The 61041-nt window shown below is 33.8% G+C and overlaps 8 protein-coding genes and 1 pseudogene across 9 annotated transcripts; 8 read left to right on the forward strand and 1 right to left on the reverse strand.

Annotated features, from left to right (window-relative positions):
* The first annotated feature begins 3174 nt into the window (after positions 1-3174).
* Positions 3175-5012, forward strand: LOC124843497 (cytochrome P450 82A4-like). The gene is made up of 2 exons (XM_047320256.2): positions 3175-4119; positions 4214-5012. The coding sequence occupies exons 1-2, from the start codon at positions 3190-3192 to the stop codon at positions 4853-4855; spliced, it is 1572 nt and encodes a 523-aa protein (XP_047176212.1). The 5' UTR covers positions 3175-3189; the 3' UTR covers positions 4856-5012.
* A 6246-nt stretch (positions 5013-11258) lies between these two features.
* LOC124843495 (cytochrome P450 82A4-like) lies at positions 11259-14179 on the forward strand. Its single transcript, XM_047320253.2, has 2 exons — positions 11259-12267; positions 13434-14179. The coding sequence occupies exons 1-2, from the start codon at positions 11323-11325 to the stop codon at positions 14076-14078; spliced, it is 1590 nt and encodes a 529-aa protein (XP_047176209.1). The 5' UTR covers positions 11259-11322; the 3' UTR covers positions 14079-14179.
* Positions 14180-20296: 6117 nt separating this feature from the next.
* Positions 20297-22711, forward strand: LOC124820532 (cytochrome P450 82A4-like). Its single transcript, XM_047292246.2, has 2 exons — positions 20297-21310; positions 21970-22711. The coding sequence occupies exons 1-2, from the start codon at positions 20366-20368 to the stop codon at positions 22609-22611; spliced, it is 1587 nt and encodes a 528-aa protein (XP_047148202.2). The 5' UTR covers positions 20297-20365; the 3' UTR covers positions 22612-22711.
* Positions 22712-34532: 11821 nt separating this feature from the next.
* LOC124844997 (uncharacterized) lies at positions 34533-36012 on the forward strand. The gene is made up of 5 exons (XM_088112816.1): positions 34533-34697; positions 34781-34906; positions 34999-35615; positions 35712-35793; positions 35881-36012. Exons 1-5 carry the CDS (start codon positions 34533-34535, stop codon positions 36010-36012), a joined length of 1122 nt encoding a protein of 373 aa, XP_087968942.1.
* Positions 36013-37887: 1875 nt separating this feature from the next.
* On the reverse strand, positions 37888-39482 carry LOC148200011 (uncharacterized). The gene is made up of 4 exons (XM_088112817.1): positions 39447-39482; positions 38675-39304; positions 38478-38600; positions 37888-38403 (listed from the first exon to the last, which is right to left on the reverse strand). Exons 1-4 carry the CDS (start codon positions 39480-39482, stop codon positions 38005-38007), a joined length of 1188 nt encoding a protein of 395 aa, XP_087968943.1. The 3' UTR covers positions 37888-38004.
* Positions 39483-43867: 4385 nt separating this feature from the next.
* LOC124820438 (cytochrome P450 82A4-like) lies at positions 43868-46355 on the forward strand. The gene is made up of 2 exons (XM_047292121.2): positions 43868-44901; positions 45555-46355. Exons 1-2 carry the CDS (start codon positions 43957-43959, stop codon positions 46182-46184), a joined length of 1575 nt encoding a protein of 524 aa, XP_047148077.2. The 5' UTR covers positions 43868-43956; the 3' UTR covers positions 46185-46355.
* Positions 46356-48790: 2435 nt separating this feature from the next.
* LOC124820442 (cytochrome P450 82A4-like) lies at positions 48791-51275 on the forward strand (annotated as a pseudogene). Its single transcript, XR_015786122.1, has 2 exons — positions 48791-49844; positions 50574-51275. The product of XR_015786122.1 is annotated as a cytochrome P450 82A4-like (transcript).
* Positions 51276-53003: 1728 nt separating this feature from the next.
* Positions 53004-56422, forward strand: LOC124820440 (cytochrome P450 82A4-like). The gene is made up of 2 exons (XM_047292124.2): positions 53004-54043; positions 55619-56422. The coding sequence occupies exons 1-2, from the start codon at positions 53009-53011 to the stop codon at positions 56246-56248; spliced, it is 1665 nt and encodes a 554-aa protein (XP_047148080.1). The 5' UTR covers positions 53004-53008; the 3' UTR covers positions 56249-56422.
* A 2258-nt stretch (positions 56423-58680) lies between these two features.
* LOC148200012 (uncharacterized) lies at positions 58681-60065 on the forward strand. Its single transcript, XM_088112143.1, has 3 exons — positions 58681-58806; positions 58984-59101; positions 59469-60065. The coding sequence occupies exons 2-3, from the start codon at positions 58996-58998 to the stop codon at positions 59651-59653; spliced, it is 291 nt and encodes a 96-aa protein (XP_087968269.1). The 5' UTR covers positions 58681-58806; positions 58984-58995; the 3' UTR covers positions 59654-60065.
* Positions 60066-61041: the final 976 nt, after the last annotated feature.

Genomic DNA, 61041 nt, shown 5'->3' on the forward strand with positions numbered 1-61041 from the left:
AGGAGCTTACTCCTCCTTTTTTTGCTGTTCTGATTTTTCATTAGGAATCTGTCTTTAGAGGAATAAATTTCGCATATTTGAGTAACCTGATTAACACTATAATTTTGTCTATAAGTTACCTCAGTAAAAATGTTAGTCTGACCTTGTTTACCATTAGATTGACCTGATAATTTGATATATGTTCCGTAAGACATATAAAATCATCTTGACTGCTCAAATTCTTAATTGGATGATTATGCTTAGAGGAATTAATTTCACAGTTTGGATATATCTGAAAAACCACTTAAATTCCATTTTTAAATTACCGTGGTAAAACATCAATTCCAACCTAGTTAACTTTGTAATATGTAGTTTCTAAGACATATTGATTCACGTTAACCGTTCGATTTTAAATTGGATGCTTATATTTAGAGAAATTTTTTTCGGATTTATTTGAAAACTCAACCCCTTCTTAAATTCTGTTTTTAAGTCATATAGAAAAAATTAAGATTTTCACTTTATTATATGTTGGATCAACTGAAACTTTTATAGTAGGTTTTAAACATGTTATTTACTTTGATCCGTTAAATCCTTAATTAAATTAAATTACCGTGGTAAAACATCAATTCCAACCTAGTTAACTTTGTAATATGTAGTTTCTAAGATATATTGATTCACGTTAACCGTTCGATTTTAAATTGGATCTTATATTTAAGAAATTTTTTTCGGATTTATTTGAAAACTCAACCCCTTCTTAAATTCTGTTTTTAAGTCATATAGAAAAAATTAAGATTTTCACTTTATTATATGTTGGATCAACTGAAACTTTTATAGTAGGTTTTAAACATGTTATTTACTTTGATCCGTTAAATCCTTAATTAAATGTATGTAATGAGAACAATCATCCCACATAATACTCTAACTGTTTAAATTGTTAATAACATCATTTGATTATTATTGGGTTAAATTTTGAATAACTGTATTTATTGATTTGTATGAACATTATTCTATGTTGAATTATGAGCATGAATTTGGATCAAATATGTGTGTTTGTGTTTGTATTCGTGCGATTATCATATAAATATAACTTGTTTTGTTATACAGAAGTTCAAATAAGAATATAGATAATTTTGGAGTTGAGGATTGACGAGATAAGAGATTGACTATGAGAATTTTGTTTAAAAGTTATCTAATAAAAATTTATAAGAATGTTTCAAAAATTTATAAAATTAGTGTATGAATAGAAATTGATGTTTTTATTAATAAATAAAATGAAAAAATTTTCATTTGAGAAAGAGTGTTACAACTATTAATAAAAAGGTTTAATCCTTTACTACATCCCTATTTATGTACGAATTTCTCAATTGGGTCCTCGTTTTTTAAAGTGTATCAAAATGGTCCCTAATTTTGAAAATTGATATCAATTGAGTCCTTTCCGTTAAGTTGGTTGGACGGCGTTAAAAAAATTGATGAGTGGATGCTGAGATGACAAACGAGCGCTCGTCCAGCAGCGAACGAACGCTCGTCCAGCAGTGAACGAACGCTCGTCCACCAGAGAACGAACGCTCATCGACCTCTTACTGCTGGACAACCGTTCGTTCCACACTGGACGACCGTTCGTTCGGTGGTCGACGAGCGTTCGTTCGCTGATGGACGAGCGTTCGTTCGCGGGTGGACGAGCACTCGTTCGTCATCTCAGCATCCCACTCATCAATTTTTTTAACGCCGTCCAGCCAACTTCACGGAAAGGACTCAATTGATATCAATTTTCAAAATTAGGGACCATTTTGATACACTTTAAAAAACGAGGACCCAATTGAGAAATTCGTACATAAATAGGGATGTAGTAAAGGATTAAACCTAATAAAAATAAAGGTAAGAATTGGACTTTCTGAAAATCAAATTTTAAACTAAAATCAAAAGTATATTATGTGTATAAATATGATGCAAAAAAGTAATTTTAAAATCAAATGTATTAAGGAGGAAAAAAAAACGAATCTAGAACTCACTGGAAAAAGCTCAGCCGCCTTAATTGGGACCCTCAACAAAAGGCCACTTGACCTCTGAAAAAATCATGCTATCGTGTAATGATCTTATGGAATTTTAAAAAGACAAGAGAAAAATTCGGTAGAAATTTCTATTTTTCTGTCTCTGACCCTCCTATCTTATGCTGATTGGTCACTCAAAAAGTTTCGCCACTATCTTATTTTCAGTTCACACTGAAATGTTTACATTTCATTCTCAAACCAAAATCAGACCGTCGATTTTCTGCTGACTTTTTGACGATATTTGATAACAATATTTTCCAACATTCTAACATAGATCACGTGTCATGAGTGGTACACGTAGAAAACAATTTTTAGAAATGAGAATAACGTGGAAAGAGAATTGAGGTAGATGTTTCAAGTTTGGGGCTTCATTTTTAATATTCAAATTTTGAATTTGAAACTTTGTTGGAGAGAGAACAAAAGCTTAGTAGGGAGAGAGAACAAAAGCTTAGTAGAGAGTACGAATCCTTCTCCCTTCCTCTGACGTTGAGTTTCAGTTTCTTCCACTCGGTTCCTTGCGTAGCGGTCTGTTGATAATTGGAGTGCCGCCTGTGAAACTATTTGCAATCACACGTGGTCCCTGTCAGAAATATTGTCAAATATTCTTGATAATGTTTTTTTTATTAAATCTCTAAACTATATTAATATTAATATATTAAAAAACTTATTTAATTTATTTTAAAACATTAGAAATCAGTAATTATTAATATGTTTTAAAAATCTTTAAAATATACTTATATTAATATAGAGTAATGATTTTTTCACACATCTAAATTCTTTTATATTTATTTGATACTATTCTTTCTTACTTTTTATTCTTTTCTTCCTTAAAAAAATACACAAATTTATATTTTTATAACTATTTTATCCTTTATTTTCTGTATAAATGTAAAAGTAGGTCGTGGTAAAATCGTTCGTTAACATATTAGTTAAAGAAGGGACCATTCATCAATAGGCGATGATATTTTATACTTTTTGTTTTACATATACTTAATTTAAAATTTTTCTACAATAGTATAATACCTAAAGTTATCTTATTAATTTAGAAATTTACATTATTATATTATTATAATGAGTGGTGGCAGAGAGAGTGAGACGTTATTAAAATCCAATCTTCGTGGCCTCAAGTATACTACGCACACACAATCATCTCTTCGATAAAATGGATCTAAATGTCTCTGCGATTGGACTTGTTTCTCTAACCCTCTTCTGTTTCTTTTTCTGTCGTTTCTTCAAATTTTCCAAAGGAAAAGCGGCTCCCACAGTTGCAGGTGCATGGCCAATACTTGGTCATCTTCCATTGTTGAATGATTCGAAGGCACCCCATAGAACTTTGGGTGCTTTGGCTGACAAATATGGACCCATTTTCACCGTCCAACTTGGTTCAAAAAAGACTTTGGTGATCAGCAACTGGGAAATGGCAAAGGAATGCTTCACCACAAACGACGCGGTGGTTTCCTCTCGCCCCAAGCTTGCCGCCGCCGAACACATGACCTACAACAAAGCCATGTTCTCCGTAGCACCATGTGGTCCCTATTGGCGAACAACTAGAAAGATTGCTACTTCAGAGATTCTCTCCCCTCACCGAGTGAAGCAGCTACGTCATGTTTTTGAGTCAGAAGTTCAAGGTTCCATCAAGGAGCTCTTTAACTTTTGGTGTAGCAACAAGAACGAGTGTGGCTATGCCTTGGTGGAGTTGAAGCAATGGTTTTCTCATTTGATATTCAACGTTGTTCTTCAAATGGTTTTGGGAAAGCGATATTTTAGTTTAGGAACCGTGGATGATGAGAAGGCAGGAAGATGTGTGAAGGCTGTGAAGGAGTTCATGCGTCTTTTCGGGGTGTTCACAGTGGGAGATGCTGTTCCTTGGTTGAGATGGTTTGATTTTGGAGGCCATGAGAAGGCCATGAAAGAAACTGCCAAGGAAATGGATAGTCTTGTAAGTGAGTGGTTAGAGGAGCATAGACAAAACAAGGCTTTGGGTGGAAAGGTTGATGGATTTCAAGATTTCATGGACGTCATGATTTCAATGCTTGATGGACAAACGAATAATGGGGTCGATGCAGATACCATGATCAAATCCACTGTACTGGTATGTATATATGTTCATACATGAATTTCGATTCTCTGCTGTATTGTATAAATTGCTACTTATACATTTCTTTCATTGCATATTTGTTTTGCAGACAATAATTGCAGGAGCAACTGACACAATCAGTGCTACTCTTACCTGGGCAATGTGTTTGATATTAAGAAACCCTAATGTATTGGAAAAAGTTAAAGAAGAGCTTCACATAGTTGGTAAAGAGAAATGGCTAAGTGAGAATGACATTACTAAGTTAATATACCTTCAAGCTACAGTCAAAGAAACGTTAAGACTGTACCCTCCAGCTCCTCTTTCTGCACCTCATGAATTCACAGAGGATTGTACTATAAATGGCTACAATGTCACAAAGGGAACCCGTTTGATTACAAATCTTTGGAAGATCCACACAGATGAATATGTTTGGTCAGATCCATTAGAGTTTAAACCAGAAAGGTTTCTCACAACTCATAAAGATATTGACATGAAGGGTCATCATTTTGAACTGTTACCATTTGGAGGAGGTAGAAGGATTTGTCCTGGAATATCTTATGGTCTTCAAGTTGTTCATTTAGTTCTTGCTAGTTTTTTACAACATTTCGAAATCTTAAACCCGTTAACTGAAGCTCTTAATATGTCTGAAACTTTTGGATTAACCAACACTAAAACCACTCCACTTGATATTCTGGTTAAACCATGTCTGTCTTTTAATTGTTATGAAAGAGGTCTTTGCACAAAACTATAAAATAGGAGATGAAGATGTATTTAATTTTACAACATATAGTGAATAATTTGCTAAAACAGTGATGCTATATATTAGAAGATGAAGTCTTTATTGATGTATGGTTTGTAAAGGCTATATAAAAGCCACTTTTATTCAATAAAGTATCAATTGGTTTGTAGGTCGGATATATTTTTATTATTTCTTACAAACTGATATCAAATCCTGTCACTCGTGCATATTAATAAGTCATAACTTAGTTAAGAGAGAAGAAAATATACTAGAAAGATGGGCTTTGTTACCAAAGTAGGCAAAAATGTGGTATTTATTACCAAAGTAGGCAAAAATTGACTAAAAGTGAAGTCGTGGGGTCCAAACGACTTCAAATGAAGAAGTCATGCCCCCCCTGCACGACTTCACACTGTTCATAGCAACAGTGTTGAAGTCGTGCACCCCAAAACCGACTTCTGGGTCCTGTAATCGATTACCATTTTTTGGTAATCGATTACACAATGTTGAAATCCTGACCCCTGCAAGACTGGAAATGTGAAGGCAGAAAACGTACTGGTAATCGATGACGCCATTTTGGTAATCGATTACCAGGTGGGTTATGTTGGAAGAAGCACTCTTACGTGAAACTTTCTGGAAAAATCGCGCCCGGGCGCGGACGATCTGTATGTGGACGAGCGTTCACTGAAAATGGACGAGCGTCCAATGCTCCTGCCGAGCGTCCACTGAGCGCATCTCGACGAGCGTCCTCTTAGCTAGATGGACGAACGTCCTCTTAGCTTTCTGGACGAGCGTTCTCTCTGCCTGGCTGGACGAGCGTCCTCTTCTGCCTGGACGAGAGTCCGCTTCTGCCTGGACGAGCGTCCTCTTCTGCCTTGCACCAAAACAACCTGGTAATCGATTACACATGTTTTGTAATCGATTACCAGTGCTTTTGGTGGCATACAAATTTGAAATCGTGCAGGGTGGTCATGATTTCATGATTTCAACACTCTGTAATCGATTACCATTACATTGTAATCGATTAAGGTCTTGAAGTCGTTTTTGGGGTGCACGACTTCAACACTGTTGCTATGAACAGTGTGAAGTCGTGCAAGGGGGGCACAACTTCTTCATTTGAAGTCGTTTGGCCCCCCACGACTTCCCCATTTTCGTAAATTTGGTTGAATTTGCCCATTTTGGTAATATTATAGGCAAATATGCCTAGTTTGGTGCAAAAACCAGAAAGATGAGTTACAAATTTTTTTAGTAAAAACTCCTTACTTTGATGGTTTACTCGTTATGCCATAAAAGCCTTTTTAACAATCACGATAGAAAGTATTTGATTTTTTATATCAGTTCTAGAATTAGTATAAAATATCTATTTTTTATATGAGGAGTCGACAAAGGTGGCGACAACAATTTGAAACAACAATAGGGCGTAGGAGGAGAAGAGGAAGATGTATTATCAAAAGACAAAATGAAAATATAAAAGGAAGAAGAGTAACAGAAGAAGAGGAAGAAGAAGAAAAACTAGATCGCTATATTTACTTTAGATTTTTCTAATTATAATTAAATATGGATAATCTATCAATAATTTTGATTCATCAACCGATTTTAAAAATTACTGATAAGTTGAGTAATGATAATATAAATTTTTATTATAGTGTTATATTAAATTAGAATGTGTTACTATGGGCTCATAGCCGACCGAACGGTAAAAGTGCAAAAGAGTCGTCCGACCGATGATACCTCTCAAGTCAATGAATCGAGCGGCAAAATCAGTCCGACCGATGATACCTCTCAGGTCAATGAACCGATCGGTAAAATCAGCCCGACCGATGATACCTCTTAGGTCATTGAGCCGATCGGTTAAATCAGCCGTTAAGGTAATTAATAGTAGGCTTAATTACCTACTTAGTCCCCATGTTCAGAGGTAATTTGCTGTTTAGTACCCGGTTTTAAAAATGTAGGCATTTGGTACCTATGTTTTGAAATTTGTATCAATTGAATCCTACCCACTTAACGCCGTTATAAATCTAACGTTTTTCTGACTGTGTATGTGATTTTGTGGACGAGCGGTTATGGACGAGCGTTCGCTTCGTTGGACGAGCGTCCTCTTCTGCCTGACTGGGCGTTCGCTTCGCTGGACGAGCGTCCTCTTTTGCCTCGCTGGACGAGCGTCCTCATCGCTGGACGAGCGTCCTCTTCGCTGGACGAGCGTCCAGCGAAGCGAACGCCCAGTCAGGCAGAAGAGGACGCTCGTCCAGCGAAGCGAACGTCCAGTCAGGCAGAAGAGGACGCTCGTCCAACGAAGCGAACGCTCGTCCATAACCGCTCGTCCACAAATCACATACATAGTCAGAAAAAACGTTAGATTTATAACGGCGTTAAGTGGGTAGGATTCAATTGATACAAATTTCAAAACATAGGTATCAAATGCCTACATTTTTAAAACCGGGTACTAAACAGCAAATTACCTCTGAACATGGGGACTAAGTAGGTAATTAAGCCTTAATAATAATAATTGTCGGGGAGTTAATGAAAATAATTGTCATTTATTGAGAATTAATATTGTCATTCATTGGTGGTTAACGAGTCAGACCTAACAGTAAGCTCATTATAAGTTATAAATATTTGTCTCGCAAAGGGTACAGGTAACTAGAACTTAAACTGAGACTTAGAGGTCTGAGAACTAAATCTTGATTACAAGATTATTACGCAAAGTCACTGACTTGAGCGTCGGAGTGTCTTTTGCAGGCACCCTCCCCCGCGGCTTGGACAAAAAGAAGAGAGAAGACATTACAACTGGACATTGGAGCAGACAACTTTGAATGTTTTGGATTAGGGTTCTAAATCCTACCGAAACAGAATGTGAAAATTATTAATATGATGTTAAATTGTAACTATTACTATTAGTCATAAGGTATGAAATGTCAAACTATACATTAAAATTGTTTTTTTTTCTTGGAGACTTAAAGCTATTAGTCCTAAATTTTTCTTAAGATCTTCTTTTGGGAGACCTAAAACAATTAATACTATTACTATGGGCTCATAGCCGATCGAACGGTAAAGGTGCAAAAGAGTCGGCCAACCGCGGATACCTCTCAGGTCAAGGAACCGATCGGTAAAAAGAGCCATTAAGGTAATTAATAGTAATAATTGTCGGAGAGTTAATGAAAATAATTGTCATTTATTGACAATTAATATTGTCATTCATTGGTGGTTAATGAGTCAGACTTAACGGTAAGCTCATTATAATTTATAAATATTTGTCTGGCAAAGGAGACAGGTAACTTGAACTTGAATTGAGACATAACAAAATCTTGATTACAAGATTATTACACAAAGTCGCTGACTTGAGCGTCGGAGTGTCTTTTGCAGACACCCTCCCCCGCGGCTCGGACAAGGAGAAGAGAGAAGACAGAGAAGACAACACAACTGGACATCGGAGCAGACAACTTTGAATGTTTTGGATTAGGGTTCTAAATCCTGCCGAAACATTTTGGCGCCCACCGTGGGGCCGAGCGACATCCCTTGTAATCACAAGGAACCATACGTGTGCTCGGTCTCAATATCGCTATTTTGGATCAGTTCCAGGTTTCGGAGCAAGAGCAAAAAATTGAATAATAATTTTTAAAGGCATATATTTTGTATATATTTTGTTTTGACAATTTTTAGGAAAACAAAGGTCTCGCCTATTGCCTAGCGTTCCCAAAACCTAACAATTTGGAACGAGAAAGGAAATGAAGAGGTGACTTCCATGAGGCTGGTAATGTAAGGGAGCAAATAGAAATGTATATTCAACAAGCACTAGTTGAAAAAAATGTCTGAACGGTCATGATTTATTATCGGGCAACACGAGAGATGCAATTGAAAAAGCTCTCCTGTTACACCCCGTAAATTCAAAGGCCATAAGACTCTAAAGCATTTACATCAAGGTCGAACGGTTTCACTTGCTCATTCGTGTCGCCTGAACATTTTGACCGAACGGTCACATCTATATTCTTGATGTCATCTGGCCTCAACTCAAACTAAATTCAGCTACATTTTTCTAACCATTCGAAATTCTAGTGTTGTTTTTCTTCGGTGCAAATAATAGGACTCTGTATACAAACTACTTGGCCAACTTCGAGCAACCGATCGGCAGCGAACATTTTTCAACTCGGTGAGGCAGTCTCTTCGTGAGCTCTCACCTTGGTCTTAGGGCACGCTTCTAGAGAGCTCCTAAGACCTAAACCGAGCGGGTGAGGCAGATTTTTTTTGTGAACTCTCACCTTGGTCTTAGGGCACACTTCTAGAGAGCTCCTAAGACCTAAACCGAGCAGGTGAGGATGATTTCTTTAGTGAACTCTCACCTTGGTCTTAGGGCACGCTTCTAGAGAGCTCCTAAGACCTAAACCGAGCGGGTGAGGCAGATTTCTTTCGTGAACTCTCACATTGGTCTTAGGGCACGCTTCTAGAGAGCTCCTAAGACCTAAATCAAGCGGCAAATCAGGCTATTTCGTGAACTCTCGCCTTGGTTTGGGAACACTTCAAAGGAACTCTTAGCGCAAAACCCGCTCGGACGATAAAGAACGCATGCTAGTATGAATTGAAACTCAGGTAAAATCCTCTACCGATCGATATAACTTTACAACCCCAACACAATATCAAAAATTTTGCTAGGGCTTGGGGGACTTATGTTACTATGGGCTCATAGCCGATCGAACGGTAAAGGTGCAGAAGAGTCGGCCGACCGATGATACCTCTCAAGTCAAGGAACCGATCGGTAAAAAGAGCCGTTAAGGTAATTAATAGTAATAACTGTCGGGGAGTTAATGAAAATAATTGTCATTTATTGACAATTAATATTGTCATTCATTGGTGGTTAATGAGTCAGACCTAACGGTAAGCTCATTATAATTTATAAATATTTGTCTGACAAAGGAGACAGGTAACTTGAACTTGAACTGAGACATAACAAAATCTTGATTACAAGATTATTACGCAAAGTCACTGACTTGAGCGTCGGAGTGTCTTTTGCAGGTACCCTCACCCGCGGCTCGGACAAGGAGAAGAGAGAAGACAGAGAAGACAACACAACTGGACATCGGAGCAGACAATTTTAAATGTTTTGGATTAGGGTTCTAAATCCTGCCGAAACAAATACTATTTTTTTTTTGAGAAATTCTTTTTCTTGAGTTTTGAGCCGGCTTTGGGCCCAACTCAGGACAAGGTAACTCGATAAAAGCTTTATGTTGGATTTAGAAATACTGATTTATATGCGTGTAATCAAAACCATTGTTAGAATGATTACATTTGCAACAAAATAGACATTAAAGATTTAAGATGAAATCTCCTTTCTTCATAATGACCATCAATGTATGCATGTTATACCAGCAAGTATATAAAATAATAAGACTTGCGAGATATTTTGTCATTTCTACAATATCCCTATTATTTAAAACTTGTAAAATAATCATTTATATATACAAATTCAATGGGTTTGACTTTTAGTATTCAATGGAGTGGTTGAAAATACAATGATTTTTGCAATACCGTATAAAGAAGAAGAGGTATATTGCATATTTTATTTTTCTTTTAACTCACTAACACATACACATGCATAACACACACCACACATACATGTAAACTTACAAACACACTCGTACACATGCGTACACATAAACACATGCACACATACCTATATGTCCACACATACACACTCCTAAGCACATGCAAATGCACACATACCTATATGTCCACACAGACACACTCCTAAGCACATGCAAATGCACATGCACACACATCATAATGGTTGGAACACGTCATGTTGTAAACTAATTCTAGTTAGTCCATTTTTATAAAATTGGTGTATGTTATAACCATGTGTCGTGAAAATTTGGTATTGATATGAATGGTAGTCAAAATATCAATGTGAACTGTTGAAATATCATTTTTATTAGATTTGATATCTTTGAATATTATTAAAATTTTTAATGTAAGATATTTTATTCTTTGAATGATTTGGTAATGAGTATTTCCAATAAAAAAAAAATGTAGTTAACAATATATTTTAAGAAATCAAATTGATATACGTTCATCTTTCAAGATCTACTTCTATACCAAAGATTAAATTACTAAAATGATATAAAATATCCTATGTTTATGGAATTTGTCCAATACAGACAGAGAATGACAAGGAACCCTTTCCCTTTTGTTTATAGTTTTTCTTTTTCAAACCGTATCTTATTGAAAATTTAAAATTGAGGACGAAATCTTTTATCTCATTGTTGAATTTATTGGCCATAGAAGATTCAACACAGAAAATAAACACTGATTAACCTACCCACATTTATAATTCAATTATTAAATCACTATAGCATTTTTCAAAAAGTCGAACTCATCATTTTCTTTCTTTATAACTTGTCAGACTTCTTTAAATAAGTTCTTCATTGAATCTATTTAAGGGAAGATTCGTTCGAACTCTCAACAGCACACAATTTTCCTAACAAGCTCCAATGGATTTTGTTCTAAATTACCTTAACACCACTACCATTGGACTTCTTTCTCTAATCCTCTTTTGTTTATTTTTGTACAATCCCTTCAAAAAATTTAAAGGAAAAGAGGCTCCTAGGGTTGCAGGAGCATGGCCAATACTGGGTCATCTTCCACTGTTGAGTGGTCCAAACACACCCCACAGAACTTTGGGTGCTTTGGCTGAAAAATATGGACCCATCTTCACCATCCAACTTGGTTCCAAAAAGGCTGTGGTAATCAACAACTGGGAAATAGCAAAGGAATGCTTCACCACAAACGACACGGTGGTTTCCTCTCGCCCCAAACATGTCGCCATTGAACTCATGGGCTATAACCATGCCATGTTTGGCTTTGCACCCTATGGTCCCTATTGGCGCGAGCTTCGAAAGATTACAATTTTAGAGATCCTTTCCCCTCGTCGAGTGGAACAACTGCAGCATGTTCGTGTCTCCGAAGTTCAAACCTCGATCAGAGAGTTGTATACTCTATGGTGTAGTCAAAAGGGTGAGTCTGGCTATGCCTCGGTTGAGCTGAAGCAATGGTTTTCTCACTTGACATTCAACATGGTTCTTAGAATGCTCGTTGGGAAGAGATATTTTGGTGGTGAAAACGTGGACGATGAGAAGGCACAGAGATGTGTGAGGGCTGTGGAGGAGTTCATGCGTCTGGTGGGTGTGTTCGCAGTGGGAGATGCTATTCCTTGGTTGAGATGGCTTGATTTCGGAGGCCATGAGAAGGCAATGAAAGAAACTGCCAAAGATTTGGATAGTGTTTTAAGTGAGGAGTTAGAGGAACATAGACGAAAGAAGGGTTTCGATAAAAAGGTTGATGAATTTCAGGATTTCATGGATGTCATGATTTCCATCCTTGATGGAAGGACTATTGATGGAGTTGATGCAGATACCGTTATCAAAGCCACCGTGCTGGTACGTATATGTTTAATTTACACATTATAGTCCTTTCAACAAAATAAAGCATACAAATATAATATATATAGTTCCCCGATTAGATTTTAAATATTAGATATGAATTCCATATACAATTGGTAGAGTAGTGTATATTATATATAATAAACCATTTATTATGTAAATTACTCAGCAGCTTATTACTATTCTCCATTGACAATGTTTGAAGAAATCAATTTTAGGCCACCAAAATCCAATTTTCGTTAGACATATTCATACACGCTTATGTTCCTCTCTGCTTTCATATTTTACGGCTTTGAATAAATCATTTTAAGCTATTGGACAACACCATATTTCCCCTCTTTACACTCCATTATTCTCATATTTTAGGCAATTTTGTTTACTTTAGTGTTGTTAAAATGAGTTATAACTCGCGAGTCAATTCGGTCTACCACATGTTCGAGTCGGGTTGGGTTTGAAAAAAATGTACTTTGTTTATGCGGGCTAGTTTTTAACCCGGCTCATTTAGAACCCGGCTCACTCGGGTTGAACCCGTTGGTTCACCAACCAACCTAATTTAATTTAATTATTTATTATTTTGTGTTTTAATATTATTAGTTAGCATTTCTTTTTATTATATTGTAGATGGGAATAAATAAGAAGATGTTTGAAGAAATAAAAATATTATAGATTTAAAGATTCTAATATTATAAATGGACAACTGATACAAACTTATCAATATTACAAATTTATTTGTTTCCTTTTGTACATGTTTCTGGATTACGTTTGGATTGTATGATATTTTTTTTATATTTTGAATTGTCTTTGTAGTTTAACATCATTTTAAAGTGAAATTTATTTAGATTTGAATTAAAAAATTGTAATTTTTTTATTTAAAAAAAACTTATAATTAAGTGAGTCAATGGGTCAACCCGTTTAATCCATCAACTCATGGTGGGTCTGACCGAGTTCAAATTGTTTTAGCTCACTAATAAATGAGCCGAGTTGCATTGACTTACTAAGTGATCAATCTGTGGTGGACTGGGCCGGATCAAGCCAGGTTACCCGTTTTGACATATCTAAGATTAACCTTCCATTTTCCATATGCTTTACGTACATCGCTCCATTCCCCATTTTCTTAATTGTTCTTTGATATACTTCTTTTGGAATACATATTTGATTTGTAGGGCATGATTGCCGGAGGAAATGACACAACTAATACTGTTATTACGTGGGTGATATATTCGATTTTAAGAAATCCTTTGGTATTGGAAAAAGTAAAAGCTGAATTAGACATTCATGTTGGAAAAGAGAGATTGGTGAGTGAGGATGATATAAGTAAGTTAAAATATCTTCAAGCTACAGTCAAAGAGACTTTAAGATTGCATCCTCCAGCTCCTCTCTTGCCACCTCGTGAATTCATAGAGAATTGCACTTTAAGTGGTTATAACGTAGAAAAAGGAACTCGTCTATTCACAAATGTTTGGAAAATTCAAACAGATAGCAATGTTTGGGAAGATCCATTGGCGTTCAAACCAGAAAGGTTTTTAACAACTCATAAAGATTTTGACATCAGAGGTCATCATTTTGAGTTATTACCATTTGGATGTGGTAGAAGAATGTGTCCTGGAATATCCTTTAGCCTTCAAATGGTGCATTTCATTCTTGCTACTTTTTTGCATTCTTTCAAAATTTTAAATTCATCAGCTTATCCTGTAGATATGACTAAAACCTCTCAGTCAGCCAACACTAGAGCCATTTCTCTTGATGTTCTTATTAAACCACGTTTATCTTTTACTTGTTATGAAAATAACTTGTCTCATTTTCATTAGAAGTACTTTTACTTAGTTTATTGTACTTGCTATCGTTGTAGTTTCTCTCTTAAACTATTTAAAAAATGATGGATATATATACATATTATCTTTGTACTTTGGTTCAACTTTGTTTTCTTATAAGCTTTTGAGATATAAAAAAATTCGGTTCAAAGAAAATAAAAATATAAAACTAATTGTTGTCGATGAACTAATGATTTATGGTCAATTATTAGAATGGAGAAAATCGATTGCGATAATAGAAGATAGGATTAGTTTTGTTTTTCTTTTCTTTTTCTAGAGAAAAATTTGATGAAAAACATTTCATGAAGATATTTAACAAAATTAGTTATGATAATAAAGAGAAGATTCGCTTAAAGAATTCCGTAGAAAAAGAAGAAATGAAATACGGCATCATAATCATAGAGTTTCGCTAATGAAAAAAACTCGAGAAAACAATTTCATAATACAATTAAAACCTAAACAATAATGATTAGAAATGTAAATATTTTCAAAGAGACAACTTATTATACACATACATGTTATCAATATAATATAGAATGCTACAGACCCCATAGGAATAAATAATCGTCAATCCATATATAAATAAGTACTTAGGACTTAGGCTACCATTTTAATTAGTGTAAAACATATGTGTCACATTGTTTTTATTTTTATTAGAAAAAATAAATATATTGAAAGGGACAACTTGATTGCCTCAACTCACATAAAAGAAAAAAAAAAGCATATACAATAAAGAAAGAAAAACAAATGTTGGCACCATGGAAGAAAAGTTCTCCAATTTTAATTGTTCTCTTCTATCCTTCCTAAATTGTGTTGTCATCTTCAAAGCTCTCAAACCATTTATTCTTCACTGATCCATATATGTGAGTTTGACGTCGTATAAAAATCTTCTATAGTGTGGATAAGATATTTGAGAGAGTGATTCATTATTTCAGAGAATCTGAAATGTTTTATTAATGGTAAAATATATTGTTTGGTTAAGAAATTTGGAAAGAAATTGAAATCTTAGAATTTTATTAGAGCAATGGGTTTGATTAAAATTAAGGAATTTAAAATTTCACCCAAAAAAAATGTAAAAATTTAATTTTTTTTACATATTTAAATTTATATATAAATATTTAGTTTGAATTGATTCGGCTTGAACTAAGAAGAAGTAGATTCAATTTGACTTGATGTGAATATTTCCAATTTATTTTAACGTGATCCCAATTTGATGTCCCAACACAACATAGGCACAATTCTATTTGGCCAATCCTGACTCAATATGTTTTAGTCTCACTTGTATCTAATTAGAGATGGACCTAGTCTGGATTGTTTTTAACTGAACTTGAATCAATATGGACCTAGTCCAATTCGACTGAATATGATCATACCATGATACAGCTTGAGGGATCCAAGTTGATTCAGCCCAACCTCGGGTTCGGGTTGACTCGACTCGACTTGTCTAGATCATCTTGATTCAACTTGGGTCTAAGTTAAATTAGTTCAACCAACTTGATTTGACTCAGCTCAAATGAAACTAGATTGATTTAGGTAAATTGAGCTTAGACTGACTCAACTCAACTTGAATCTAGTTTGACTCGTCTCACAGTTTGTTTCTCATGTTTTTTTTCCAAAATTGGTGTCCTCGTGTAATGGGTGGTATATGCAAATATTTTAATGGTGTGTTCAATTCCAAAGTTCAATATAGTTCTCGATATTTGTACTATTAATCTTTCCACCTTGATATTAGTTATCTTTTTTTAAAAGGTTTACCTTTAGTTTCTACGCTAACTCAAAACACTTTAAAACCTATTTCATTTTCATTCATCTCATTCTCTTTATATATATATATATATATATATATATATATATATATATATATATATATATATATATATATTCTAGCTAGAGAAGGATATTTTTACCCTATTCATTTTTCAATTAGATAAATGCCTATATTCTTTGAAAACTCTTTATTCTTCTCTCTTTCATTTTATTTTTTTTGTAAATTTTGATAGCTTACTTGAGGAAAGTGGTCCTCTCAAATTAGTTAAACTTGCTATATAATTCATTGTAGTCATCATTATGTACGTAAATATCTCAACTACACTACATGAATAAATGTTTTAGTTTAGCGGTCAAAATGAGCAAATTGCTATCTATGATTGAAGTAGCTATCTACGACCGAAGTAGTGATGATGGATTGTCTTTTAGTGAAAATAACTTTCAAAATTAAATATTTTTTCTTTCAATTTTTTTCATCTTATCATAGATAGATTTTGTTTCAAATATATTTTGCAATTACCAATTTGGAGAACATTGTAAATGGTTCTAATAATAGTATTAACACATTTATATTTATCTCCTAAAGTTATTAGTTTTAATGTTAGGTTACCTTCATGAACACGGTGCATATTATTCAATGATAAATTAAACAGTCTATATTCATTAAATGGGTGCATGTGATCCTTGTGCCTTTTTTTCTTGTCGGCACATCTGACAATTGTGTTAGGTGTGTGAATTTGGTACGTGTATGGTTGATAGTCAAAAGGAAAATGTTATTTGGACAACGTATTTTTAACATTGTTTTGACAACGCCACGTGTCAGCGCTTCATTGGCTCAGTAATTTGAAATTAAAACAGAGAAAGGGTTACGGGACGAGGGGTATTTTGGGATTTCCAGGTTAAAATTTTAAGAATTGGGTTTGGCGGTTTAGGGTGAGAAAGACGTTCATTCAACCCTTCTAGTGTCTCGCTCTCTCGTTCTCTCGCTCTCTCGCTCTCTCGCTCTCTCGCTCTCTCGTTCGTCTTCGAAACTTCCATTCCTCCTTCTTCAATACGTGCGTTGAAACCTTGGATATTCTGTGTGGCTGTGTGTTCAATCTTTACCGTAGTCGGTCTGTCGTCCACAAGGAAACCCTTCCATCTTGTGTGTCGCTCTGTCCTCCATCTTGCCCTTGAAACAAGATTTGAAAACATGGACATGGTCATCACTACAAGGTTTGATGCGTTGCAATTGCGCGTTGGGAACATTGAACAACAACTGCAACACTTCCAAAGTGCTTCTGAAAACAATCCTCAGACTTAAAATTGGTTGTTTAGGCTTTATTTTCTGCATTATAAAGAATTATGTACCACAGTTCCTACTTTGATAATTTCAAGTCTTTAATTTAATGAAGTTGTTTACTTTAAAACTGGTTCCTCAATTCTCGACATTTATTATGTAATGTTCAATTTATGATACACTTAATACCATTGCAGTTGTAAGTAAAACACCAATACCACTAACCAATACCACTTAATGACATTGCAGTTGTCTGTAAAACTAAAACACTGTTGTAATCGTTTACAGTGGCCTGGTAAACGATTACACGAGAGAAATCACTGTTTTGTACAGAAAGTTAAACTGAAGTAGTCAATTGTGGTGTCATGGGTGATCATTGGCAAAAATTGTTACTTTCAGGCACAAGTCCACTTGTATTTACTTGGTGTTGGTGTTTCAGTCGAGGTAGAGAGTGGAAAGTGATGGGAGGTGACACCAAGAAGTGGAGAAGAAGCCATTCTTACTTACGGGACCAAGTTGGACAAGTGTAGAGCCAATCTGTAGAAAAAACACTATGGTAACTTGAAACAATAAACTTGAAACAATAAACTGTACCAACTCAGATGTCCAAAAATTACAAATTAGTAGTCATTGGAAAGATTTTTGAGTCTAGTTTCTAATAAAAAAAGAATCACATCATTTGGAGGTCAGTGGGAAAAGTTATCAGTAAAATAGCCAGCAAAGGTCAAAGTTGACAGCATGTTATCTCACCCAAGTTGCTCACCTCATAAACATTGTTTCTTTCCTCCATCATGGGGTGCCAAAACATCACTTCCCACCACTGAAACACAAGGAACAGCCTAAGACAAGTGCAAAAGTGCCTAAAAGTCACTTCTTTTTCCAATGGTGACCCCTGTTCACCTGACTGAGTACCTGTGTTGGACTTTCTGTACAAATTCCAATTTTCTCTCGGGTAATCGTTTACAGTGTCCTTGTAATCGATTACAGTGTCAAAGAAGGTGTAAACTTGATTTCCAAGGCATAATTTGAAAGGTCTTTGAGTCTAGATTCCAACAAAACAAGAATCAACTCATTTGGAGTTCGGTGGAGAAAGATATGAGCAAAAGAACAAGCAAAGGTGAGAGTTGGCAAAAATATATGAAACGCTAACTTGAAACAATAAACTGTACCAACTCAGATGTCCAAAAATTACAAATTAGTAGTCATTGGAAAGATTTTTGAGTCTAGTTTCTAATAAAAAAAGAATCACATCATTTGGAGGTCGGTGGGAAAAGTTATCAGTAAAATAGCCAGCAAAGGTCAAAGTTGACAACATGTTATCTCACCCAAGTTCCTCACTCTCAGTCATCCCTTGCACAAGTTGCTCCCCCCACTCATGAGGGGTCACTCCACACTCCTTGGGGCATAATCACATCACCAACCACCCTCTCCCACCACTGAAACACCAGGACCAGCCTAAGACAAGTGCAAAAGTGCCTAAAAGTCACTTTTTTTGACAATGGTCACCCCTGTGAATCTGACTGACTACCTGTGTTGGACTTTCTGTACAAAACCTTATTTTCTCTCGGGTAATCGTTTACCAGACACTTGTAAACGATTACCACATCCTTTTTTCAGCACTCTCAGTCATCCCTTGCACAAGTTGCTCCCTCCACTGATGAGGGGTCACTCCACACTCCTTGGGACACAATCACATCACCAACCACCCTCTCCCACCACTGAAACACCAGGACCAGCCTAAGACAAGTGCAAAAGTGCCTAAAAGTCACTTTTTTTGACAATGGTCACCCCTGTGAATCTGACTGACTACCTGTGTTGGACTTTCTGTACAAAACCTTATTTTCTCTCGGGTAATCGTTTACGAGGGAGTTGTAAACGATTACCACAGCCTTTCTTCAGCACTCTCAGTCATCCCTTGCACAAGTTTCTCCCCCCACTCATGAGGGGTCACTCAACACTCCTTGGCCTCACATGACATCACCCCCACTCAAATTATGATTCAAATGAACTGGTTTTCTCATAAGTCACCCATGTTACCCATAATGACCACTCAAACACCAACGTCTTACAAACAAGCCTGCAACTTAGCAAACACAAAACTTTACCACATTCTAAAATCCACAAACCCACAACTCATAATAACAATGGTATTCAAAAAATAAAATGAGACCAACTCAAACAAAAACTCAAATTTTATATCATTCAAATAAATCTGATACATTACACTTTGTTTTCTTAATCTATTTACAATGATTACAATGATCATTTACTTTCCATTAATCAACTAAATACACATATCACTCATTTTTTATTCTAAGCACTACGGTTCCGGTGTATGGAGTCCTAAGTGCTCTTCCCTTGTAACGCATTCGGGATCCAACCCTAACATACGTCTTCAAAGGTTGTTCATTTCCGTCGTCGGACAATGGTCACCGGACCTTGCCATTCAGCACGATAACTTGTACGAAAAACACCACCTTTACGAAAATGGAGGGAGACAACACCACGCACACAGAACAATCACATACAAAGCTAAGTCAAGAGGCACGAAACACGTTCAGGAGACGGGACCTTCACGAGACGGGAACTTCGTTTCCAATGAAACAGAGAAAGGGGTATTTTTGGATTTTCAGTTAAAAGAAGGGTTACGGACTTCCATTTCGAAGGTTTTTATAAAATATTTTTTTTAAACCAAACCAATGAAAATAGGACACGTGGCGTTGTCAAAAAAGTGTTAAGAAATGGTTGTTGGAATATCGCGGTCCCCAAAATATCCATGTGAGCTGCAATATTAACTATTAAAATTACTAAAACAACATAAAAATATCCTATGTTCAGAGTGCTTTGTCCAATTCCAAATATAGACAAAGAATCATAAGGACACCCTTGGCCCTTTTGTTTACAGTCACCTTCTAAAAATCAGGACACAATCTTTTATGGAAAATGTTATTTGGACAACAAAAGTTTGACACAATTTTGACAACGGCGACGTGGCAGCTGTGCATTGGCTCAGTGAATTGAAAACAAACCAGAAAAAACCCAAAATACCCCTCACCCCGGTTCACTGAGCCAATGCACAGCTGCCACGTCGCCGTTGTCAAAATTGTGTCAAACTTTTGTTGTCCAAATAACATTTTCCATCTTTTATATCATCAAACAAATACGCACCTCTTAACTTGTCTATCCATTTAAGGGAAGATTCCTACTCAACAGCACACAACCTTCTTAACAAGCTCGGATGGATTTCGTTCTAAATTACCTGAATTCCACTACCATTGGACTTCTGTCTCTAATCCTCTTCAGTATATTTCTGTACAATCCCTTCAAATTTCGTCAAGGTAAACAGCCTCCCACAGTTGCAGGAGCATGGCCAATACTTGGTCATCTTCCACTGTTGAATGGTCCAAACACACCCCACAAAACTTTGGGTGCTTTGGCTGAAAAATATGGACCCATCTTCACCATCCAACTTGGTTCCAAAAAGGCTGTGGTAATCAACAACTGGGAAATAGCAAAGGAATGCTTCACCACAAACGACACGGTGGTTTCCTCTCGCCCCAAACTTGTCGCCGTTGAACTCATGGGCTATAACCATGCCATGTTTGGCTTTGCACCCTATGGTCCCTATTGGCGCGAGCTTCGAAAGATTACAACTTTAGAGATCCTTTCCGCTCGTCGAGTGGAACAACTGCAGCATGTTCGTGTCTCCGAAGTTCAAAACTCGATCAGAGAGTTGTATACTCTATGGTGTAGTCAAAAGGGTGAGTCTGGCTATGCCTCGGTTGAGCTGAAGCAATGGTTTTCTCACTTGACATTCAACATGGTTCTTAGAATGCTCGTTGGGAAGAGATATTTTGGTGGTGACAACGTGGACGATGAGAAGGCACAGAGATGTGTGAAGGCTGTGGAGGAATTCCTGCATCTGTTGGGTGTGTTCGCAGTGGGAGATGTTATTCCTTGGTTGAGATGGCTTGATTTTGGAGGCCATGAGAAGGCAATGAAAGAAACCGCCAAAGATTTGGATATTCTATTATATGAGTGGTTAGAGGAACATAGACAAAAGAAGGGTTTCGATAAAAAGGTTGATGAAGTTCAAGATTTCATGGATCTGATGATTTCCTTGCTTGATGAAAGAACTATTGATGGTTTTGATGCAGATACCGTTATCAAATCCACTATCCTGGTATGTTTGTTTGATTTACACATTATAGTCCTTTCAGGATGTGAAACTTCAACAAAATTAAGCATACAAATATAATATAGTTCTATAATTAGATTTTAAAATATTTCGAAAGTACCTTACCTTTGATATGAAGATATATATATTTTACTTTTTGTCTGTTTGCAGTACAAGCTGTGACACTTTCGTTAGTGAGGCAAGTATTCACTAGTAGTGTGAATTATGTATAATAAACTATGTAAAAATTACTGAGAATTTGATTTGAGAAAAACAGTACAAGTACTTACGTTGATTTTGTATATGTTAAAAGGAAAAAAAAAAGTATTATTCTATCATGTCTGTTTAAGGTTTGTTAGTAAGTTTTCAAAAACATTTAAGAGAGAGAGAAAAATAAATGAAATGTAATAACTTTCTTTTATAAATCAATAGAGTAATAATAGGGTAAAATAGTTATAAAGGAGTGAATTTTTGTACTATTTTTGAAAAAAATGTAAAATATAAGAAAGAATAATATTAAATGAAGGTAAAAGATTTGTGTGTGAAAAATTATCATTTCTTAAATTAATAAGTTATTTTTGTTAAGTTTTTCAAACATAATCTTAATTTCCTTAGTTGGTCATTGATATATATTTTTGAAATACTTATTCAAATTTGATTTGCAGGCACTTATTGCGGGAGGAAGTGGTACAAGTAATATTATTCTTACATGGACAATATATTCAATTTTGAGAAATCCTTTTGTAATGGAAAAAGTAAAAGCCGAACTAGACATTCATGTTGGAAAAGAGAAAATGGTAAGTGAGGATGATATAAGTAAGTTAAAATATCTTCAAGCCACAGTCAAAGAAACTTTAAGATTGTATCCTCCTCTTCCTCTATTGGCACCTCGTGAATTCACAGAGAATTGCACTTTAAGTGGTTATAACGTAGAAAAAGGAACTCGTTTAATCACAAATATTTGGAAGATTCAGACAGATAGTAATGTTTGGGAAGATCCATTGGACTTCAAACCAGAAAGGTTTCTAACAACTCATAAAGACATTGACATCAGAGGTCATAATTTTGAGTTATTGCCATTTGGAAGTGGTAGAAGAAAGTGTCCTGGAATAACCTTTGGCCTTCAAATGGTGCATTTCAATCTTGCTACTCTTTTGCATTCTTTTGAAATTCTAAGTTCATCACCTGATCTTATTGATATTACTGAAACCTCTGAATTAATCGACACCAGTGTTATTCCCCTTGAGATTCTTATTAAACCATGTCTATCTTTTAGCTGTTATGAGAACAACTTATCCTTATGTTAACTACATGGTCACATTGTATCTTCTTTTATTATTATTTTTTTACATAACCCAATGTGTAGTTGCTCTCTTAAAATTATTTCAAATTGTTATTTTTTGTTCATCTCTGTAATTTCGACATTATCACAAGTTCCTGAATATAAACAATTTGGGTTGAAAGGAAAGAAGAATATAAAGACTAATTGTAATCGATTAACTAATAATTGATGCTCAATTATCCAAATGGTAAACACTAACTGACATAATAGTTTACTAGAGAAAGCACTAACATTGGCATCAGAGATCCGCATAAGTACATAGAAACCACTTTTGAAAATGTTTTTATTTCCTTTTCAAATAAAGGTATTATTGGTTGCTTTAGAACCGATCTAATATAATTATATATTAATACGATTGTGTAATCGGTCTAATATGTCTTTGATATATTACATCAGCATATCAGTTGTGAAATTGATCTAATATGTGCTTCATAACCGATCTCATATACTTATTTTGCATTAGTGGTGGCCAATTTGCATAAAATTACAATAAGTGAATGTTATGATTTTGTGTTAGCTATATGAATTTCCTATGCACATTGTTGGTCATTAGTTAATCATATTCACCTTGAATAACTTTGCACCATATTTTATCTCATTTCATTTTTTCCTACACTATTTCTGTTACAAAAAATTGATTAAAGTGTTGTTAATACCCAACTCTCTGTTTTTGTTTGAGTCTCATATAGTAACCATACATAGGATTGACAAAGGTTGGTGAAGATGACAAAAAACCAATAAATTTTAAGGAAGCTCTAATTAAGTCAGAGTGGAAAGAAACCATGGATGCAGAAATCAAGGCTATAATGTCTAATTAAACATGGACATTAATATCATTCAAGGGTCAAGAAAACATTATAGACTCAAAATGGGTCTTCAAAATCAAGTATAAAGCAAATGATTCAATCGAAAGAAGAAAAACAAAACTTATTGCAAGAGGTTTTCAACAATCTACAAACACAAATTTTGATGAAACTTTCAATCCTGTGGTCAAGTCTGGCTTTGTCATAATCATATTAGCCGTTGCATTATATTTCAATTGGATGTTAGAATGGAGAAAATCGTTTGATAAAATAAAAGATATGATTAGTTTTCTTTTCTAGAAAAAAAAATTGATGAAAGACCTTCCCTTGATGATATTTAAAAAAATTAGTTATGATATTAAAAGAAGATTCTCTTAAAGAATTCGATAAGAAAATAAGAAATGGCATGTGATACCTTAATTAGAGATTTGAATATTTTTAAAGAAACAACTTGTGCACGTTAGTTATCGTCATAATATAGAATAATATATCCCTTAAGAATAAATAATCATTTATCCGTATATATATAAGAACATAAAACTTAGGGTGCATACTATTTTAATTAGGGTGTACAACGTGTATTACATATATTATTTTATTTATCAATAAAAATAAAAAAATTGAAATGGATAATTGGAGTGTCTCGACCAATATAAAAAAACATGTACAACAAAGAAAAAAAAATTGGACCAGGTGAAAGCAAAAGTCCTTCAACTTACGAGGTAATGCTTCCTGCACTCTTCCTTTTTTTTCTTCCTACACCGTTATTATTATCAGAATACCAATATTGCCCTTTTTCACTCATTAGATATTGATTTCTCTTCACAATTTGACCAATTTAAGATATTTTATAACTCTAAATGGTCTCTTAATTAACTCGTTTCATATTATTTGCAAAAAAAGATAAAAAGTGCTTTTGTAAGCATGTAATGGTAAAAGAAAGAAAACTGAGGATTTTAAGAATGAAGTTGTCAAGGGTCTAGCACAAAAGAAACAAAATTAGGGTAATAATTGTTTTTTTGCAGTAATAATGGACATATAAAAAAGAAATGTACCAAATGTCATGTTTGATGTGTAAAGAAAGATATGTTTATTAGTCTAATCTATTCGGAAGTCATAAATAGAGTTTAATGACTTGTGTCAAATGAGATCTTGGATTCAATAAAGGTAAACAAACCAAAACAAAATGAAAAATCACAATCTTTATACGATGTTCAAATCATTTAACATTAAAGTTGAAAATCTACTCAACAAAAGAATTAAGACTATTAGATCTTGTTGTGGTGATCAATACTATGATAGATATGATAGTTCAAGTGAACAATGTTTGGGAGCTTTCACCAAGTACTTAAAGGAATATGGAATTATCTCATAGTACACCATGTCAAGGTCACCTAGCATAAATGGTGTGACTGAAAGATGAAAGGGAACTCTTAAGGTTATGAAACATGATTTGTCACACTACCTTGCCAAAGACACTAAAGACTACAACAAATAAAGTGTCAACCTAAGAAACTGTCCAAACACATTGAGAGTTTTGGGTTGGGAGAAAGCCTAGTCTGAATCATATTTTGTGTATGAGGATGTCCAACTAGAGTAAGGACAATTTGGTCATTCATGAAGAACAAAATCAAGAACCTACATGTCATGAGCTAGTACCTTAGTGAAGATCCACAAAATAAATGAAAAATGCTCTTTTAGATGATTATGTGGTATTTCTCCAAGAACATAAGGAAAATAATGGAATTATGCAAGATGGTGTAGTCAACTTCAATTAAGCAATTTAAGATTCCAACTTAGAAAAGGGCATTAAAGTAATGAATAAGGAGTATAAATCCACACAAAGTTGGGGACTTGTCCCATTACAAGAAGGTGCCCAACCCATTGGTTGCAAATGGATATTTAAGACTAAGCGGATTTCTAAAGGTAATGTGGAAATATTTAAGACTTGTCTTGTGGCTATGGGCTATACTTAAAAATAAAGGATTGACATTAAAGAAATTTGCTCTCGAGTTTCATCGAAAGGCTCTTTTAAGATAATCATAAAGTAATATGAAAATGTATAAGGCTCATTTAGCCAAGGGTTATACCTAAAAGGAAAGAGTTCACTTTAAAGGGACTTTCTATTTAGTTTCATTGAAAAAACTCTTTTAGGACAATCATGGATTTTGTTACATATTATGATTTAGAGATCCATCAAATGGATGTCAAGACGATGTTTTTCAATGGCAACATTGATGGAACAACTTGTATGGTGCAACAAAAAACATTGTGTAAGGAAACCCAAAGAATATGATTTGCAAACTGAAAAAATCCTTTTACGGATTAAAACAAATGTCTTGTCAATGATACTACAAATTTCATCAAGTAGTTATATCATTTGATTTCAAGATGAATTTTATTGACAATTGTGTGTATCATAAATTCAATAGGAGCAAGTCTATTTTTTTGGTTTTATATGTTGATGATTGTTACTAATGATATCAACATGTTCCATGAAACCAAGAGATTTTTGTCAAGAAACTTTGAAATAAAATATCTTGATTACACCTCCTTTGTATTAAGAATCCATAAACATCGAGATTGTCACAAATGAGCTATATTAATAAGGTACTTAAAAGGGTTGACATGAAAGAATATAAGTTAGGGATACTAAAATTGCTAAAGAAGACAAATTTAGTCTCAATCAGTGTCCAAAAAAAAAACTTAAAAATTCAAGAAATGTAGAAGATTACTTATGTGTTAGTTATAGGAAGTCTGATGCATGCCCAAGTGTGTAGATATCCAGATATAGTATACATAGTTGGGATGTTAGGAAAATGTTTAAATAATCAAGGAATGGATCATTGAAAAATAACTAAAAGGGTTATGATGTATTTAAAGAAAACAAAAGATTATATACTCACATATAAAGATTTCAAACGAGTTGAAAATGAGTGAATATTTCAACTTAGATTTTGCTAGATGTAAAGATGTTTTTTATCCACTTTGCATTATATCTAGGGTTAAATATGTTTTTCGTCCCTTAAGTATCACACGATTTTGGTTTTAGTCCTTACTTGAAACTTTGATGATTTTTAGTCCTCATAGTTTTGAAACTCTTATTATTAGTCCTTAAAATTGGATATCGTTAACTTTTGTTTGACGTGGCTAACGACCAACTCACATGTCATGCAACCTGACTACTTTTAATTGACGTGGCAGTAAAGGTGTGGTGGTCGGTTGGCCACTCGGTCTGGTGGTTGGCATGGTGGTCTTTGCCCATAACCGTTCGGTCTTTACCCAACACCGTTCGGTCTTTCATATATTGAACACCATCTGTCACCATAATCGTTTGGTCTTTGCCCAACACCATTCGGTCTTTTATATAATCCGCTTCTATTGCATTGTTCTGTTGATTGTAATAGAACCCACCTAGGGAGGAATCTTTTACGGTTGGAGCCATAAGTGCACTATTGAGCACTACCCTTGACAGTTTATAAAAATAGAGTTGCACCCTTGTTTTAAAAAGACTTTTTTGAGAGGTTCTTTTGAGAGATTTTTAGAGAACTTCTTAGACACTTACCTTTGTATTTAGTGAACATTATTAAAGGTTATATAAGAGGATGATTTTTTAATATATTGTATTGTTTTAATCTATTATAAGGAGTTAAATCTCTATAAGTGTTAAAGAAAAAACTCTCTTGTATTGGTATTGCTTTATTTATCAAAGTATGTTTTTATTACATGTTTGTGAATTAGTTTATATCTATTATTGGATGAACTGATCACTCATCGTATTTCACTGGCTTGAGATTGAATAAGAAATGGTTTCAAGTTGTGGTCTAACTACTTTTAGATGTTAGGAATATATTTAAGGCTCTAACTAGTTATTTTATAGAGTTATGATCTTAACACAATTGATTCATTCAAGCAGTCATTGAAGAATCATACTGAAATTTGATGGTCTTAGACTCTAAGCGCCAGAATTAGACTTAAATTTACATTTAAAAGAAAACTCTTAGGACTTGATTAATTGCATCTTGTAAATAAATATTGAATCTTTACAAGAGGTACAAAATATTGAAATCTAGCTTCAACACACCTTTATTATCTTGAAAGTTAATCATTTACTCAAAATTGTTTTAGTAGTTTGTTAATCTTTTAAATCAACACTATATCCTGGCGTCAAATTTGTTTTCACACTTTTTCGTATATTTTTTCCATTGTTTCATTCAAGTCAAACTAGTTTAAAACTTTATGTATTTAGCTAATTTTATGTACATATGAAACTTGTTGTACTACAAACTACCTAATATATTTGCTAGAAAAATTGATTGTTTTAGAGCATTAACATCCAACACACTTGGAAGCTACAACCTACCACTAAACTACAAACAAATCCACAATACCTCTATTTGAATTTGAACCTAAAAACAAAAGTATGTGAGCTCAGTTTGCTTGATTAAATATAATTTCCCACCAATAGATGAGCAAGATTTACCCTAGTCATAGACATCTAGAAAACGTATTTTTAGGATAGTTTACCCATAAAACTAAAAGCAACTTATAAGTGCATTGTTTGAAGGCGTGTGATTAGGCTAAAATACCAATTGGAATATTAGAACGTTGTTTTTGGATATTTAGATAAGATATTCATGCCCAAACCATTACTTTTGCTAAGGTAAACACTTCCTCTGCATCCATTTTATAGTGTCTAAAGATAAAGTTATTCCTATATATTGCTTATAACTGCCATCCACATACATCTCTAAACATTTTTTTGTTTCTTATTCAACCCTATAAGATAAAACTGTGAAAAGTGTTCCCTAGCATACTTATGGTGAACTAAATTTATCTCATACCAAAGGTCACAATTGTTCTAAATTTATGTGCATCTTTCTTTTCATGTTAACTATATTATCTTGGTTTTTCTTATTTCACTGAAATATTAAATGTTACGTGATTGTTTTGCCGTCTTCATCAAAAGTTTTATCCAACTAATTCAATTTCTCTTAGTTGTACTTTATCATGTGTATTGTGTGTTAAATTTTTCAACCACATTTATGTTGTATTATGTCTTTTAACAAACCACATTTATTGTTGCAGGCATAAATAAGAGTTGGGACCATCCTGTGTGTTAACGAGGTGTTTCAATAACTCTGTAAAGTAATGGTATCATGACATACTTTTACATTCATTTGATACAAAATATAATAGTAAATATCGTAATTTTTTTGTATTTAAAAAAAAAGAATAAAAGATAAAGAAAGATAATGACAAATGTGTGAAAAGAATTTAAGTACGTTAAAGAATATTGTTTCGATAGATATTTTTGGGACCGAGAGACTAACCTGCTGACGTGTCTGAACCGCTCGCTTGCTTCCAAACTCCTGCTATTGGCCGATCGGTGTTGGCACAAACCGATCGGTCTCCTTCTTGACGAGGGAGGATGTACCTGCAAAAGGTACTCCGACGCCCAAGTTAGGCGTGTGATTTGAAGAGAGTAAATAATGCGTAAGTGGAACGTACCTGGCTTTTGGCCCTGGCTTTGTATTTATAATTTACCTCATGGATCCTAAGCTGATATAAGCCCAATAAAATATAAACAGAATAAGATATAAACAGATTACCTGAATATCCGGTTGGTTGTTTGTAACCACTCGGTTAATATTTTATACTGTACAAATATTTTTCAAACCTATATCCAAAAATAATTAGGCACCTTTTATATAAAAGATATAAGAAGAAGTTATTTAATGTTTCAATAAGAGCGCAACAATACTGACGCAACACAACAACAATAGACAATCAAGATTTAACGTAGGTTGAAAATGTTAGTGGAAAAAAAGAAAAGAAGAATTTCTTGCGACAACAACATGCTACAAATTATACATGTTTAAATGGTATCTCAATGTGTGCGTTTTGTTCGTCGTTTGTGTTCTGTCACTACTGCACAGAACAACTTTATTCGTGTCTCAGAATTCTTCTTCTCTAAGTAATCATCGGTCAAAATCGAGTTTGCCGAGAAATCATGCACTGATTAATTCTAAACAAATTCTAGAAATCATAAAGTTTTCATCTAATAATAAAAATATTTATTATTTATTCAGTCTATTATTATTATTATTATTATTATTATTATTATTATTATGTAATCTGTTATAAAAAAATTTATTATTTATTGAATTTATAATACTATCTGTTATGAGATTATTTTCTGTATATTATATCTAAGCATAAGTAATGTATATTAAAAATTCTATATTAACTAATAATATTTACAATATATAAACTTTATCTTATAAATTAATTTGATATGTTTGAATTAAACTTAAAATTAACTCTCTTTTTTTTAATTTTTTGTATTTTTTATGGATTAAATATAGTTTTAGTCTTTTAATTTTAAGTGAAAATTGGAATTAGTGATTTTTTAAAACTTTGACCTAATTTAGTTTTTTTAACTTAAGAAATGTGTAGATTTAGTTTTTTTAACTAAATTTTGTTAAGTTTATTTAAATACGTTTTATAATAGTATTTGAATTGTTTACAGCTTTAATATTAATTAATAATTTTTTTAAAAAAATCAAATAAACTTACAAATTTTGATTTAAAAAATTAAATTCACGTATTTTTAAAAATAAGAGATTAAATTAATCCAAAGTTAAAAAAAAACTAATTCTCATCAATATTGAAAATTAAAGAATAAAAACATATTCAACTGGCAGTAACACCAAAACCAATAAAACATTGTTAGGATAAGCTCTAATCATGACTTTGATATCATGTTAAAAGTGGACTTTAAGCCTAACTCAACCCCACAAAACCAGCTTGTAAGGTGAGATTTGCACTCACTTATAAACTATGAATTCGCCTTATCTCTAGTTGATGTAGGATTTCCAACGATAAATAATGTAATTGACCTTATATGTCTATAACTAGGCATAATAACTTAACCATAAAGGTTTAATGTCTCCGTAGGTCCCTATTTTGGTCATGAATTTCAAATAGGTCCTCTTTCTTTTCGGCGTATCAATTGAGTCCTTGTTTTTGTAAAATTGAATTAATTAGAGGTCTGCCGTTAAATTGGACAAACGGCCGTAACAATATTGGTTACATGGCATGATCAGTGCAGTTACTAATCAGACGTGGCATGGTCAGTGCAGTTACTAATCAGACGTGGCATTTAAAAGCAATTTTGTATTAAATAAAGAAGAAGGAACAAAAGTATAATCAGATTTGGGTAAGGGTATAGTAGGAAAAAAGAAAAAATTAAAGGGCAAGACGTTTTAATTGAGGAATGCAACTGAGATTGGGGAAACAAATTGGGGGTTTTTATTATTAGGGTTCGCGTGAGGGAAGAAAAATCGCGATCTTTGTTCGAGCTGAAGCGGCAAGGTTCGTCGGTGAAGAAGATGTAGTTGGAAGCGGCAGAGTGCATGCAAGGGTTCGTGTCTCGGTAGGTCAGGTGTGGGTCCTTTTGTTGTTGGAAGCAAGAAGCTGAAGCACGTGGTGAGAGGTTAATCTCAAGGAAGGTCAGTGTTTGTGCTTTATTGTCTTTGTTTTTATTGAATCGAAACTACAATATTCGGTGGTGGTCCCCCATTGATGTATGGTTTGGTCTCTGGTTTTGATTGCATTTCGGTGGTGGGCACAGTTATCTTTAGAAATTTTTGCAGGTTTTAACTTCAACCCATAGGGACGTACGTAACTTTAACTTTAACTTTGACTTTCTAAATTTTTGCAGGTTTTATCATAGGGACGTACGTAACTTCAACCCATAGGGACGTACGTAACTTCAACCCATAGGGACGTACGTAACTTCAAACACAAACACAACACACATTCTCTCTCCCTTCTTGTTGGTGTTGGTCAGATACAACTCATAGGGACGTACGTCACTTCAACCCATAGGGACGTACGTAACTTCAAACACAAACACAACACACATTCTCTCTCCCTTCTTGTTGGTGTTGGTCAGATACAACTCATAGGGACGTACGTCACTTCAACCCATGGGGACGTACGTAACTTCAAACACAAACACAACACACATTCTCTCTCCCTTCTTGTTGGTGTTGGTCAGATACAACTCATAGGGACGTACGTCACTTCAACCCATAGGGACGTACGTAACTTCAAACACAAACACAACACACATTCTCTCTCCCTTCTTGTTGGTGTTGGTCAGATACAACTCATAGGGACGTACGTCACTTCAACCCATAGGGATGTACGTAACTTCAAACACAAACACAACACACATTCTCTCTGCCTTCTTGTTGGTGTTGATCAGATACAACTCATAGGGACGTACGTCACTTCAACCCATAGGGACGTACGTAACTTCAACCACAAACACAACACACATTCTCTCTCCCTTCTTGTTGGTGTTGGTCAGATACAACTCATAGGGACATACGTCACTTCAACCCATAGGGACGTACGTAACTTCAACCACAAACACAACACACATTCTCTCTCCCTTCTTATTGGTGTTGGTCAGATACAACTCATAGGGACGTACGTCACTTCAACCCATAGGGACGTACGTAACTTCAACCACAAACACAACACACACTTAATCAAATCACTCATCATCTTCGTTCCACCTCCCATTTCTCCTGTCTTTGACAAACACTCATGCTTTTCTTCCCACTTCACATTCGTATAGCTTTTCTCATTACCGTCTTCACAACACCACTTGAAGAAATTGCAACCACCTTCATGTCCAGTCTGTGAAAAAAATAACAATTAAAACGACTTTCTACTCAAACAAAACACTACTTCTGCACTTTCTTACCTTGTACTTAGGGCAGCTCCAGAACTGCTTCCCTTTAGCAGTTCTAGCTGTTCTTACCACTGTTTTCTCTCCACACAGGCAAAGGGGTGATACACCATCAATCGTAGATACTCCACCACCACGAAAAACGACATCAGAGTTTTGATTCCGCCACCCATTGCATGTCGAAGATGAACAAGAATGCGACTTCTGCACTTCATTATTCATCACTTCGAATCGAAGAAAGAACGCGCACCCTCCCACTTCCAACTACATAATCTTCACCCACGAACACCGGCGCTTCGAATCGAAGAAAGAATGGGATTTTTTCCCTCACGCGAACCCTAATAGTAAGAACCCCCAATTTGTTTCCCAATCTGAGTTGCATTTCTCAATTAAAGGGGGCTGCCCTTCAAGATTTCAATTTTCCTAGTATGCCCTTACCCAAAAGTGAATATACATCTGTGCATACCAATTATTTAATACAAAAATCGTTTTAAATGCCACGTCTGATTAGTAACTGCACTGACCATGCCACGTAACCAATACTGTTACGGCCGTTTTTCTAATTTATCGGCAGACCTCTAATTGATTCAATTTTACAAAAACAAGGACTCAATTGATACGCCGAAAAGAAAGAGGACCTATTTGAAATTCATGACCAAAATAGGGACCTACGGAGACATTAAACCAACCATAAATAATGTCTATCAATCATTTCTGATTATCTATTTTTTATAAATTATTGGTCATCATTAACCTGTCAATAAATTTTAATTTTTTTAGTAATATAGTTTGTTACAACATACCCGTCACATTACATCTTAATCCAATTTTTTTTTCTTTTGCCTTATAAAATGTAAAAAAGTATTTTAAATTTTTACTATTACAAAATCACAATATTCCTATAGTCTTTCAAGAAATTTAAATATGAACAAACTTTCTCGTGTTTTTAAAATAAATAGTAAAAAGTATGAATAATATATGCGCATAATTAAAGTTGAATCTTGAGTTGGACGTCCTTTTAAGTAGGAAAATGTTTGTTCGACAACGCCGATTTGACAACAAATTAACAACGACACGTGTCGTTGTGTGATTTGTTGTTTTAATTGGAGATTTGAAAAGTAAATAAGCTGATTTGGAGGGTAGTTTCGGAATGATTTTTTGGCGCCCTTACAATTCCAGAAACTCTGTCTAAACATTTGTTTCATTCGAAAACGAAGCCTTCCACCAAAAGAGACTCCGAAACTCTGCGTCCACCATTCTGAACTTTGTGCACGCCAGCGAAATCGTGTTTGGAAGTATTGAAGTCCGGCATTGAAGTCCTTTGTCTCCGTCCACCATTGAAGTGTTGGGAGGAAGTGTATTGAAGGGGCAAGCGTTGTCATTTTCTTCAAAGGAGCGGTTTTTTAACGTCGTCGTTGTTCGTTGGACGGTTGGGGTGAGTGTTAATCGCAAGGTATTTTATATGCCCTTGTTCGTTTTTGTTTTATGGAGATTTGACAACGACGGTTTTTTCATTGCGAACCCGTGTTTTCCCATTTATTCCTTTCGCCATTTATGTATGTCCGCCATTAGTTTTCCCGTTTATTGTAAGTTTGATTGTGTAATCTATGTTTTAAAGGTGAGTTTTTTGATTCCTGACTCCATGGTATGTGTACTTGCGTTTTGGAAGGAGTTTGACTAATAGTAAGTTGATCAGCCTTTCCTATTGTAGGTGAATATTTGACAGACGCTATTTTTAGAGTTGAAAATGGAATCCTCTAATAACAATGTAAGTAGACAATAAAGAGGAATGTTTTGGTTTGTTGTTTTGGAGAAGCAATTTGACTATTATAATTTTGAACTGTTTTATAGTGGCGCCTTCGAGCTTGGATACATACATCGTACATTGCCAACATGAACTCCTTACTGGCAGCGACACATAAGATGCGCATTTCACAAACTCCGTTTAAGTGGTGTTTAGAAATTGGAGATCCTTTAGAGGTGAACCTAAAATTGTTGAAAAAGATGGTTCGTCGATGGGTTCCCCACCATCAATCGTTTAGAGTTAGCCAACATCTGGTGCCTTTCAATGTGCAGGATGTGTTCATGACTTTAGGGTTAGGAGTTGGGGGTTTGGAAGTTCCTTTTGATGAATCAATTGTGGGTAAAGTTGGTGAATCCCTTAATTCAAAATGTACGAAATTGAAAGACCTCATACATATGTTCAATGTCCTTGTAGGTAATGATGATAGTGAGGTAGATGGGGTGTGTCGCTTGTATGTATTAGTTTGTTTTGTGGTGTTCTTTTTTCCCAGGAAGGCAAGATATGTGTCGAACATGCCTTGTTTAGTCTTAGATGACTTAGACAGTTTGTCTAGTTATGATTGGAGTAGTGCTGTACATAGATATCTTGTACATAGTCTAAATAGATGTAATAAGAAACTACTTTCTAGATCGATTGCTGATTCATTGAGCATAAGTGGGAATGCTGTTGTTTTGCAGGTATGATTTATATTGGTTGTTTGTTGCATTAATTGAATCCATAGTAATAACTGTTGTGATTAGTTTGATTGTTTTAACTGTAGCTTTGGGCGTATGAACGTCTTGGTTTGCATGATGATAATTCTGCCAAGGAATTTCCGCGCGTTAGGCGATTTTCTTCGTTAAATTATACAACAAAAAAAATAGATGTTATGTTTAAGACTGCCGAGGTAAGTAACTTTGTTATGAAGTTATGTTGTTATGTTTTAATGATTTTTTCTGTTGTTATGTGATTGTTGTATATTTATTGTCATTGTCAAAGGTACAATTTGATTGGTACCTCAGTGAGAATGATTGTTTAAATCCCATCATACGTCGTGCTTTCAATTTGGATGAGGGATTGAGGCGTGAAGGTTCCAAGCGTGAAGAAAAAGTAGAAGAAAAAGTAGCTGAAAATGAATATGATGAAAATTGGCTATTATCCACTTTGGAAAAACTGAGAACAAACAATGCCAGGATAAGAAAAGTCAGAGATGAAATTGCAGCTGTTAGGAAGCTACTTGCTGATCGTGTGAAGTATCAAAAGGTGGAACAATGTCCTTCATTTCATGAACAACCTGCAGACGAAAAACATGAAGATGAACAAAATGAAGAACCTGGACATGAAGAACCTGGACATGAAGAAGCTGGACATGAAGAAAATGAAGAACGTGCAGATGAAGAACCAGCTTGTACCATGGTTGTAGAAGAAGAAGGAGTCGCCAGTGACCATCCAATAGTTGTCGTTGACGTTGGCGATGGTGTTGATGATGGTGAAGGAGAAGTGGATGTACAACCGTTGAATGTACTGCCTTTGTGTTCTTTTGTTGGTGATCCAAAAACAGTGGTGGATTTGGATCAGTTGTACCACGCAGTTACGCGAAGAGACATTCCACGGAGGTTAGAACACAGTGATTTTTTATAAGTTGTTGTTATCGGTAGTTGAATTTATGGTCAATGATATTCGTAGGTGATTTAATGATGTTGTTTTTTCAGGTACGTCTCTGAAATTATGTATCAACTGTTGAGCACAAGTGAATGTAGCTCTTTAGGGCCAAGGCAATGTGTAGACAACATGGTAATTATACAGTTGACTTTAATTACTGTTGTCATTCAATTTAGAAAGTTGATAAATTTGATGTTGAAGTTGTTAATTGTTGTGCAGGCTTTAATTTTTGCAGCAACAATGTTCATGTACTTTGAAAAAAGGTTGACTGGAGTCATAAAGAGGATTGTATTCAGTCCTATGTTTGGGGTAAATGGTTTAAGTAGGTGTTGTTGGTTTTTGGTAGCCTAGAATTTAACATTGACATCGTTGTTTAATGATGTTTTAATTTGATATTGAAGACCCATGTCCTGCACGACTATAGGAAACGACCAGTCAATCAACATGTGTGGCAACTTCTTGACTACCAGCCATATTTTCGATATGATCTGGTTCGAGTTCAGGCCTTATTGTCTGCTGATTGGGTGAGTAAGATGTACTTTGTAAGCAGATCCTTGTTTTTTAATGTGGGTTACTATTTTGACATATTCCAAACAATGTGTAGGTGTTCATCCCAATTGTAAGTGATGGTCATTGGTGGTGTTATGCACTGAAGGTCTGCACTTTTCAGTTTTATGTCATAGACTCACTTGCCAATGGTATCAAAGGACGTTGTCGGATTGATAGAAGCATTGTAAGGTTTACCTTGATTAAAAAGTTGTTTGGAAAATGACTTCTTAAATCGTACTTAGTTTAAACTAAGTGTTTTCGTTATTTTAACCAAACAGGCTCAAAATATTCAACGCCTTTGGGGTTTGTTGACGGATAAACTTGAAGAGACTAAGTGTCCTTTGTTAGTTGAGAAAGCCAACATCCCAGTCCAACCAAACACGTAATTATATTTGACCTATGTGTTAAAAAATTTTGTGATTCCATTCACAAAATTAATGCATGTCTTTTTGAATTTGAACAGATACGATTGTGGTGTAATCATGATGAAAGCTATTGAAATGTGGGATGGAGAGGACAAATATGATGGGAAAAGCATGCCTGATTATACAAATGTATGTTAAATTATGAATTTCTCAATATTACATTATTAGACCGTTGACATTGGTTATGAATTCCAATATGTTCATTTCAGGAAGAGTTGGCTGCGTTTAGGAAAAAGTATATATGTGACTGGATCCTGGACGAGGACAACGTGCGAAGATTGGAGACGCTGCAACATTTTGGATTACTATAGGATTACAAATGTGTCCTTCGTTTAGATTCTTCATCAGTAGTAAAACAATATACATTGTAGACAATTATACTATTGAAAGTGTATTACTTGGATCTATGTACATGTGAACTTGTTCTAGTAATAATGAATACAGGTGAAGTATTGGTAATATTCATTTTCGTTGTGTTTGTTTTTAGTTGGAGTCAGTTTGTTTATTCGTTACGGTAAGTGCATCGCTGCTCCCCTATTTTTATTGAACAACTCCCCATTTAGTAGGTCAGATAAATTTGTTCCATTTCATTAAGACACCCTTACCTGGTAGGTGGTTTTCTTGGGAAGTTTGTCAGCCCTGTGTGGGTACACAAGTCATACTTTTGGCACACAATGAGATAGTTGTTATATTAATCGATTACGTGTACCAGGTAATCGATTACACCACCGTTAGTTGTTCCCCAGGTTTCCCTGACATGATCTCTCAACCTGCCAAACAATGAAAAATTGTTCCAGACATTACTGGAGAGTTATTCAATCTTATGTGGGTAGACCAGTCAGACTTTTGGTGCAGAATGAGATCGTTGTTATATTAATCGATTACGGGTCCCTGGTAATCGATTACAACACCGTTAGTCTGTCCCAGGTTTCCATGCCAGGAACTCTGAAGCTGGTAACACCTTCGTTTCCTCTTCCAAACGCATTATGGTTCACAAAACCAAACACAATGACCAAGACCGTGCACAAAACCTTTTAAGAACGCTGAAAAAACACGACCAAACACTACTGGGGAGTTATTTACCCATTTTTGGGTATCGCGGACATACTTTTGGTAAACATTCCCATTTCTGGACTAGTAATCGATTAACTCTCCTGTAATCGATTACAGCTTCCTCAGACCTGGACATTTCATATAACTACCACAATTTCAACTTCCCACTGCTACCAAACAACAGATGGAATTATTATAACATTCAAAACTGAAACAACCACTTTCTTTATCAACAATACCAAAGAAAATTGTTCCAAATACAACTATCCATAATTAAACATAATCCTAATACTGGAATAATCAGAAATTACATTAATCAATCAAGTTTCGGACTATATCCAGTGTAGGGAGTTCTACAAACATGGCTTTTGTAACGTTTTCGACGTACTCTTTCCTTCATAACGGTTTCATGGCTGTAAACTCCTCCCTCACAGTCAAAGTTAATGTCAAAATCATGTTGGTTACACGGTGTACTGTAACCACCTTCATCTTTATTATTCCCTTCAAGCAGCTCAGCCTGCAATCTAGATAACTCTTCTTCAAGTTCTTCAATTACACCATCTTGTTCCTCTAAAGCATCATTAATACCTTTTATCAGTTTCATATTGATTGTTGATTTGTCTTCTTCATTCAATTCCTCTCCATTTGAACTAACTGATGCTTTGACACATGTTTCACTGTTTTCTGTCCTTGATGCACCATAATCATCAAGCATCTGCAATTTCATCACAATTACCATTACATAAAACATTCATTCAAACAAATGTAATAAAATGATAAAGTACATACCACACCCGTCTCCATTGCACGTTTAATGAACTTGTCACCAACATTTATATTCATCCAATGCAAAAATCTTGGATATTTATGTACACAAACATTGGAAGGAATGAAACGATCACAAAACCATACCTGAAATACATCATAGACGTCATAATTAGTCATCTCAAATCACAAACAGCAAACAATCCATGGAACAAATTTACCTGGAACACGTATACACAACCATCCACATAAACAGTGGTTGCACCTTTTCCTCTATTCCACGCTGTACAAGCTTTGCACAGACTGCTAAGTAGATAATGGTACACTATACGACCCCAACAAAAAGTTCCCAGATCACTGATTCTATCAACAATTTCAAACAAATTTGGAAATATTGTTCTGCTGCGATTAGGAAACAGTACTTCACTAATTGCTACCAAAATGTACAACCTACAAACATCTATTGAAGGCAACTTTTTGTGTTGCTTAAAAATAAATTCATATACCAAATCCAATTCATATTTTCCATCACCAAAGTACTTGCGACAATGACTTTCACTGACTTTGTTTTCATTCAATTTAATCTGCTCACCAACCAAACCCAACCCTAGGCTTAAGCTGACATCTATTTCCTTGAATTCAACAAATTTATCTCTAAAACTAAAACCACCTCTGTCATCATCCCATCTAATCAGTAAATCGCTCAGAATATTCCTTCCAATCTTAATATTACCATGTAATTCTAAAAACCATCGAAAGTGAGTCTTGGAGATTATGGACTTCTGCTCCTCACTCAAAATGTCATTCAAAGAAGCAATACGTTTCGTTTTCAATGAGTGACGAACAAACAGCTGCAAAAAAAGTGTTTTTTGGTACAAATAACCAACGTAAGTCACAACCAAAAAGCAACACACACCAAAAAAATTACCAACACATGCAACACCAAAATCCCCTCCCCAAAATACGAATACGGAGAGACGAAAAAGTTCATACCTTGTTCGAACAACCATTGTCACCGGACGAACCCATTGCACAATAAAATTAACAACTTCCACCAAATCCACACCCAACGACACAACGCTAATCTCTAACTCAAACAAAGAAGACGACTTCACAGAGACACCGAAGGAGACAACGGTGATCTACAACTCAAACAAACATACCCAATCTCCACAGACATTATTACCAACAAAAATGGTCACAGGGAAGCGGGACAGAGAGATCTTGAAAACAAACGAAACCCTTACAATGGAGGACGAACAACACTGTTATCAAGACACAAGTTCAAATGATTTTGAAATCCCTAAAATGGAGAGAGAACACCTTCATAAGGACAGAACTTACACTTCGAAAATGAAGAGGGCAATTTCGGAATCCTAAATTCTAGCCCCTCAGCATCAGATTTTTAATTACAAATAACATTCAAATTTCGACCACTTAAAAATTGACACGTGGCGTTGTCAAATTTTTGTCAAATTTGCGTTGTTGGAATATCGCTACCCTTTTAAGTATGAGTGAAAGCTTTGGAATAATGAACTCTAAAATTCTTACACACTATATTCTAATTAAACCACGTCTATCTCCACATTGTTAATAGAACTATTCATCCTTATATGGAAAACCAAGACATTTCTTCTTCCAAAACTTGATTTCCATGCAATAAAAAGTCTTAATGGTCCCAAAATCCATATATAGACAAACAAACCTAAACCAATTAATTCAAACATATCACAATCATCCTCTTAAATCCGTAATCTCAAGAGATACAAATTTTGGAATAGTAATAAGAGAAAGGGATGTCCTTCAACCTTTTATTCTGTACCCAGGTAGCAAAGTATAAAATATATAAACTCGATACAAAACATCACATTTTTATTTATTTATTTTATATAAAATTTCGTTTTAAAATTTCAATGTATATCAATTTAGATTCTAGAAAATATTAGTTATAGAGATTTTTCTAGGAAATATTAATTAACAAAAATTAAATGGAACAACAAATAGAAAGAAAAAAAAACTTGAAAAAACAGATAAACGGAAAACGGAGCCGAAAGTCCCATCACAGAAAATATCATTTTCAAACTTAAATATATCCTTAATGTAAGAATATAATATAAAGAATCAGATACATGTAAAATATGAACAAATAAAACGTTGGACAAAGTGAAAAAAAAGAAGACATTTTATAATCGATAAAAAAAACTTAAGGAAAGATGAACAAGTTATAAAAAAAAGGATAAAAATATAAAAAAGAAAAAGAATAATAAATTTTTAAAATAATCTGATTGATTGTTGACATAAATGGTTTTCTTAGCTGTTGCTAAACATTTATATGAAATTGTCGAGGAGTTTGATGGCAATATTTGTATTTTAATTATGACATTTCTTTATTTACTTTTCTTATAATTTTATAATTTTTGACAATCTTTTTCTTAATCACACATTGTGTGATTCCATTTTTATTTGAATTTCTGTCATACCTCGTAAATATGCACCCAAAACTCACTTGTCTAATCTCATTTATTACATCAAAACCCTGCCCAGAACCATTAAAGCGCACTTAGAAACCCCTCTGAGCGGACACCAGGTGTCAATAAACGAGGATCCGAAAATCAGTTAGTGGGATGCAGGTGTCAGCAGGAGAACGGACGTTCGTTTTAAACAAAACTGAATTTTCGAAAATTCGCGTCACTCTTCTGCATGCACCTTCTCCATTCCAAAAACTTTGACTTTCCATTTCTCCTTCTTCTCTCTAGAAAACCCTCCCTTCTCTCTACCAAAGCTTACCATTTTTCTCCTCCGATCACATTTCAGAAACCGTAGAAGTGTTCCCGGCGGTATAAGCTTCAGTTTGAACCGATCCTTTCCTCGTTCTGAAACTGGTAAGCTTATCGTCTCTAGCTATTCGTTCATATGAGCATGCAAGCCAAGTTTTGGTTGCACGCGGTCACCTTATCTGAACCACTCTTGGTTTTCTGTAATTTGTTTAGTTTGAAGAGTTTGTTTGAGCTTTGCGGGTAGAAGAAATCGTATTTCTGCGAACTGAGTTTTTGTCTGAAGCAAGTTCGTTCACTTCAAGAGGTAAGGGAAGCTTATTCAATTTAATTCGTATGTTGTATTGTGCTGTATGGATGTTCTGTGATTTGCATGAAGCATGATCTGTGATATTTGATTTTGATATATGGTCATAAGTATGAACTGATGTATGGTGAAGATGTGATGAACTATGGTATGAGTATTTGGAAGTATGAAATGTATATGCTGAAAATGAGTAAATGTAAATGAATCTTTAAGTATGAAATTTCCTATGATAAAGTACGTTCGTCATTGAACGGTCCTTGACCGTTCGGTGTTGTTATTAAACTTTATTTGAAATTGAATTCTTTCATTCGAAAAGAATTCTAGTTGAGGACGAACGCCCTCTTATATTAGTCCTACGTTTGAGCGTTCGGCCAAACGTAGATGCCCTGAGTGTTAAGTGAGGAGTTGAGAAGCTTGAAAATATACATTCGGACACTTAGTCATTCTTAAAAATCTAACTTTATCATCTCGTCTTATATAAATTTCTATTTTTAATTCGAATCAGTGATGGGTCTCGACCCAAAGCGTTCGTTATGAGTGGCGCTCGGTCTTATACCGAACGCTCGTCCTGGCCTTTAATTACCAAATGGTTGGAAGTAGCGTTCGTCCAAACTTTCAGTAAGTACGTACCGCGTTCGGTCATTGACTGGCAGTCGGTTTTTATAATTGAATTGTTCTCGGTATGGTCATTTAATCGTCTTGAGGTGTCTTTATCTATTTGGATTCGGCCTAGAGCCTTCCTACTTAAATTATTCTTTGAGTATTGATCGGATCTTCCTAGAGTCAGTTCATTCAACTGATTCGAGTGGTAAATGACATTCGTCAAATATTATGTGTCGATTTTATTCTGTTCTGAAACGAGGATTTCTCGGTCTTGTTTTTAACGTTCATCCTCGTTATGAAGAGGGCTGAACGCTCGTCATTTTATGTAATTGGAACGGAAGATGAAAATAATATTAAAGTGAAAAATTATAAAGAATGAACAGTATATGAGATGAAATGATGGTTGTGGATTTTGAACGAGCGTTCCAGGGAGGAACGACTCTTGGATGAAAGTTGGAATTTGTAAAGTATGAATGTGGACAAAGCTTAGCTGGCGATTCATCCTGATGTTCCGTGAGTGCTCGTCCTCACGTAGAGGGGAGTATGTCATGTGTGGGAACGGCAGGAGGTCCTAGTCCTTAGGGGTACTTTGGATGGAAGGGACTAACCTCGGGTGGCAGCTGATGATAAATTCCAATTACTACACCACCTGGGTGCACGAACGTCGTAGCTACACAGAATTCATACAGTCCGGACAGTCAGTCTAGTATCAGGAATTGATTGAGTTAAAGAATTGATTGAATTATATGTTGTGAATAATTTGATATGTTTGATGTGTTATGAAATGCATGTTATTAATTGAATTAAATTCAATAAGCTTACCCTTCGTTTTTCATTGTGTTGTCCTGTCTCTATATGTCCGTCCTTGTCCTTGCAATGATCATCCGTGTGGATGTGAGCAGAAGGAGACGCTCTGCTGGAAGAGGCGTTGGAAGAACAATACTTGGAGGAAGAAAACTTAGTAGAAGTCGAGGTGAAGACTGAGCAATAGGACGTTCGGCTTGTGGTTGTTTATTTTGGTTAAGTGGTCGTTCGTCCGCCTTTTGTCTTTAAGCTTTTACATGACCGTTCGGTGTTGGTTTTGTAAACCGTTCGGTCTAGAATTGTCTCTCGTATGGTTCAATGCTCGTTAGGAAGCTGTGTAAGGCCGTTCGGCCAAAACCGTACTCTTGTTTAATTAAGACTGATTTGGTTTATCATTAAATGTAATTAATTCTACTATATGGTGTTTACTGTATTTTTGGGATGTTACATATACAATCCAAAATAAATAAAAATATATATAATATTATCCAAAATCATGATAACTTTAAATACAATTCAAAAACACAAAAATACAGAACAAATTACTATGTAATATCAAATCATTATTGTTAATTATCCATCTATATTAGAGTTTTCACCGGATAAATCCATAAAATAAGAGGATTTAGGTATAGGGTTTTAATTTTTTTAATAAATTAAAATTTACACGTGGATTGCTGAATCAACCCAAGTCAGGTTCAATTCGGACAAGTAGAGTAATAAATGAGCTGTGTTCAATTTTGACTCATCTAAGTTTTCTTAAACCAATCCTGTATACAAGTGACAAGTTCTTCTCCTCCATACAAGTGTTTTGAAAAGACCGAACTTCCTTATAAACTTATCTTATCTCACGTCTTCAAGTGACTTCATCACATCCATTAACTTTCTATACCAAACAAAAACGTAGCACTTCACTTAGTTACCAACTTCGCCTTTTCCTCATCACTGTAGCTATGAATGCTCTATTTAAGGGAAGCCTCGTACTCAACGACACACAACCTTAACAAAATCTCAAATGGATTTTCTTCTAAATTACCTGAATTCCACTACCGTTGGACTTCTGTCTCTACTCCTCTTCTGTTTGTTTCTGTATAATCCCTTCAAATTTCGTCAAGGTAAAGAGCCTCCCACAGTTGCAGGAGCATGGCCGATACTTGGTCACCTTCCACTATTGAGTCGTTCAAAGACACCCCATAGAACTTTGGGTGCTTTGGCTGACAAATATGGACCCATCTTCACCATCCAACTTGGTTCCAAAAAGACTTTGGTAATCAACAACTGGGAAATAGCAAAGGAATGCTTCACCACAAACGACACGGTGATTTCCTCTCGCCCCAAGCTTGTTGCCGTGGAACTCATGGGCTACAACACTGCCATGTTTGGCTTTGCACCCTATGGTCCCTATTGGCGCGAGCTACGAAAGATTACAACTTTAGAGATCCTTTCCTCTCGTCGAGTGCAGCAACAGCAGCACGTTCGAGTATCAGAACTTCAAAGCTCGATCAAACAGTTGTATAACCTGTGGTGTAGCCAAAAGGGTGAGTCTGGTTATGCCTTAGTAGAGCTGAAGCAATGGTTTTCTCACCTGGCTTACAACATGGTCCTTCGCATGGTCGTTGGGAAGAGATATTTTGGCAGTGAAAACTTGGACGATGAGAAGGCACAGCGATGTGTGAAAGCTATGGAGGAATTCATGCGTCTGTTGGGTGTGTTCGCAGTGGGAGATGCTATTCCTTGGTTGAGATGGCTTGATTTTGGAGGCCATGAGAAGGAAATGAAAGAAATTGCCAAAGAATTGGACAGTATTTTAGGTGAGGAGTTAGAGGAACATAGACAAAAGAAGGGTTTGGGTGAGAAGGTTGATAAATTTCAAGATTTCATGGATGTGATGGTTTCCTTGTTAGATGGAAAAACTATTGATGGGTTTGATGCAGATACCATGATCAAATCCACTGTGCTGGTATGTATATGTTTAATTTACATATTACAGTCCTTTCGAGATGTTAAACTTCAACAAAATTATCCATACAAATATAACATAGTTCTACGATCAGATTTTATATATTTTCCTAAATTACTTTAGGAATAAAAATATATTTTACTTCGTCGGTTTATCATAAGTGGTATGAAAATTGGTGTTAAAATATAAGTTGTAAGATGATGTATAACCATTACCAACATCAACTTATTCTCTCACACAACCAAGTTCTTGTTGGCTGGTGTCATGTGTTGTAGTAATCATCTTCGTCCTTGATATCGGGTTCACTTGATAGGAGGGAGAGATCTGTGATTTTATTCTTTTGTGGTAAACTGAGGGACATACGTTTGAGCAAGGTACTCTTTGGTTGGGAGTGGAAATTTTTGGTGTTGTAGAAAAGGACATTTGTGGTGTTGGAAGAATGAAAATCAATGGAACACTTAGAATTTATTTTCTACTTTTCTACTCTGATTTGGTTTTTGAGAAGGATAATTAGATTTTGAGAAAAAAAAAAACTTTTAAATCCTACACCAGTATAGAAATTTTTACCTTTTACATCTTGCAAGTATATAATGGTTATGCCATTGATGCATTTTCACTTATATATTCTTTTGGGTGACTTATTTGATTTGCAGACTGTGATTTCAGGAGCAACTGACACAACTAATGTTGTTCTTATATGGACAATATCTTTGATATTGAGAAATCCTTCTGTACTGGAAAAAGTTAAAACCGAGCTAGACATTCAAATTGGGAAAGAGAGATTGGTAAGTGAGTCAGACATAAATAAGTTAACATATCTTCAAGCCATAGTCAAAGAAACTTTGAGATTGTATCCTCCTGGTCCTCTTTCGGGACCTCGTGAATTCACAGATAATTGCACTTTAAATGGTTATAACATTGAAAAGGGAACTCGTCTAATTACAAATCTTTGGAAGATTCAGACAGATAGCAATGTTTGCGAAGACCCGTTGGAATTCAAACCAGAAAGATTTCTAACAACTCACAAAGATGTTGATATCAAAGGTCAACACTTTGAGTTATTACCATTTGGAAGTGGTAGAAGAATGTGTCCAGGAGTATCCTTTGGCCTTCAAATGGTGCATTTTATTCTTGCTACTTTTTTACATTCTTTTGAAATTCTAAGTGCATCATCTGATCCTATTGATATGACTGAAACCTTTGGATTAACCAATACCAAAACCACTCCACTTGAGATTCTTGTTAAACCACGTCTATCTCTTACTTGTTATGAAAACTTCTAATCCTTGTGTGAACTACATTATCACATTGGATTTTTGTTTCAAGTAATTTTCCTTTTAGTTGTTTAAAGTACTTGTTGTTATCTTTATCATTTGTGATAAATTATTTCAAAAGTATGTATACTTATTATCTTGTATTTATGTTCAAAATACATTTGTGGCTTGTTTATGTAATTCAGCTCTTTTTCTCATAAACCATTGTAGTATCAAAATTTTGGGTTAAATTAAATAAAAATTGAAAAACTAATTGTTACATATGAAAAAAAAGAGACAAAAAATTTCATATTAAAAAGTGTTCTTTTATGTTGCGTTTCTATATTTAGAATCATAATTCATTTATTTGAAGAATTTAATTTTTTTTAGATTTAATTATACATTTTTAATTTTTGTATTTATTATATGATTGACCACTGATTATCTATTAATAAATTCAAATTTTTCTTTTAATAATGTAATTTCTTATAAGATACTCATTACATTAGATCTTATATATAAAACAAAAACTCTTTCTTTCTTTTGCCTTATAAAATGTGAAAAATTATTATAATTTTTTACCATTAGTAAGTGACAATATTCTAACATTAGTATTTCGAGGAATTTAAATATGAACACAATTTTTCGTGTTTTCGAAATGAATAGTAAAATGTATGAATACTATATGCATAAAGTTCAATCTAGTTGGCGTCCTTTTAAGTATGACGGAAAGCTTTGAATCATGAATCCTGAAATCATTACACACGATATCCTTTTTAAATACGTCCAATATTTATAGAGTTTGACAAATTTAATTGAATTGCACTATATTATTAATTAATTGTATTATATTGAAAAAAAAAATTGAATTACTTATAATAAAAATTGAATTATATAATTTTATATAGTCTAGATTCATAAGATTGAACTTCTAAAATTATAGTTTAGTAAATTACTTATTAGTTTAAAACTTATTTATTTTATATTTTTATTTATTTAAGAGTCTTTAATATTGTAGTTCAATTTAGTTAATGTCAACTTGATAAACTTTGAAGGATCGACTTAGTTGAATTTGGTCAATTTTCTATCAACATTAACTTGTAGTATTCGGTAAATTTTCAACAAGAACTAACTAAGTTGAATTCACTTTGATATTGACTTGATCGAGTTTCGATCGTGTTTGAATCAGTCAAATTTTGCTAATTCTTGTTCGTGACTAACTTAGCCAAGTTCGATCCATTTTTGGTGATTTTCAACTAGGCTTGACTCGGTCAAATTCAACCAATTTTGATCAAAAATAAATCAACTAAGTTTCTATCATGGCCATCTTGTCGAATTTTGCCAAGGCAAATTCAACCAAATATGGCTGATTTTCAACCAAGCTTGACTTGGTCAAATTCAACCAATTTTGATCAAAAATAAATCAACTAAGTTTCTATCATGGCCATCTTGTCGAATTTTGCCAAGGCAAATTCAACCAAATATGGCTGATTTTTAGTCAAGATCGACTTGATCGAGTTTTAGTTGTGGTAGTTCCGATCAAATCGGTGAATTTTCGACGAAGGCTGACTTGGCCGAATATTGATTGAGATGGACTTTATTGAGTTTTGTTTATGGCTTCTCGACCTAGTTCATCTGATTTTGGGTTGGGGCTGACTTGATCGAGTTTCGACTAAAACTACCTCTTTTGAATTCGATCAAATTTTGACTTCAAACTATTTCGATCGAGTAAAGACAAATTTTTTCTATCTACTTAATTTTTATTTTTTTTCAAGGTTTTCAAATAATAGTTCACTTCAATTCGGTTTGTTAGAAAAAAAGTAATTCAGTTCATTTCAATTTAGATGAACTATTTTTGGTTCAATGTACTTTTTAATAATTGAGTACAATTCAATTAATTTTGTCAAACCTTAACGCAAATTTTGCTCAAATTAAATACAACTAAGTTTTGACTGTGGTCATCTTAATAAAAGTCGATCAATTGTTTATCGAGACCTACTTAACTGAATTTGGTTAAATTTTGATTAAGATTGAATTTTGATCAAGACTGACTGATCAAATTTTTACAATGTATATCAATTAAGACGATTTTTATCAACATTGGACGAAATTTGGTTGAAAGTTACTCAACTCGATTTTCAGTCGTTACTATTTCGCCCAAATTAATGTAAAACAAGTTTAAGTAACTTTTATTTCTTTCGTATTAAATTTACGTTAGATAATGATGATGTTATACTTTCTACATTATTATTTATACTTGTTTAAGGATTTTCATCACCACTGGTATATTTAGGATGATACTTCCATACTATACACAATATTTTTAATAAAAGTTACATAAGTCACTGTTTTATATTAAGACAAATATGTAACATACTAAAATAAGATAACAGTTATCTAATTTAACTAACAGAAAAATTAAACTCGACAAGTTCATGTAAGAAAATACAAATTTTTTGAATAATTAATAGAAGAATTAATAAAGCTTCAATTAAAAAATATCAAAAAAATTCGTCTAATTTATAATCATATCTTGAGAAAGATATTTCTCAATACCAGCATGACAAGTTCTTCTCCTCCATACAACACGTGTGTTTTGTAAAGACCGAACTCACTTTTGTTCTGACATCTTCGAGTGACTTCATTACATCCACTAACTTTCTATGTTAGTTATCAACTTCGCTTTCTTCTCATCTCTGTAGCAACGAATGCTCCAAACAAAACACAACCATAACAAAACCTCAAATGGATTTCGTTCTAAATTACCTGAATTCCACTACCATTGGACTTCTGTCTCTAATCCTCTTCTGTTTATTTCTGTACAATCCCTTCAAATTTCGTCAAGGTAAAGAGCCTCCAACAGTTGCAGGAGCATGGCCAATACTTGGTCACCTTCCACTATTGAGTCGTTCAAAGACACCCCATAGAACTTTGAGTGCTTTGGCTGAAAAATATGGACCCATCTTCACCATCCAACTTGGATCCAAAAAGACCGTGGTAATCAACAACTGGGAAATAGCAAAGGAATGCTTCACCACAAACGACACGGCGGTTTCCTCTCGCCCCAAGCTTGTTGCCGTCGAACTCATGGGCTACAACCATGCCATGTTTGGCTTTGCACCCTATGGTCCCTATTGGCGCGAGCTACGAAAGATTACAACTTTAGAGATCCTTTCCTCTCGTCGAGTCGAACAACTGCAGCATGTTCGAGTCTCAGAACTTCAAAGCTCTATCAAAGAGTTGTATAATCTTTGGTGTAGCCAAAAGGGTGAGTCTGGCTATGCCTTACTGGATCTGAAGCAATGGTCTTCTCGCCTGGCTTTCAACATGGTCCTTCGAATGGTCGTGGGGAAGAGATATTTTGGCGGTGAAAACTTGGATAATGAGAAGGCACAGCGATGTGTGAAAGCTGTGGAGGAATTCCTGCGTCTGTTGGGTGTGTTCGCTGTGGGAGATGCTATTCCTTGGTTGAGATGGCTTGATTTTGGAGGCCATGAGAAGGCAATGAAAGAAACTGCCAAAGAATTGGACAGTATTTTAGGTGAGGAGTTAGAGGAACATAGAAAAAAGAAGGGCTTGGGTGAGAAGGTTGATGAATTTCAAGATTTCATGGATGTGATGATTTCCTTGTTTGATGGAAAAACTATTGATGGGTTTGATGCAGATACCATGATCAAATCCACTGTGCTGGTATGTATATGTTTAATTTACATATTACAGTCCTTTCGAGATGTTAAACTTCAGCAAAATTATGCATACAAATATAACATAGTTCTGCAATCAGATTTTATATATTTTCCTAAATTACTTTAGGAATAAAAATACATATTTTACTTCGTCGGTTTACCATAAGTGGTATGAAAATTGGTGTTAAAATATAAGTTATTCTCTCACACATCCAAGTTCTTGGTGTGTCTTGTGTTGTAATAATCATCTTCATCCTTTATATGGGGTTCATTTGATACTTAGGGAGAGATCTGTGTTTCTATTCTTTGGTGGGAAACTGAGGGACATACTATGCATAGGAGCAAGGGTACTCTTTGGTTGGGAGTGGAAATTTTGGTCTTGTAGAAAAGGACATTTGTGGTGTTGGAAGAATGCAAATCAATGGACCACTTAGAATTTATTTTCTACTTTTCTACTCTGATTTGGTTTTTGAGAAAGATAATTAGATTTTGAGAAAAAAGAAACTTTTAAATTCTACATCATCAGTTTAGAAATTTTTACCTTTTACATCTTGGAAATCTAGAATGGTTATACAGCTTATCCAAGTATTTCCTAGAAAATAAATAAATAAAAATAAATAACCTTTTTCGTAAATTAAAATTAATTTCCTTAGCTTCACTGATCCAATTTTTTTTGGATGATTTATTTGCTTCACTGATACAATTTCTTTTGGATGACTTATTTGATTTACAGTCAGTGATTTCAGGAGGAACTGACACGAGTAATACTATTCTTATATGGGCAATATCTTTGATATTGAGAAATCTTTCTGTATTGGAAGAAGTTAAAAGAGAATTAGACATTCAAATTGGAAAAGAGAAATTGGTGAGTGAGTCAGATATAAGTAAGTTAACATATCTTCAAGCCATAGTCAAAGAAACTCTGAGATTGTATCCTCCTGGTCCTCTTTCGGGACCTCGTGAATTCAAAGAAATTCTAGAATTGCACTTTAAGTGGTTATAACATAGAAAAGGGAACTCGTCTAATTACAAATCTTTGGAAGATTCAGACAGATAGCAATGTTTGGAAAGACCCATTGGAATTCAAACCAGAAAGGTTTTTAACAACTCACAAAGATGTTGATATCAGGGGTCAACATTTTGAGCTATTACCATTTGGAAGTGGTAGAAGAATGTGTCCAGGTGTATCCTTTGGCCTTCAAATGGTGCATTTTACTCTTGCTTCTTTTTTACATTCTTTTGAAATTTTAAGTGCATCACCTGATTCTACTGATATGACTGAAACGTTTGGATTAACCAATACCAAAACCACTCCACTTGATATTTTTATTAAACCACGTTTATCTTTTACTTGTTATGAAAATCACTAATGCTTGTATCAACTAAGTGATGACGTTGGATTTTGGTTCCAAGTAATTTTTCTAGTTTGTTCAAATTATTTGTTACTATGTTTACGTTTTCTCTGATAAATTATTTCAAAAGAATGTATGCTTGTTATCTATATATATTTGTATTCAAAGAACATTCATGATTGTTTATGTAATTTCAGCTCTTTTTCTCATAAACTCTTGTGGTATCAAAAATTTGGGTTAAATTAAATAAAAATATAACAACTAATTGTCACATATGAAAGAAAAACTGAACAAAAATTAGTAACGGGTATAGAGCGATTTATAATTTCAAAGGAATTGATAAAATAAATTTTATATTAAAAATGTTCTTTTTATGTTGTGTTTTGATTAGATAATTTAGAAGAATAATTTATTTTTTATGTGAAAAATTTTAAATTTTTTAGATTTAATTATATATTTAATTTTATATTTGTTAAATTAATTCGATTTTATTTTTATATATTTGATTCTTTATGGATATTACGTATTTGTTAGTAAAATTTATCAACAATTTTTTTTCTCATAAATTATTAATTTGTCAATAAATTTAAAATTTTCTTGTTTATAACATACTCGTTAGATCCAGAAAAATTTCTTTCTTTTTTTGCGGTATAAAATGTGAAAACCGTCTTATAAGATTTTACTAGTAGAAAAGTAAGTGACAATATTATAATTTATAGTCTTTCAAGAAATTTAAATATGAACACATCTCGTGTTTCCGAAATGAATAGTATGACGGTATTTGAAATCTTAAAAAATATGTTAACCGTATTTGAAAATATGATTAACATATTCAATTTAAATTATTCAATAACCGTATTTCCAAATATGCTTAATATATTTTTTTTATTTTTTTGTTTTTAGTTTTGTAATATGTTTTATTTTATTTTTAATAAATAATATTTTAATTTAAAATATTAAATTTTATTTTATAATTTTTTAATATGTTATTATTATTATTAAATAAAAATATAAATGTAAAATAAATAATCATCAGTTAAGGTTTTTATGGTTTTTAAAATTTTATATATTTTATTTGTATTAATATTATTATTATTACTATTACTCATATTATTTTTATTATTAATAATATTATATTATTACTATTATTATTATTATTAAATAAAACAAAAAAATTAAAAAAATAAAAAAACTTAATCGACGAAAGTTGGTCAAATAGATCTTTTAACCGGCTTTTGAACTACATTTCAAAGGTTGGTAGGGTATTTATAGTATTTTAAATGTGCATGATGAAAATTGGAAAATATAAGAATAACTACTCTTTAATTCATTCACCCAAATTCAATATAAATCAATGTAGTCTGACTTTACGGTTTCTCTCCACACAAATGAATCACGCATGCTTTCCTACCAAAATCACCCTTATATTCATCAAGGGATTATCATTAGCATTGGTATACTGAGGATGATACTTTCATCCTATTCACAATATTTTCAATAAAAGTTATATAAGTCGCTTAGTGTTTTATATTAAGACAAATATGTAAGATACCAAAATAAAAAACTAACAGAAAAATTAAACTTCACATGTTCATGTAAGAAAATACAAAAATTTTGAATAATTAATAAAACTTCAATTAAAACACATTAAAAAGATGCGTCTAGTTTCTAATAATATCTTGAGAAAGATATTTCTAGCATCATGACAAGTTGTTCTCCACCATAAGTAGGTTTTGAAAATATCTAACTCACTTTTCATAAGTGAATTCATTACATCCTTAACTTTCTGTTGTACCACACTTCACCCAGCTATCAAATGCGGTTTCTCCTCATCTCTGTAGCAATGAATGCTCTATTTAAAGGAAGCTTCCTATTTCAAAAACACACAGCCTTAGCTAAGTCTCAAATGGATTTCGTTCTAAATTACCTGAATTCCACTACCATTGGACTTCTGTCTCTAATCCTCTTCTGTTTATTTCTGTACAATCCCTTCAAATTTCGTCAAGGCAAAGAGCCTCCCACAGTTGCAGGAGCATGGCCAATAATTGGTCATCTTCTACTGTTGACTCGTTCAAAGGCACCTCATAAAACTTTGGGTGCTTTGGCTGAAAAATACGGACCCATCTTCACCATCCAACTTGGTTCCAAAAAGACTGTGGTAATCAACAACTGGGAAATAGCAAAGGAATGCTTCACCACAAACGACACGGTGATTTCCTCTCGCCCCAAGCTTGTTGCCGTGGAACTCATGGGCTACAACACTGCCATGTTTGGCTTTGCACCCTATGGTCCCTATTGGCGCGAGCTACGAAAGATTACATCTTCAGAGATCATTTCCTCTCGTCGAGTGGATCAACTGCAGCATGTTCGTGTCGCAGAACTTCAAGACTCGATCAAGGAGTTGTATAATCTTTGGCGTAGACAAAAGGGCGAGTCTGGCTATGCCTTGGTGGAGCTGAAGCAATGGTTTTCTCACTTGGTTTTCAACATGATCCTGAGAATGGTCGATGGGAAGAGATATTTTGACGGTGAAAACTCGGACGACGAGAAGGCACAGAGATTTGTGAAAGCTGTGGAGGAATTCGTGCGTCTGTTGGGGTTGTTCGCAGTGGGAGATGCTATTCCTTGGTTGAGATGGCTTGATTTTGGAGGCCATGAGAAAGCCATGAAAGAAACTGCCGAAGAATTGTATAGTATTTTAGATGAGAAGGTGGAGGAACATAGACAAAAGAAAGGTTTGGGTGAGAAGGTTGATGAATTTCAAGATTTCATTGATACGATGATTTCGTTGTTTGATGGAAGAACTATTGGTGGGTTTGATGGAGATACCCTGACCAAATCCACTGTGCTGGTATGTATATGTTTAATTTACACAGTACAGTCCTTTCCAGATTTGAAACTTAAACAAAATTATGCATACAAATATAACACAGTTATAGTACTATCAGATTTTATATATTTTCCTAACTTAATTAGAAAAAACAAATACATATTTTACTTCGCCTGTTTAGGATAAGTGGTGTTTAAAATATAAGTTGAAAATATATACTTTCACACATAAATTTTTTATTTTCTTTTTCAAAAAAATATTACAATTGATTATTTTTCTTATTTTTTATTTTTTTTAAAAACTACGAAAAAATTATTTTTTTATGATATTTTACCTTTATGTACAAATGAATATAAATATATGTCCTCCTATTGTTACTTTATAAGTTGTAAAACTTTAGTTTGTGATGTATAATCATTACAAACACTAAATATTAAAAAAAAAAGTTTTTGTGAGTTGTTGTGTTATGTTGTAGTGATTATCTTCATCCTTGATACGGGGTTCACTTATACGAGCGAGAGATATGTGTTTTTATTCTTCTGTGGGAAATTGAGGGACATATTAGGAGGGGATAAAATGAGTTATATTTGAGTTGTACTACTAAAAATTGTACTGAATGTCTTGAATTAAAATGAACTGAAAAAATTAGTTTGTGTTGAATTAAAATGAACTGAAAATTAGTTTAGATAAACTGATCTGACCTATTTTTATCAAATTATATTGTTGTACTAAACTGTATTTAATTGTACTGAACTGAACAATTTTGTATCTTGTTTTTGAACTATATTAATTTTGAACTGAATTAGATGATTGTTTAACTGAATTGCACTAATTTTTGATTTGAACTACAATATTTTTTAATTTAAAAACTAAAAAAGGTATTATTTACCTACTTCATTCATAACATGGGTTCTTCAATAAACAAAAAAATAAAAGTTAAGATGAGTTAAGTAGAACCAAAAGTTGAGATAGGTCAAGTCAAACAAAATATTATAATAAGTCGAGACCAAAAATCGGACGAATTCAACTAAGACTAGTCACAAAGGAAACTTAGTTAAGTTGATCTCGATCAGAATTTAACCGAGTCAACTCCAGTCAAATGTTGAACAAATTTGGTTGAAACGGCTACAGTAAAAACTATCAATTCAATCCTAATCGAAAATTGACTGAGTTTAGCAGTCAAAACTCGAACAAGTTAGATAATTAATCTTATCCACTCCTACTTGTTATGTGTAGAAGCAAATGATACTTTTTTTGGGTGAGAGTGGACTTTTTGGTGTTGTAGAAAAGGACCTTTGTGATGTTGGAAGAATGAAAATGAATGGACCACTTAGAATTTATTTTGTATTTTTCTACTCTGATTTGGTTTTTGAGAAGAATAATGAGATTGAGGGAAAAAAAATTTAATTCTACATCAGCAGTTTAGAAATTTTTACCGTTTACATCTTGGAAATATAAAATGGTTATACAAGTGATGCAAGTATTTCCTAGAAAATAAATATAATTTAATCAAATTAAATAATCTTTTTCGTAAATTAAAATTAATTCATCAGTTTCACTTATATATTTCTTTTGGGTGACTTATTTGATTTGCAGTCAGTGATTTCAGGAGGAACCGACACGACTAATACTACTCTTACGTGGGCAATATCTTTGATATTGGCAAATTCTTCTGTATTGAAAAAAGTTAAAAACGAACTAGACATTCAAATTGGAAAAGAGAAATTGGTGAGTGTGTCAGATATAAGTAAGTTAACATATCTTCAAGCCATAGTCAAAGAAACTCTGAGATTGTATCCTGCTGGTCCTCTCTTGGCACCTCGTGAATTCACAGAGAATTGCACTTTAAGTGGTTATAACATAAAAAAAGGAACTCGTCTGATCACAAATGCTTGGAAGATTCAGACAGATAGCAATGTTTGGGAAGATCCATTGGAGTTCAAACCAGAAAGGTTCCTAACAACTCACAAAGATGTTGAAATGAAAGGTCGACATTTTGAGTTATTACCATTTGGAAGTGGTAGAAGAATGTGTCCAGGAGTATCTTTTGGCCTTCAAATGGTGCATTTTGTTCTTGCTTCTTTTTTACATTCTTTTGAAATTCTAAGTCCATCACCTGATCCTATTGATATGACTGAAACCTTTGGATTAACCAACACCAAAACCACTCCGGTTGAGATTCTTGTTAAGCCACGTCTACCTTTTAATTGTTATGAAAACCTTTAATCCTTGTGTCAACTATGTGATCACATTGGATTTTTGTTCCAAATAATTTTCTATCTAGTTTCTTCAAAGTATTTGTTGCTATCTTTATAGTTTCTGTGATAAATTATTTCAAAAGGATGTATCTTATTATCTTTGTATTTGTGTTCAAAGTATATTTATGACTTGTTTATGTAATTTCACCTCTCTTTTCTCCTTCTCTCGTGCTATCAAAAATTTGGGTTAAATTAAATAATAAAAAAAAAAAGCTAACTATTACATAAGAAAGAAAAAAATGTACAAAAAAGTAGTAACGAGAAAAGAGCTAGTTATAATTTTTAAAATTACAAGGAAATTGTATATTAAAAAGTATTCTCTTATTTATGTTTGTAGGAAGTAATTTATTTTAAAAAAAATTATATTTAATTATATATTTAGTCATTGTATTTGTTATATGGGTTGAATTTCGTCCTCACTTTTTCTTTCAATTAATTCTCTTTTTTTTTTTAAATTGATTGGGTATTTTCTCTTATATTAATGGTAACACGTTGTTCGTACATATCATATATCATCAATTCGAGATATTTTTATATTTTTTAATTTTTTAAATACATAAATTATGATGTGGCAGGTCATTGTCATGTCATGGAATGATAGACAATATAATATCACATGAGAATGTTTGTTTTCATTTTAATAATTATATTTAAAGTTTTGATTTAATTTAGTTTTATTTTTTTAGATATTGAGTAATTTAGTTTCTATTGAATTTGAAACCAAATTAATTAAACTTAATTACAATTTATATACATGTTAAAATATACTTTTTAGAATTTATAGACCAAATCACATCATCTGAACATTTATTTTTTTTTTACATAAAATTTTTTTCTAGAGTCATGCAAGACATATATATATGTAATTAAATTGAAAATTCATCATCAAATAATATCTTTTACGAAAATTAAAATTATAAACTTTAATCACAATGCTTCTACCACATATAGGAAACTGAAGACAATTCTCTTGACAATTTCGGACCACTATTTTTTCAAAGTACATAAAAATTGTTGTAGAAAAAAAACAGCCTAACTATAATAAATTAACATTATACAATAATAAATTCACATTAAACAGGTAAATTAAAAAAATAAAACTTTGTTTAAAGCATTATTACCCGGTTGTCCAGTTGCTTGGTTGGTCCCAAATAGTAATAATGCATTGAGGTGAGAATTTGACCATAAATTTCACACCCAAATCAAGATTTACAATTTAATTCTATCAAATATAAATTTATTAAAAACAAACTTAAAAAAATCTAAAATAATAGACTTAAAATGTTTGTTTTGCATTAGTATGTTTCTTAAAAGACTTTCTCGTAAGAGAAAGAAAATAGAAAATGAAATCGTTTTCTACGAAAACTAAAATTAATTTCTTTATATATACAATTTCATATTATTTTCTTTTAAAAAGTTTAACTTATACCCAGGAGATTATTATTTATAAATAAATAATTTACTTTTTATAGTTGTTTATCAGAACAGTTATCCAAACTTGCTTAAAGCAACTTACTTATATGAAAGCAAAATTGTTAATTAGCTAATTTGAAATATCTTAAAGTATGCAAAAGACAAAATGCCACATGTACGTACTTATAGAAGAACTTTTATCATAAAACCATAATTATCTTACTTTCAATTAATTTACATTTATTTAACGTATTCATTAGCTATTGAATATTTGATTATCTATCTCTCTCGTCCGTCCATCCAAATTAGAATTTATATTGACAATTTTATTCTTCATTAAACATACAATTTTCTTAATAAATGTTAATTGCTAACATACTTAATTTTTATCAGTAAAATTTGAAAACATGTATTTAAATTAAATATTTAAACATGTTAGAAAAATAAATATTTGAAAAACAAAAAACAAACCATCAAAAGTGATACACATATAAAATTTGAATCTTGCTTTTTCTCCTCTCGTTTGAATCCTATTTGGATGAAACATTTTGTAACGGATAGCAAATGTTTGGTTTTGGTGATTGTTTCACTCATCCGTTGGGCCCAAAATCACGGAATAAAAATCTCACGTGCTGGGCCCATCAACGTTTGCCACTTAACAGATTCAAAATAATATTCTTTAATATTTTTTCTGAAATTATTTTATAATTGATAAACAAATGTGAAAAAAAAGCAAATATGTATTTCCATTGTTAATTTCTTTTTAACCTCATTGCGTATTATTAATACGCGTATTCTTCATTATTAGTAAAAAATATTTATGGGTGGGGCCAGTTGGAATAATATCGTCACATGGTTGTTGAGACAAAGGAAACAACCACCAATAGGTGCTCTCCATACACACAAATGTCGCAATCCTAACGAAACACTTCACAGCTCAGCAACGGTTGCAGGCTGGCCACGTGGCACACCCACGATGGCTCTGTCGGTTGCAACAGTTGGTTGAGAACACCACTTTATGAACACAACAAACCGCGTTCCGTTCCTCACAACCTTCGTTGCGTTGTCTCTCCCTTTCGCCGAGGAACCAAAAACACCACATCGACATTCTCAGTTAGTGTTTTGTTCCTCTCTGTTGAAACGCTATCCGTGTTTCGTTAATTTTCTTTATCTCTTTGTCAAATGCCACCCTTTCGATTCTGAATTAACTTTCGTCCTTTTCATTTAAAAGGGTAAAGGAATTCATAAACTTTTCATTCTTATTTCTTTCATTTTTCTTGAATTATATAGCATTGTGAAGATATGGAGATGAGGGTTTCTCGGCGGGTGAATTGGTGGCGGAACATGATGTACCCCCTTCGACGGGTTTGGTTCAGTGTCGCCACGCGTTTCAGATTTCGCAAAAATGGTAAACTTCTCTGATAATTGTAATTTCTTTTCATCGATGTCTACTTTTCTCTATATCTAATCGGGTATGATGTATAAGAGTAAGTCTTTTTGGGTAATAATTTTAGGGTAAAATGTGTTTTCCGGAAATAAATGTCAGAAATTAGACCTGAGCAAGTTCACTCAAACAAAAATGTTTTTGAAATTTTCTGTCATAAATAAATTCAAAAGTTTAAAAAGTTAAGCTGAGGGTGGTATTGAAATATGATTTTGTAAAGATTGTTCATGTTAAGGATTTAGGTTAAGCATGGTTGAAGTGAAATTAGAGTTCACAGAAAAAAGGTACAGAGTTGCTTAAGTAGATGAATGTTTGGGAAACAAATTTGCAGGGTTGCTGAAACTAAAGCATGATGTGAGGGCATGTGAGTATGAGGACATTCAAGTGATGTGGGAGATGCTGAACAGAAATGAATCCAACAAAAACAACACCAACAATAAGAAAAAGGGACAATGTTGGAAGTTGCTGAACTGGGCAAGGTGTGCTCCATATTACTACATGTGCCGCCGTGGCTGATGACGATTACTGTGTCTGTGTCAGTGTTTTTCTCTTCACAGAAAAATCCAACCTGTGTGTTGGTGTGGCTTTTGCTTCAATCATGAATAAGAGGGGTTGTGCAGAACACACGGTGATTCTCCACTTCTCTGAATCAGCCAACTCAATTATCCATTTGTGTATATATATATATATGTAGCAACTGCCTCACCAAGTCGATGTGACCACCAAAAATTTGTATGTGTAGGTTTGTGTTGTGTTTCATCGTGATCTTGGAATGTTTAGCAACTCATTCATGTATTGGTTTTAGAGATCCATGAATAGTGTGTCTCAGGCTTTCAGCTACCTTGATTTTGTATCAGAAAAAACTATATATGTATTCTGCAGAGGGAGATATATCTATATATGATTAGTACATAATATTTAATTGTTATTATGAATTAATTACGTTTTTAGTATCTTAATTTTCAATCGAAATTGTATTTAGTTTATACCAACACGGTCCAATTTGGCTATTAAAGAAGGTGAATTATTTTTGAAAAATAAGTGATTCTCAAATTAAACCCCTCAAATTTGGGGAACTAGTGTACACACTATGGGACTTAAAAATGCCATCATATCAAACCACGTCATTTCAGTGTTCCCAGGTAAAGATAATTAATTAACAATTAAGAGTCCTATTAAAGGTTGAGGTGACCTAAATCAATTTCGACTTAGTCAAATCTACTCAATCTAGACCCATACAAGGGTCATGAAAATAAGTCACAAATAAAGATTGATTAATTAATTATGTCTTCTTGAGAGTGGAAGTGTTATTATAGACGCTTCGACCGAAAGACTTGGAAGACCTCGTTCTAAATTACATTTCGCCTATTCAAGAAGATCTCAGTACGTTAAAAGGAAGTGCTGTCAGAAGTTAGCAAGTAAACATGTAGATCAAGATAGTATATTCCGGTCTTTTAAAAACATAGTCTCTTTCATAAACTCTATACTGATTCATTCTTACATTTTATGAATCAATGTATGATGTTGCAATATCAACATGTGCTGGACTTGGTTATATTATATATTGGTGTTGCTACATGATATTGGTATTATTTTTTTATATTATTCAATTTGTTGTCTCTAAATGACTGTGTAATATTTCAAAAGACATAAATTAAATTTCTTCCCTTCTACTTCTGATCCTTGTATGTATAATCACAACTGGGTTTAAGCTCAAGCATGTTGCCCTTATAATTTAAGGGCATGTTTGGTATTAGGAATGTTTTCCATTTATTTTATTTTTTTCACTAATAATAGTTACAACAATTTGATAGCATTTTCCCTCTTCCTTGGTTTTAAACATTTGTACAAGAAATGGTGAAACCCTCTATTAAATTACAACTGAACCTGCGATTTTGGTTAGT

This window comes from Vigna umbellata, chromosome 4, assembly GCF_029865625.1.
Source record: "Vigna umbellata cultivar VRB3 chromosome 4, Vumbellata_1.0, whole genome shotgun sequence".
NCBI classification, from domain to species: Eukaryota; Viridiplantae; Streptophyta; class Magnoliopsida; order Fabales; family Fabaceae; genus Vigna; species Vigna umbellata.

Coding starts and splice junctions, on each gene's coding strand:
- LOC124843497 (XM_047320256.2), top strand. CDS start 3,190: ATGGATCTAAATGTCTCTGCGATTGGACTTGTTTCTCTAACCCTCTTC. Junction 4,120..4,213: donor TGATCAAATCCACTGTACTG/GTATGTATATAT, acceptor TTTGTTTTGCAG/ACAATAATTGCAGGAGCAAC.
- LOC124843495 (XM_047320253.2), top strand. CDS start 11,323: ATGGATTTTGTTCTAAATTACCTTAACACCACTACCATTGGACTTCTT. Junction 12,268..13,433: donor TTATCAAAGCCACCGTGCTG/GTACGTATATGT, acceptor TTTGATTTGTAG/GGCATGATTGCCGGAGGAAA.
- LOC124820532 (XM_047292246.2), top strand. CDS start 20,366: ATGGATTTCGTTCTAAATTACCTGAATTCCACTACCATTGGACTTCTG. Junction 21,311..21,969: donor TTATCAAATCCACTATCCTG/GTATGTTTGTTT, acceptor TTTGATTTGCAG/GCACTTATTGCGGGAGGAAG.
- LOC124844997 (XM_088112816.1), top strand. CDS start 34,533: ATGCCTTGTTTAGTCTTAGATGACTTAGACAGTTTGTCTAGTTATGAT. Junction 34,698..34,780: donor GGAATGCTGTTGTTTTGCAG/GTATGATTTATA, acceptor TTTTAACTGTAG/CTTTGGGCGTATGAACGTCT. Junction 35,794..35,880: donor GGCAATGTGTAGACAACATG/GTAATTATACAG, acceptor ATTGTTGTGCAG/GCTTTAATTTTTGCAGCAAC.
- LOC148200011 (XM_088112817.1), bottom strand. CDS start 39,482: ATGGGTTCGTCCGGTGACAATGGTTGTTCGAACAAG. Junction 39,305..39,446: donor ACAATGGTTGTTCGAACAAG/GTATGAACTTTT, acceptor CTTTTTTTGCAG/CTGTTTGTTCGTCACTCATT. Junction 38,404..38,477: donor GTGCAATGGAGACGGGTGTG/GTATGTACTTTA, acceptor ATGAAATTGCAG/ATGCTTGATGATTATGGTGC.
- LOC124820438 (XM_047292121.2), top strand. CDS start 43,957: ATGGATTTTCTTCTAAATTACCTGAATTCCACTACCGTTGGACTTCTG. Junction 44,902..45,554: donor TGATCAAATCCACTGTGCTG/GTATGTATATGT, acceptor TTTGATTTGCAG/ACTGTGATTTCAGGAGCAAC.
- LOC124820440 (XM_047292124.2), top strand. CDS start 53,009: ATGCGGTTTCTCCTCATCTCTGTAGCAATGAATGCTCTATTTAAAGGA. Junction 54,044..55,618: donor TGACCAAATCCACTGTGCTG/GTATGTATATGT, acceptor TTTGATTTGCAG/TCAGTGATTTCAGGAGGAAC.
- LOC148200012 (XM_088112143.1), top strand. CDS start 58,996: ATGGAGATGAGGGTTTCTCGGCGGGTGAATTGGTGGCGGAACATGATG. Junction 59,102..59,468: donor TTTCAGATTTCGCAAAAATG/GTAAACTTCTCT, acceptor ACAAATTTGCAG/GGTTGCTGAAACTAAAGCAT.